Here is a 72,089-nt window from a genome sequence, read left to right as displayed (position 1 = left end):
GTCTAGTGGGAGCACTGTTGAGCTGTCCCTCGGAAATGGGGTGTGTGTGCTGCATGCAGCTAACTGAGCCCTGGTCCATACTCCATCCTTACCTGGGAGTGGAATATCACACCTCTGGTCTGAGGTGCAATACCCCTGTAGCGGCCGAACCCTCGGGGCGCTACATAATGGCCCCACATAGTACTCCATACAGCATAATGGGAACCACATAGTCCTCCATGCAATATAGTGGCCCCACATAGTCCTCCATACAGTATAATGGGCCCCACGTAGTCCTCCATACAGTATAATGGGCTCCACATAGTCCTCCATACAGTATAGTTGGCTCCACATAGTCCTCCATACAGTATAATGGGCTCCACACAGTCCTCCATACAGTATAATGGCCCCATATAGTCCTTCATACAGTATAGTGGCCCCACATAGTCCTCCATACAGAATAATGGGCCCCACATAGTTCTCCATACAGAATAATGGGCCCCACATAGTCCTCCATACAATATAGTGGCCCCACATAGTCCTCCATACAGTATAATGGGCCCCACGTAGTCCTCCATACAGTATAATGTGCTCCACATAGTCCTCCATACAGTATAATGCGCTCCACATAGTCCTCCATACAGTATAATGGCCCCACAAAGTCCTCCATACAGTATAATGGGCCCCACATAGTCCTCCATACAGAATAATGGGCCCCACATAGTCCTCCATACAGAATAATGGGCCCCACACAGTCCTCCATACAGAATAATGGGCCCCACATAGTACTCCATACAGAATAATGGGCCCCACATAGTCCTCCATACAGAATAATGTGCCCCACATAGTCCTCCATACAGAATAATGGCCCCACATAGTCCTCCATACAGTATAATTGGCCCCACATAATCCTCCATACAGTATACAGGGCCCCACATAGTCCTCCATACAGTATAATGGGCCCCACTTAGTCTTCCATACAGTATAATGGACCCCACATAGTTCTCCATACAGTATAATGGGCCCCACATAATCCTCCATACAGTATAATGGGCCCCACATAGTCCTCCATACTGTATAATGGGCCCACATAGTCCTCCATACAGTATAATGGGCCCCACATAGTCCTCCATACAGTATAATGGCCCCACATAGTCCCCCATACAGAATAATGGGCCCACATAGTCCTCCATACAGTATAATGGGCCCCACATAGTCCTCCATACAGTATAATGGGCCCACATAGTCCTCCATACAGTATAATGGGCCCACATTGTACTCCTTACAGCACAATGGGCCCCTCATAGTCCTCCATACAATATAGTGGCCCCACATAGTCCTCCATACAGTATAATGGGCCCCACATAGTCCTCCATACAGTATAATGGTCTCCACATAGTCCTCTATACAGTATAATGGTCTCCACATAGTCCTCTATACAGTATAATTGGCCCCACATAGTCCTCCATACAGTATAATTGGCCCCACATAGTCCTCCATACAGTATACAGGGCCCCACATAGTCCTCCATACAGTATAATGGGCCCCACATAGTCCTCCATACAGTATAATGGGCCCCACATAGTTCTCCATACAGAATAATGGGCCCCACATAGTCCTCCATACAGAATAATGTGCCCCACATAGTCCTCCATACAGAATAATGGGCCCCACATAGCCCTCCATACAGTATAATGGCCCCACATAGTCTTCCATACAGTATAATGGGCCCCACATAGTCCTCCATACAGTATAATGGGCCCCACATAGTCCTCTATACAGTATAATGGGCCCACATAGTCCTCCATACAGTATAATGGGCCCCACATAATCCTCCATACAGTATACAGGGCCCCACATAGTCCTCCATACAGTATAATGAGCCCCCATAGTTCTCCATACAGTATAATGGGCCCCACATAGTTCTCCATACAGTATAATGGGCCCCACATAGTCCTCCATACAGAATAATGGGCCCCACATAGTCCTCCATACAGAATAATTGGCCCACATTGTGCTCCATACAGTATAATGGGCCCCACATAGTCCTCCATACAGTATAATGGGCCCCACATAGTCCTCTATACAGTATAATGGGCCCACATAGTCCTCCATACAGTATAATGGGCCCCACATAATCCTCCATACAGTATACAGGGCCCCACATAGTCCTCCATACAGTATAATGGGCCCCACATAGTTCTCCATACAGTATAATGGGCCCCACATAGTCCTCCATACAGTAATAATGGGCACCACATACTCATCCATACAGTATAATGGGCCCCACATAGTCCTCCATACAGTATAATGTCCCCACATAGTTCTCTATACAGTATACAGGGCCCCACATAGTTCTCTATACAGTATAATGGGCCCCACATAGTCCTCCATACAGTATACAGGGCCCCACATAGTCCTCCATACAGTATACAGGGCCCACATAGTCCTCCATATAGTATAATGGGCCCACATAGTCCTCCATACAGTATAATGGGCCCCACATAGTCCTCCATACAGAATAATGGCCCCACATAGTCTTCCATACAGAATAATGGGCCCCACATAGTCCTCCATACAGAATAATGGGCCCCACATAGCCCTCCATACAGTATAATGGCCCCACATAGTCTTCCATACAGTATAATGGGTCCTACATAGTCCTCCATACAGAATAATGGGCCCCACATAGTCCTCCATACAGAATAATGGACCCCACATAGTATTCCATACAGAATAATGGGCCCCACATAGTCCTCCATACAGAATAATGGGCCCCACATAGTCCTCCATACAGAATAATGGGCCCCACATAGTCCCCCATACAGTATAATGGGCCCCACATAGTCCTCCATACAGTATAATGGGCCCCACATAGTCTTCCATACAGAATAATGGGCCCCACATAGTCCTCCATACAGAATAATGTGCCCCACATAGTCCTCCATACAGAATAATGGGCCCCACATAGCCCTCCATACAGTATAATGGCCCCACATAGTCTTCCATACAGTATAATGGGCCCCACATAGTCCTCCATACAGTATAATGGGCCCCACATAGTCCTCTATACAGTATAATGGGCCCACATAGTCCTCCATACAGTATAATGGGCCCCACATAATCCTCCATACAGTATACAGGGCCCCACATAGTCCTCCATACAGTATAATGGGCCCCACATAGTTCTCCATACAGTATAATGGGCCCCACATAGTCCTCCATACAGTAATAATGGGCACCACATACTCATCCATACAGTATAATGGGCCCCACATAGTCCTCCATACAGTATAATGTCCCCACATAGTTCTCTATACAGTATACAGGGCCCCACATAGTTCTCTATACAGTATAATGGGCCCCACATAGTCCTCCATACAGTATACAGGGCCCCACATAGTCCTCCATACAGTATACAGGGCCCACATAGTCCTCCATATAGTATAATGGGCCCACATAGTCCTCCATACAGTATAATGGGCCCCACATAGTCCTCCATACAGAATAATGGCCCCACATAGTCTTCCATACAGAATAATGGGCCCCACATAGTCCTCCATACAGAATAATGGGCCCCACATAGCCCTCCATACAGTATAATGGCCCCACATAGTCTTCCATACAGTATAATGGGTCCTACATAGTCCTCCATACGGAATAATGGGCCCCACATAGTCCTCCATACAGAATAATGGACCCCACATAGTATTCCATACAGAATAATGGGCCCCACATAGTCCTCCATACAGAATAATGGGCCCCACATAGTCCTCCATACAGAATAATGGGCCCCACATAGTCCCCCATACAGTATAATGGGCCCCACATAGTCCTCCATACAGTATAATGGGCCCCACATAGTCTTCCATACAGAATAATGGGCCCCACATAGTCCTCCATACAGAATAATGTGCCCCACATAGTCCTCCATACAGAATAATGGGCCCCACATAGCCCTCCATACAGTATAATGGCCCCACATAGTCTTCCATACAGTATAATGGGTCCTACATAGTCCTCCATACAGAATAATGGGCCCCACATAGTCCTCCATACAGAATAATGGGCCCCACATAGTATTCCATACAGAATAATGGGCCCCACATAGTCCTCCATATAGAATAATGGGCCCCACATAGTCCTCCATACAGAATAATGGGCCCCACATACTCCCCCATACAGTATAATTGGCCCCACATAATCCTCCATACAGTATACAGGGCCCCACATAGTCCTCCATACAGTATAATGGGCCCACATAGTCCTCCATACAGTATAATGGGCCCCACTTAGTCTTCCATACAGTATAATGGGCCCCACATAGTTCTCCATACAGTATAATGGGCCCCACATAATCCTCCATACAGTATAATGGGCCCCACATAGTCGTCCATACAGAATAATGGGCCCCACATAATCCTTCATACAGTATAATGGGCCCCACATAGTCCTCCATACAGAATAATGGGCCCACACAGTCCTCCATACAGTATAATGGGCCCACATAGTACTCCTTACAGCATAATGGGCCCCACATAGTCCTCCATACAATATAGTGACCCCACATAGTCCTCCATACAGTATAATGGGCTCCACATAGTCCTCCATACAGTATAATGGGCTCCACATAGTCCTCCATACAGTATAATGGCCCCACATAGTCCTCCATACAGTATAATGGGCCCCACATAGTCCTCCATACAGTATAATGGGCCCCACATAGTCCTCCATACAGAATAATGGGCCCCACATAGTCCTCCATACAGAATAATGGGCCCCACATAGTCCTCCATACAGTATAATGGGCCCCACATAGTCCTCCATGCAGTATAAAGGGCCCCACATAGTTCTCCATACAGTATAATGGGCCCACATAGTTCTCCATACAGTATAATGGGCCCCACATAATCCTCCATACAGTATACAGGGCCCCACATAGTCCTCCATACAGTATAATGGGCCCCACATAGTCCTCCATACAGTATAATGGGCCCACATAGTCCTCCATACAGTATAATGGGCCCACATAGTACTCCTTACAGCATAATGGGCCCCACATAGTCCTCCATACAATATAGTGGCCCCACATAGTCCTCCATATAGTATAATGGGCCCCACATAGTCCTCCATACAGTATAATGGGCCCCACATAGTCCTCTATGCAGTATAATGGGCCCACATAGTCCTCCATACAGTATAATGGGCCCCACATAATCCTCCATACAGTATACAGGGCCCCACATAGTCCTCCATTCAGTATAATGGGCCCCACATAGTTCTCCATTCAGTATAATGGGCCCCACATAGTCCTCCATACAGTAATAATGGCACCACATACTCCTCCATACAGTATAATGGGCCCCACATAGTCCTCCATACAGTATACTGGGCCCCACATAGTCCTCCATACAGTATACAGGGCCCACATAGTCCTCCATATAGTATAATGGGCCCACATAGTCCTCCCTACAGTATAATGGGCCCCACATAGTCCTCCATACAGAATAATGGCCCCACATAGTCATCCACACAGAATAATGGGCCCACATTGTGCTCCATACAGTATAATGGGCCCCACATAGTCCTCCATACAGTATCATGGGCCCCACATTGTCCTCCATACAGAATAATGGGCCCCACATAGTCCTCCATACAGAATAATGGGCCCCACATAGTACTCCATACAGAATAATGGGCCCCACATAGTCCTCCATACAGAATAATGGGCCCCACATAGTCCTCCATACAGAATAATGGGCCCCACATAGTCCTCCATACAGTATAATTGGCCCCACATAATCCTCCATACAGTATAATGGGCCCCACATAGTCCTCCATACAGTATAATGGGCCCACATAGTCCTCCATACAGTATAATGGGCCCCACTTAGTCTTCCATACAGTATAATGGGCCCCACATAGTTCTCCATACAGTATAATGGGCCCCACATAATCCTCCATACAGTATAATGGGCCCCACATAGTCCTCCATACTGTGTAATGGGCCCACATAGTCCTCCATACAGTATAATGGGCCCCACATAGTCCTCCATACAGTATAATGGCCCCACATAGTCCCCCATACAGAATAATGGGCCCACATAGTCCTCCATACAGTATAATGGGCCCCACATAGTCCTCCATACAGTATAATGGGCCCCACATAGTCCTCCATACAGAATAATGGCCCCACATAGTCCTCCATACAGAATAATGGGCCCCACATAGTCCTCCATACAGTATAACGGGCCCCACATAATCCTCCATACAGTATAAAGGGCCCCACATAGTCCTCCATACAGTATAATGGGCCCACATAGTTCTCCATACAGTATAATGGGCCCCACATAATCCTCCATACAGTATACAGGGCCCCACATAGTCCTCCATACAGTATAATGGGCCCCCATAGTTCTCCATACAGTATAATGGGCCCCACATAGTTCTCCATACAGTATAATGGTCTCCACATAGTCCTCCATACAGTATTATGGGCCCCACATAGTCCTCCCTACAGAATAATGGGCCCCACATAGTCCTCCATACAGAATAATTGGCCCACATTGTGCTCCATACAGTATAATGGGCCCCACATAGTCCTCCATACAGTATAATGGGCCCCACATAGTCCTCTATACAGTATAATGGGCCCACATAGTCCTCCATACAGTATAATGGGCCCCACATAGTCCTCTATACAGTATAATGGGCCCACATAGTCCTCCATACAGTATAATGGGCCCCACATAGTCCTCTATACAGTATAATGGGCCCACATAGTCCTCCATACAGTATAATGGGCCCCACATAGTTCTCCATACAGTATAATGGGCCCCACATAGTCCTCCATACAGTAATAATGGGCACCACATACTCCTCCATACAGTATAATGGGCCCCACATAGTCCTCCATACAGTATAATGGCGCCACATAGTTCTCTATACAGTATACAGGGCCCCACATAGTTCTCTATACAGTATAATGGGCCCCACATAGTCCTCCATACAGTATACAGGGCCCCACATAGTCCTCCATACAGTATACAGGGCCCACATAGTCCTCCATATAGTATAATGGGCCCACATAGTCCTCCCTACAGTATAATGGGCCCCACATAGTCCTCCATACAGAATAATGGCCCCACATAGTCATCCACACAGAATAATGGGCCCACATTGTGCTCCATACAGTATAATGGGCCCCACATAGTCCTCCATACAGTATCATGGGCTCCACATTGTCCTCCATACAGAATAATGGGCCCCACATAGTCCTCCATACAGTATAATGGGCCCACATAGTCCTCCATACAGTATAATGGGCCCCACATAATCCTCCATACAGTATACAGGGCCCCACATAGTCCTCCATACAGTATAATGGGCCCCACATAGTTCTCCATGCAGTATAATGGGCCCCACATAGTCCTCCATACAGTAATAATGGGCACCACATACTCCTCCATATAGTATAATGGGCCCCACATAGTCCTCCATACAGTATAATGGCGCCACATAGTTCTCTATACAGTATACAGGGCCCCACATAGTTCTCTATACAGTATAATGGGCCCCACATAGTCGTCTATTCAGTATACAGGGCCCCACATAGTCCTCCATACAGTATACAGGGCCCACATAGTCCTCCATATAGTATAATGGGCCCACATAGTCCTCCCTACAGTATAATGGGCCCCACATAGTCCTCCATACAGAATAATGGCCCCACCTAGTCATCCACACAGAATAATGGGCCCACATTGTGCTCCATACAGTATAATGGGCCCCACATAGTCCTCCATACAGTATCATGGGCCCCACATTGTCCTCCATACAGAATAATGGGCCCCACATAGTCCTCCATACAGTATAATGGGCCCCACATGGTCCTCCATACAGAATAATGGGCCCACATAGTCCTCCATACAGTATAATGGCCCCACATAGTCCTCCATACAGTATAATGGACCCCACATAATCCTCCGTACAGTATACAGGGTCCCACATAGTCCTCCATACAGAATAATGGGCCCCACATAGTCCTCCATACAGTATAATGGCCCCGCATAGTCCTCCATACAGTATTATGGGTCCCACATAGTCCTCCATACAGAATAATGGGCCCCACATAGTCCTCCATACAGTATAATGGGCACCACATAGTCCTCCATACAGTATAATGGGCCCCACATAGTCCTCCATACAGAATAATGGCTCCACATAGTCCTCCATACAGTATAATGGGCCCCACATAGTCCTCCATACAGTATAATGGGCCCCACATAGTCCTCCATACAGTATTATGGGTCCCACATAGTCCTCCATACAGAATAATGGGCCCCACATAGTCCTCCATACAGTATAATGGCCCCAGATAGTCCTCCATACAGTATACTGGCCCCACATAGTCCTCCATACAGAATTATGGGCCCCACATAGTCCTCCATACAGAATAATGTGCCCACATAGTCCACCATACAGTATAATGGGCCCACATAGTCCTCCATACAGTATAATGGGCCCCACATAGTCCTCCATACAGTGTACAGGGCCCTACATAGTCCTCCATACAGTATAATGGGCCCCACATAGTCCTCCATACAGAATAATAGGCCCACATAGTCCTCCATACAGTATAATGGGCCCCACATAGTCCTCCATACAGAATAATGGGCCCCCACATTGTCCGCCATACAGTATAATGAGCCCCACATAGTCCTCTATACAGTATAATGGGCCCCACATAGTCCTCCATACAGAATAATGTGCCCACATTGTCCGCCATACAGTATAATGAGCCCCACATAGTCCTCTATACAGTATAATGGGCCTCACATAGTCCTCTATACAGTATAATGGGCCACACATAGTCCTCCATACAGAATAATGTGCCCACATAGTCCTCTATACAGTATAATGGCTCCACATAGTCCTCCATACAGTATAATGGGCCCACATAGTCCTCTATACAGTATAATGGCTCCACATAGTCCTCCATACAGTATAATGGGCCCCACATGGCCAGAGTTTAACGTGTCCTTTAACCCCTTAACCCAAAACCTGTTTACTGGTTAATGACCGGGCCAATTTTTACAATTCTGACCACTGTCACTTTATGAGGTAATTACTCTGGAACGCTTCAACGGATCCCACTGATTCTGAGAGTGTTTTCTTGTGACATATTGTACTTCATGATAGTGGTAACATTTGTTTGATATAACTGCCTTTGTTTTGTGAAAATATCAGAAATTTGGGAAAAAATTTTGAACATTTCTCAATTTTTAAACTTTTGATTCTTATGGCCTTAAGCTGGATAGTTCTGTCACACAAAATAGATAATAAATAACATTTCCCACATGTCTACTTCACATCAGCCTCATTTTTGAAACATAATATTTTTTTGTTAGGAAGTTAGTTAGAAGGGTTGAAAGTTGACCAGTGATTTCTCATTTTCCAACAAAATTTACAAAACCATTTTTTTAGGGACCACATCACATTTGAAGTGACTTTGAGGGGTCTTTATGACAGAAAATGCCCAAAAGTGACACAATTCTACAAACTTCACCCCTGAAGGTGCTCAAAACCACATTCAAGAAGTTTATTAACCCTTCAGGTGCTTCACAGGAATGAAAGCAATGTGGAAGAAAAAAATGAACATTTTACTTTTTTTTCACAAAAATGTTACTTTAGCCCCAATTTTTTTTATTTTCAAAAGGATAACAGGACTAAATGTACCCAAAATTTGTTGTGCAATTTATCCTGAGTATGCCGATATCCCATATGTGGGGGAAAAATTACTGTTTGTAGATATCATAAGCAGGAAAAGAAAGAGAAATGCTTCATATATAGAGGATATTATTGAGTGTGGGAGCCCTTTTCGCTATAAATCTTATATCTGTGTTTTGCTGGCCCGCCGCCAGATTGCTGTCTTCATTTAAAATAGGTAAGTATTTTTTAATTATATTAGTAATCTCAGAATAATGTGGTAAACGTGATAGAAAGATTATTATGATCTATTTTCTTTTGTTTTTTTTGTAAAAGATTTTTTCTGTCTATTTTATCTACTATGTTTTCTGCTCTGATTAAATTGGGCTTTCTAGTCCCTCTATTTCTTACTCTAGTAACAAGGTTTCCTGATTTTTTGGGCAAAATGCTCAGCTGATAAATAATTCCTTTTAGTTCTAATAAGTTCCCCAACTTGGATATTTTATTCACATGAGGAGGATGACATGAGCCGACTTCCAGAATAGAGTTCCTATCTGAAGGTTTTCTATAAGGATAAATATCGAATCTATGAGTATGGATATTACAAGACAAAGTGACATCGAGATAATTAATAATGTAAGTAAAAAAAACTGATTAAATTCATTATCATCTATAAAAGAGATAAATTCCTTGGCCTCATCGTTAGAACCTTTGCAAATAATGATCAAATCATCTATATAGCGACCGTAAAATTATATTCGATGACCATATTTATTGTTATTAGAAAAAAGGCAGACCTCTTCCCAAACAGCAACAACGATATTAGCCAAAGAAGGGGAAAATTTGCCCCCCATATTAACTCCCCTTGTTTGTAGGAAGAATTTACTATTAAAAGATAAGTAGTTTTGTGAGAGTAAAAAAGATACTGCCATAAGTAAAAACTCCTGAATTTCTCTTTTATATATACATCGCAACTGAGCCATTGGAAATTAGATTGCCAAGGGAATTTATCCAGAGAAGTGATCAGCATTTTTGTGTCTCTAATAAAACCCGGTATGGTGTTAACAAGAGGTTGGAGGTAGAAATCAACCCACTCCCCTAGTTTTTCTCCCAAACTCCCAATACCCACAGTGATTGGTCTCAATGGGGGAGGGAATAGATGTTCCGAAAGTTTATCATCAATGGCTCCCATAGCAACACTTCCATCAATCATTTGGATAATTCTCCTTTAAATTTCACAGTGGGATCAGCATTCAGGGAAGCATAGGAATTAACATCATTTAAAATAGACATATTTTCTCCTAAGTACAAAGAAGCATTTAGGATAACAATCCTCCCTTGTCTGCAGGTCTAATCAAGAGATCGTCATTTTTATTTAGTTCCGTTAGCGCTGTCCTCTCTGATGGTGTAAGATTGTCATCGAAAATATTTTGTCCAAAAGAATAAGATCCTTTTCAATAAGTTCCTGAAATTGGTCCAGAATACGTGGTCTTGACTGGATCGGGTAGAAATACGGATTACGTAGGGTCATAAGATTATGAAGTGAATCAACCGCAGCATGATGTCTACATCCCAGACTAGGTCGGCTCCATGCGAGTGAAGTGCCTAAACAGTGGAAATCCCCCACAAATGACCCCATATTGGAAACTAGACCCCTCAGCGATTTATCTAGATGTGTGGTGAGCACCTTGAACCCCCAGGTGCTTCACAGAATTTTTTAATGTTGAGCCGTGAAAATAAAAAATCAAATATTTCCAACAAAAATGTTGTTTTAGCCCCAAATTTTTTATTTCACAAGGGTAACAGGAGAAAATGGACCCCATAATTTGTTGTGCAATTTCCCCTGAGTACACCGAAACCTCCTATGTGGTGGAAAACTAATGTTTGGACGCACAGCAGGGCTCGGAAGGGAAGGAGTGATGTTTTGGAGGTCAGAATTTGATGGAATGGTTTGGTGGTACCATGTTGCATTTGGGGAGCCCCTGATGTGCCTAAACAGTGTAAAAAAAAACACCCACAAGTGACCCCATTTTTAGAAACTAGACCACTCAAGGAATTTATCTAGAGGCATAGTTATAGTAATGATAAAAAAAAATGGTTTTGGTTTTACTGGTGTATGAATTTATAATGTGGTGTTATGTGTAAGTTGTGCGGAGTACATCAGATTATAAAAGTGTGTTGTGTCAACGGGGTAAAACCAAATGTTGTTCATTTTTGGACGTTGGTACCCTTTGAAGCAATCCTTAATGCAAAGGCCAGGTTTCTCAGGGCAGGTTTCACAATGGTAAATTGTGTTTTTCCAGATTCCCCTCTTGGAGCATTCTCTGCACCTTTTTGCGTTCTTCTCTTCTTCGCTGTTTGGGGAACCTCTCCTGGAAAATATTGATCTGCTACGATACAGGCACCATCAGTTTCAGAAGGACTGGGATCCTCACTGACTGCCAAACATTAGGGCCTTGATGACTACCTCCTGTAACTAAAGGAAGGTCCCCGTATTGCTGAGCACATCGAAACAGCACAAAAGCCTTGTACAGTGCCATCTGTACAATGTGCACAGCCAATTTATTGTACCATACTTTAGCTTTTCACATGGCACTGTATGGTTTGAGGACCTGATCTGAGAGATCTACACCCCCCATGTACTTATTATAATCCAGGATACAATCTGGCTTTGGACTTGTGTTGTTGTACCTCGGACAGTGGCAAGGGAGCTGTTGTCTTGGCGTATGGTGGTTAAGTTAAGGACATCCCTCTTGTTCTTATAGTTGACCACCAGCATGTTATCTCAGCATTGGACTCTGCTTTCGCCCTTTCTCAGTAGTTGCCAATAGTAGTAGTGCAATAGTGGCGCCGTACATGTACACTGGTTTGTGGGAATGCATTTCCCGCAACATCATACATGTACGGCGCATGTCGTGAAGAGGTTAAAGTACAGTAGAGGCCAATGATCAATGATTATGCATTTAGAATGGGATTTCATAAAAGCTCCTGTAAAGGCTCAGTTAGACGTCTGTGCACATCGGCCTCATAGAAATACATAAAGCTGTTGGATCAGGAGAGCCGCGGCCGTCCGTGCACTGCTCTCAGACCGATTTGCGCGGATCTCATAACTGTGATGTGTAGGTGTCCCAATACTTTCTCCATATAGGGTAGATATGTTTTAGGTTATTACTGAAACTCAGATTAATTTAGTCTAAAAACGAGTAATTTTATTAAAAAATGATCACTCGCTGTCACATTATCAACTCGTTCTGCTGTTGTGCTCGTGCTGCAGATCAAGATCTAATCTGCACTAGATTGCTGTCTGCTGGTGAGATCCAGAGAGGTCTATGCTGGAGGTCACATAAAGTCACATTTGCCGTTTGTGTGGTACATTGTTTTGTGGGGTTTATGGTGTCAGCATCATGTGATGCCATAGGAGGACGGGATGCAGGATACAGAACATTTCCCAAAGAGCAGTAAATGTCTATGGCACAGCAGTGCAGAAGATACCAGAGCAATCAAATGAGCAGATGATATTGGAAATCAGAATCTGGGTTTTAATTCTGCAATATTTTATTTTTTGTCGGTGGTTGCGATGCCCCCAGAGACGTCTGACCTACCTCCGGCGATGCCTCCCAGGCATTTTACATTGATTGTCCTGCTCTGCGGATTCCTGGCGCTGGCGTTAGACGTGGTGGCTCTTGTTAGTCCTGCCTGGGTGACCTCCAAGCATTTCTCTCTATCTCTGTGGGAAATATGCAATAAACAAATGGATGCGTGGTTCTGCAGATCTGTTCTGCACAGTGGTGAGTAAGAGAATAGCTGGGCGATATGTCCAATCTCATCAATAACACTAAATATTAGCAGATGAGATTGAATTCTGTATTAAAGATAAAAGTGTCACTAATCGGAAAAATATGACGACATGTTTTAAGAGTCACTAAAGCCCCTTCAATAGCTTCACTTTAGGGAAAAAAGTGTGTGTATATGTGTGTGCGTGTGTGTATATATATATATATATATATATATATATATATATATATATATATATATATATATATATATACACAATGTGTATATATACACAAGAATTAAAACTTAGCCGGTAAAGAATACTATTTTATTTAATGATTTGTTCTGTTACAACTGTATGATCTGCATCGAAAATCACAATCTTGTCATTCATGTAGCTACTGTATCTATGATTATTGGAATACAAGTATAATCGTTTCTTAAGTTTTTAAACTTCTATTGACAAATTCATCAGGTTTCTGTAAAGCCTCAATATTTCTAGTGTTGACCTTTATTTTTTCAGACTTCTCTCCTTCCCCCGGCAGCTCGATATCGGCTTCTGGGCCAAATCCTGATTGATGGCCGCCCATTCTTGTCTAATCCGTGCTTGGAGCTTATTACAATTTCATTGATATTGTTTGTCCACCCACTTTTTAAAGATTGACCTCAGGGTCTCAGTGGGATTGATGCCAAACATGTCCAGTTTTTTTTATTCTAAAAAAAAAATCAGAAGTATGCAAAAAAAAAAATAATTGGTGGTTATGTTGCCATTTTCCAAGACCAGTAACGTTTTCACTTGTTAACAGAGATGTGGGATCAGGGCTTGCTATCAGAGCATTACTGCCCTTACTGCTGTATGGGACCCGGTGAATAGAAGGAAAGAGTGGGGGCCCAGACCCCACCTCCTGTGCTTGTGCTCTCCGGGCCCCAAGGTATCGTGTGCAGGCGCGCAGCTGTACATCTCGGCACAGGGAGCCAACAAATGTGTAAGCAGTTGTGAAAGGAAGTGAAGTTGGCCATCATTAGGCTGAGAAAATAATCAAGAAATACAAGGAGCTTGGTGAAGGGCCAAATCAATAAGCTGGTATATTTCTAAAAAAAAAGGAATACACTGGTAACCGCAGCAAACCAAATAACCTAAAACAGCACAGAAGACAACTATAGTTTTCTAACTATAGAAAAATCTATGCAGAGAATCTAGCCAAGAAAATAACACAATGCAGTCAAGGAGATGAGCAAATGATTGTTAAACTCTAAAGGCCTCTGTACACATTAGACTGTTTGGCTGACGTCTAATGTAAATGGAGGCCTCGGCCACCTGATTTGTTGGTGACGTAGTCAACTGGGAATGTCCTATTTCAATCTGCCGATCGCTTTGTTCTCCAGTGATAAGCCACCGCCGACGTGTCTGGCGATAGCTCTCTCATAGAGAATACAGGAGTGCTCGGCTGAACAATGTGCCGGACAGCTGGCTGAGTGGGTATGGCAGCCTTAAGGGTCTTGAATGTAAATCCACAGACTTTATTTCGAAATGCAAATCATTGATAACACTTAATAACTAAATGGCCTGATCAGATTATGCTACAAAACATCTAGAGAACGGTTAGAACCAAGAACAACTTGTATGGAAAGAGATCGGTACGGAAAAAAGAAAAGCTGTGCTAATGATCGGAACCAGAACATGGCATCTTCATGGTGAAGGCAGTTATAGCATGGGCCGGTGCGGCTACCAATGGAGCTCGGTCACAAGTGTAACTAAAGGTATGATTGTGGAGAGAAGTAGCAGGATAAGTTCTGATTTTGGACATTGCTTGACAGTAAACATGGAGGATCACTAAAATATACTAAAAAATCAACTTCAACCTAATTAGGCATTTAACCTGCCGAAGACCGAACTGTCAGCTGATAAAAGCAGCAACTGGACCTCCAGCAGTAAAGCCTCCGCATCATTTCTGATGAGCAAAAAGAACAGCGAGACTAAAAAACAACCCGAATTTCTAAACTGTTAACCCCTTCGTGACGAGGCCAATTTCTGTCTTTGCGTTTTTTTTCCTCCCCTTCTTCCCAGAGAACATAACCTTTTTTTCTGTCCCCATAGACGTATGAGGATTGTTTTTTGCAGGACGACTTGTACTTTCGATTGACATCATTAATTTTACCACACAGTGTACTAGAAAACAGCAAAAAACTGTGAAAAAAACCCACAATTCTGAGCTTGTTTTACGGTGTACTTTGTGTGGTAGAATGACCCTGCAATATGATTCTCCTCATCACTATGATTACAGCGATGGCAAACCTGTCCAGTGATTTTATTATTTTAGTGGGAGGAAAAAATCAGAAGTTTGAAAAAAATAATTTTTTTTTTTGAGGTTGTGTCGCCATTCTCCAAGACCTGCAACGTTTTCATTTTTCGGTCAATGGAGCTGTGTTTTGGTTGTTTTTTTACCGGATGAGACCACACTGTTATTGATACCATTTGGGGATGGATGTGACATTTTGATCGCTTGTTACAGCATTTTTCGTGGTATTGCAGCAACAACAACAAAAAACATAATTTTGGTGTTCTTGAAATTTTTTTTATTTTTTTTCTGATCGGGTTAATAATTTTTAGATTTTGACAGGTCTGACTTTTCTGCATGCGGCAATACCAAATGTGTATATTTTTTTTAATCTTTATTTTTAATGGGGGAAAAGGTGGTAATTTGAACTTTTATGGGTTTTTTTTTTTTGTTTTTTTTTTCAATTTTTTAAACATTTTTTTTTACTTTTTACTGTTCTTTACGGCCACTATCAGTATTCGGTCAGTATTTTTTCTCAGGAGTGGGAGCCAAAACCAGGAGTGGATGATAAATGCAGAATTGGTGACTTGTGTCTATTATACCTTTTCTCTGATTGTTCCTCACCTGGTTTTGGCTCCCACTCCTGAGAATAAATACTGACCGAATACTGACCAAATACTGATAGTGGGGCCGTGGCCTAATCCCATTATGGGACTTAAAGCATCTCTTGTGCTATATACAGCGATGCCACAGCATTGCTGGAAATAGTAAAATCATGGTCTCCTTGGAAGCTCGGCCACAGACAGGGTTTAAAGGAAGCTCTGGAATGATGAGCACGAGGGTCTTCAGCAGACCCCTGGTGTTATAGCAACCCCTTGGCGGCCCACGGTCATGTAACTGGTGTGCTAATGGGGGCATGGAATGATGTGCCGCCATGCCGGTGCGGGTTAAATGCCGCTGTCAGAGTTTGAGTTTTTGCTAAAAATTACTGCAGGTATTTAACATATGATGGCACAAACTATACAAAATCGTGTTTCATCCATAACCCTGCTCAGAAATTAAGTTTTAATTAGTGTAGATCACAAAAGTGGAAGTAAAGAAAACTAATCATGTTCACATGTTCCGTTTTTACTGCGTTTTTTTCTGCAGGCAAAACCTGCTTTCTTGGCAGTAAAGAAGCTGCTTACAGGGTTTGGTGCTTTTTTTTTGGTGAGTGTTTTTTTTGCTACGCTTTTTGGTGCAGATTACATGTGTTATTTGTGTACAGTACATGTTTAACCGGTTCAGGACCGCCCACTGTACATAAACGTCGGCGCTGCCTGGGCTCTGTGCAGCGCCGACGTTTAAAAACGGTGGGTGGTCCCGCAGCGCTCAGGACCCCCAGGGTCCTGCTAGCGCTGCGGTACCGGTTCAGAGCGATAGCTCTGACATGTGGCATCATGGGGACCTGAATGGATCAGGTCCCCATGATGTTAACCTGTTCCTATCTTCTAGGTGCCGCGATCCATAGCGATCGCGGCATTTAAAAGATAGCAACAGCTGGTGGTCGGCGATCGGGACCCCCCACATACCTCAGGAGCGGCGGGGATCCCGGTGCTGTGACCTCTGACATCATTGAGACCTGATTGGCTCAGGTCTGGATGATGTCAGCGTCACACCAGCCAATCAGAGAGATCACCAGGGAAGTTTGTTTTAGCAACAAACTTTCCCGGGCGATCTGCCTGATAAATACACTGTTTCTCCTCCGATCTCAGTGAGAGAGCAGAGGAGAAACAGTGTGACAAGAGCTGTGTCAGCCTTGCCACTGTGAAAGTAAAAAAAATAAAATAAAAAAGAAAGTAAGAGTTAGGGTTAGTGAGTCTGTCAGATCAGTCAGTCCTGTCAGATCAGTCCTGTCAGATCTGTCAGTCAGTCAGTCCTGTCAGATCTATCAGTCAGTCCTGTCAGATCTATCAGTCAGTCCTGTCAGATCAGGCAGTCAGCCCTGTCAGATCAGTCAGTCAGTCCTGTCAGATCTATCAGTCAGTCCTGTCAGATCAGTCAGTCAGTCCTGTCAGATCAGTCAGTCAGTCCTGTCAGATCAGTCAGTCCTGTCAGATCAGTCAGTCCTGTCAGATCTGTCAGTCAGTCAGTCCTGTCAGATCTGTCAGTCAGTCAGTCCTGTCAGATCTGTCAGTCAGTCAGATCTGTCAGTCAGTCAGTCCTGTCAGATCTGTCAGTCAGTCAGTCCTGTCAGTCAGTCCTGTCAGATCAGTCCAGTCAGTCAGTCCTGTCAGATCTGTCAGTCAGTCAGTCCTGTCAGATCTGTCAGTCAGTCAGTCCTGTCAGATCTGTCAGTCAGTCAGTCCTGTCAGATCAGTCAGTCAGTCCTGTCAGATCAGTCAGTCCTGTCACATCAGTAAGTCAGTCCTGTCAGATCAGTCCGGTCAGTCCAGTCCGGTCCCATCCTTTCAGTCCGGTCCGTTCAGTCCAGTCAAAAAATCTAAAAATAAAATGGCCCGTCAGACTTATACTGCAGAGGAGGTGTATGCCCTGCTGTGTTCTGACACTGATGACAGCGCAATCTCAGATGGAGATATGGATTTTGAGGGCTTTAGTAGCGGCGACACTGAGAGCTCAGAAATGAGCAGTGATTCTGTTCCATCCTCAAGCCCAAGGACCAGTACAACAATAGGGGCAAATAGCGCTACTGGAGAAACGTCTCCAAATCAGGGAACACTGCCCAGTACAAGCGCTGTCCCTGCTACTAGTGAATTGGCGCACGCCAGTGTACAAGGGGCGTTGCCACATGATCTAGCATTTCCCAGATGGGAGGCTTCGGATTCGGCTGCTCCATTCAGCCCTGATTTCAACGCCACTCCTGGTATAAATGTGGAGGTGGAAGATTTTGGACCAATTCATTTTTTTAATTTGTTTTTTACAGACAGCTTGCTAGAGCATATTGTCGTGCAAACAAATTTATATGCATCCCAATTCATAAGCCAGAATCCCCGATCTTACTATGCTAGGGCAAATTTATGGACACCAACTAATGTCCCGGAAATAAAAAAATTTTTAGGACTTACATTTGCCATGGGGCTTGTTAAAAAACCGAGCATTCGATCCTACTGGTCCAACCACCCTGTTCAAGCCACCCCTATGTTTTCAGTCGTTCTGCCTAGGACCCGTTATGAAATGCTCATGCGGTTTTGGCATTTTAACGACAATAGTCAATGCCTGCCCAGAAATACCCCAGAACATGACAGGTTATATAAAATTAGACCCATCATTGAAAATTTGTCAGAAAAATTCTTAAGCCTCTACACCCCAACACAAAATATTTCTATAGATGAGTCCCTTGTAAAATTCAAAGGAAGACTGCACCTCAAGCAATTTATCCCATCTAAAAGGGCAAGGTTTGGAATAAAGCTCTATAAAATGTGCGAAAGTTCAACCGGATACACATCCGCTTTCCGCATATATGAGGGGAAAGATAGCCAACTAAACCCACCAGGATGCCCTACTTATCTGGGGACATCTGCAAAAATTGTTTGGGAGCTGATAAGGCCATTTTTTCAAAAAGGCTACAATCTATATGTGGACAATTATTACACCAGCATACCCCTATTTAAAAGTCTGGTTGAACACAACATCGGGGCTTGTGGGACCATCCGTAAAAACCGTCAGGGGTTTCCACAACCATTGGTCAACCAAAAGTTCCAAAAGGGGCAGTCAGGGGCTGTACGCAACGGAGAGCTGCTTGCCCTGAAATATAGGGATAAGAGGGATATTTTTGTCCTCAGCTCAATCCACACAGATGCCACAAGGGCCACTGTAGAACTAGGATCCACCACTCCGAAGCAAAAACCTGTGTCAGTCATTGACTACAACAAACACATGGGGGGTGTGGACCTTGCAGACCAGGTTCTACAGCCATACCAGGTATCAAGAAAGTCCTATACCTGGTATAAAAAGTTGGTTATCTATTTGTTTCAGGTGGCCACATACAATTCTTTTGTGTTGTACAAAAAAGCAGGAAATTCAGATCCTTTTCTTGATTATCAAGAAAAGGTCATTGAAAATCTTGTCTTTCAAAGTGTTAGCCCCGCTCATCCATTAGAATCTGAGGATGTGAAAAGACTCACTGAGCGACATTTTATTGCACTTATTCCAGCAACGGAAACAAGAAGGAACCCCCAGAAAAGATGTCGTGTATGTACTAAGAGAGGAATGAGGCGTGATACCCGCTACTATTGCCCACAATGCCCATCATTGCCAGCCTTATGCCTCACTGACTGCTTTAAAATCTACCACACAGAACCACGTTTTTAAACTGTAAAAATGTATCCCATTTTGTCATTCAAACATTTGGTTCATTTAGTGAATGACATATTCGAGTAGAGCTCACTTAATTTCCAGGGGGGGTTCTCCAGAATCTAAACCTTCCATTGCGTGCTTGTTTCTGGAAATCATCCATCGAGTTAAAATGGTCACTAAACCCATAGATGAATTCCCAGAGGGGTGTCATTTCCAAAATGGGGTCACTTCAGGGGGGATTCTTTAGCTCTGGTACTCTGAAAAGTGCCAGAACAGCATAATCCCCCCTGAAGTGACCCCATTATGGAAATGACACCTCTGTGGGAATTCATCTATGGGTTTAGTGACCATTTACCTACTTATTTTCCCACCACTAGATTAATTTATACAGAGGAGTAGATTGTAAAATTCGGTCACTTGTTGTGGGTTTCCTCTGTTTAGGCACCTCAGGGGCTCTCCAAATGCAACATGGCGTCCGCTATCCATTCCAGTCAAATTTCCATTCCAAAAGTCAAATGGCGCTCCTTACCTTCCGAGCCATGCCGTGCGCCCAAACAGTGGCTTTGCACCACATATGGGGTATCAGCGTGCTCAGGAGAAATTGCACAACACATTTTGGGGTCCATTTTTTCTGGCTGCCCTTGTGAAAATTAAAAATTTGAGGCTAAAGTAGCAGTTTTGTGTTAAAAATGTGTTTTTTTATTTTCACCCTTCAACATTATAAAATTGTGTGAAGCCCCTGGGGGTTCAAGGTGCTCACCACACATCTAGATAAGTTCCTTGAGGGGTCTAGTTTCCAAAATGGGGTGACTTGTTGGGGGTTTCCTCTGTTTAGGCACCTCAGGGGCTCTCCAAATGCAACATGGCGTCCGCTATCGATTCCAGTCAAATTTCCATTCCAAAAGTCAAATGGCGCTCCTTACCTTCCGAGCCATGCCGTGCGCCCAAACAGTGTCTTTGCACCACATATGGGGTATCAGCGTGCTCAGGAGAAATTGCACAACACATTTTGGGGTCCATTTTTTCTGGCTGCCCTTGTGAAAATTAAAAATTTGAGGCTAAAGTAGCAGTTTTGTGATAAAAATGTGTTTTTTTATTTTCACCCTTCAACATTATAAAATTGTGTGAAGCCCCTGGGGGTTCAAGGTGCTCACCACACATCTAGATAAGTTCCTTGAGGGGTCTAGTTTCCAAAATGGGGTGACTTGTTGGGGGTTTCCTCTGTTTAGGCACCTCAGGGGCTCTCCAAATGCAACATGGCGTCCGCTATCGATTCCAGTCAAATTTCCATTCCAAAAGTCAAATGGCGCTCCTTACCTTCCGAGCCATGCCGTGCGCCCAAACAGTGTCTTTGCACCACATATGGGGTATCAGCGTGCTCAGGAGAAATTGCACAACACATTTTGGGGTCCATTTTTTCTGGCTGCCCTTGTGAAAATTAAAAATTTGAGGCTAAAGTAGCAGTTTTGTGATAAAAATGTGTTTTTTTATTTTCACCCTTCAACATTATAAAATTGTGTGAAGCCCCTGGGGGTTCAAGGTGCTCACCACACATCTAGATAAGTTCCTTGAGGGGTCTAGTTTCCAAAATGGGGTGACTTGTTGGGGGTTTCCTCTGTTTAGGCACCTCAGGGGCTCTCCAAATGCAACATGGCGTCCGCTATCGATTCCAGTCAAATTTCCATTCCAAAAGTCAAATGGCGCTCCTTACCTTCCGAGCCATGCCGTGCGCCCAAACAGTGGCTTTGCACCACATATGGGGTATCAGCGTGCTCAGGAGAAATTGCACAACACATTTTGGGGTCCATTTTTTCTGGCTGCCCTTGTGAAAATTAAAAATTTGAGGCTAAAGTAGCAGTTTTGTGATAAAAATGTGTTTTTTTATTTTCACCCTTCAACATTATAAAATTGTGTGAAGCCCCTGGGGGTTCAAGGTGCTCACCACACATCTAGATAAGTTCCTTGAGGGGTCTAGTTTCCAAAATGGGGTGACTTGTTGGGGGTTTCCTCTGTTTAGGCACCTCAGGGGCTCTCCAAATGCAACATGGCGTCCGCTATCGATTCCAGTCAAATTTCCATTCCAAAAGTCAAATGGCGCTCCTTACCTTCTGAGCCATGCCGTGCGCCCAAACAGTGGCTTTGCACCACATATGGGGTATCAGCGTGCTCAGGAGAAATTGCACAACACATTTTGGGGTCCATTTTTTCTGGCTGCCCTTGTGAAAATTAAAAATTTGAGGCTAAAGTAGCAGTTTTGTGAAAAAAAGTTAAATGTTCATTGTTTTCTTCCACATTCCAAAAATTCCTGTGAAGCACCTGAAGGGTTAATAAACTTCTTGAATGTGGTTTTGAGCACCTTGAGGGGTGCAGTTCTTAGAATGGTATCACTTTTGGGTATTTTCTGTCATAAAGACCCCTCAAAGTCACTTCAAATGTGATGTGGTCCCTAAAAAAATGTTTTTGTAAATTTTGTTGTAAAAATGAGAAATCGCTGGTCAACTTTTAACCCTTATAGCTTCCTAACAGAAAAAAATTTTGGTTCCAAAATTGTGCTGATGTAAAGTAGACATGTGGGAAATGTTATTCATTAACTATTTTGTGTGACATATCTCTCTGATTAAAGGGCATGAAAATTCAAAGTTTGAAAATTGCAAAATTTTCAAAATTTTCGCCAAATTTCCGATTTTTTTCACAAATAAACGCAAGTGATATCAAAGAAATTTTACCACTATCATGAAGTACAATATGTCACAAAAAAACAATCTCAGAATCAGGGGGATCCGTTGAAGCGTTCCAGAGTAATTACCTCATAAAGTGACAGTGGTCAGAATTGAAAAAATTGGCCCGGTCACGAAGGCAAAAACAGGCTCTGGCGCGAAGTGGTTAATAAAGTTACTTTTATTCACCAAAAATGCAGGTTGCATTTTTTTCTCTCTTATTGCTTTCTATGGTGAAAAAAAAAACACTGCAAAAACCCTGTAAAAAGCAACAATTTTTCCTACTCAGTCAGGAAAAAAAGCAAGCGTGTGCATGAAATTTCTGAAATCTCATCGATTTCTCTGGTACTATAAACAGCAGCTTTTAATTTGAAGCAACAAAAAAAAAAGAAGCAACAAAAACTCAAGGTGTGAATGTAGCCTATTACTGTGTTCCAACGTCATGCTTCGATAACAACTGCAAATTGTATTTTGTATTTTTCTCGTAGATTGGCAAATGGCTTCCCTGGTGCTGGTGTTTTGTGCTACACTCATTTGCGGAGTCTGGTTTATAGTTTGTGTGCTATGGATTTGCCAAGTGAAGCAGCCCCTGAGATTTTGCAGTATGTCTCTCCTGCTTCTCGCATCAGGTAATGTGTAATAATCAATAATTATAGACGGGGGGAAAATGGGAGAAATCAACATGTTTATCAGTGAGTGGAAAGGATCCGTTACCCCAGAAACTTTTTTAAAAATGTCCATACTAATCGCCAAAAACTGAGGGGGAAAAGGTTTCTTGGAGGAGAAGTGCACGAAGACATACCGCAGTTTTTTGTGTCTCTCCAAGTTTTTAAGGTTGAAGGAAGACTAAGTCCATCTAGTTCAACCCAAAGCCTAACATGTTGATCTCTTTTTCAGTTGTTATTCGATTTTCTAGACAAGCCACCAAAATGTCAGAGTTCTACTTCTGACTTAAAAGTTTCATCTAGCGCCAGAGAGAATGAAGACAATACACAGGCAGGTGGTTTCCAACAGTCTTCAAAGGAGAAATGAAGATCTCATTTATTACAGGCTTCCTGAATATAGGCGTCATGTGCAAACAATTAGGATTTTCCACCATGATAGCAAAGAGCAGAATACACAGCTGCATAATAAGGCTATGTGCCCACGATGCAGAAATGAAGCAGAAAATTTCTGCAGCATTTCTGCATCTCCCTGGCAGAAAAAACGCATGCAGATTGTACATGCGTTTTTCCTGCAGAATACATGCGGATCCACATGCGTTTCCACATGCAGATTGACAAGCGCTTTCCAGGCGATAGCATCACTTGGAAAGTGCTTGACAACTAGGTCACACTATATAAATCCATGCAAACAGCATATATAGTGTAACCGTAAAACAATGCTTAAAATAAAGCTATACTCACCCCCGATTCCCCGGCGAGTGCTGCAGCGCTCGTTCCTGTCTGGTTCCCGGCTGCCAGCATATCGCGAGACAGAGCAGTGAAGGGCCTGCGGTCACATGACTGTGACGTCACCGAAGGTCCTTCAGCGATGCCGGCAATCAGAGAGAAGACGCCGGACAGGTGAATATAACTTTATTTATTATTTTATTCTTTTTTTACAGGTACAATGGTACCCAGGTCTGGATGAGAGTCTCCTCTCCTCCAGAACTGGGTACCATCCGCAGATAGAGACGCATAGAAGCCGCTTGTAAAAATGTACAGACACGGATTATATGCGTCTCAATGCAAGTCAATGGCGGGGCTTCCGCTGCGCTTCCGCAAAATTAATGAACATGCTGCAGATTTATGAGCGCTACAGAAACGCTGCGGAAAAATCCGCAGCATGTGCATTGACATTGCGGAATGCCATTGGGGACCATGGGGTGCAGATTACCATGCGTTTTTGATGCGTTTCCGCTGCGGAAATTCCGCAGCATAAACGCATGAAAAACGCATCGTGTGCACGCAGCCTAAGTCTCCGTGCACCCACCCCGCCTGGACAAACCCGTCAGCGAGTCTTTGATTGGGTGCATTCAGACGTCCGTGCATATCAGACCGAGATCAGACCACAATGCACAGACTGGCCGCAGGTCTCCCGACTGGAGCGTGACAGCTTCATTTTTCCACATTTTTTCATGTTACACTCACAAATTAAATGTATTTTATTGGGATTTTATGGGATATACCAAAACAAATGAGCAAATATTTGTGAAGTGTAAAAGAATTGATACAGGGTTTTCTAAATATTTAAAAAATATAGAACTGAAATTTTTTCCGTGCATTTGTATTCAGCCCCCCTGAGTCAGTATTTGTAGGACCACCTTTCTTTGCAATTCCTGCTGCAGTCTTTTGGGATCTGTCTCTCCAGCTTTCTCTGCAGTCTTTTGGGGCCTGTCTCTCCAGCTTTCTCTGCAGTCTTTTGGGGCCTGTCTCTCCAGCTTTTCTCTGCAGTCTTTTGGGGTCTGTCTCTCCAGCTTTCTCTGCAGTCTTTTGGGGTCTGTCTCTTCACCTTTCTCTGCAGTCTTTTGGGGTCTGTCTCTCCAGCTTTCTCTGCAGTCTTTTGGGGTCTGTCTCTCCAGCTTTCTCTGCAGTCTTTTGGGGTCTGTCTCTCCAGCTTTCTCTGCAGTCTTTTGGGGTCTGTCTCTCCTGCTTTTCTCTGCAGTCTTTTGGGGTCTGTCTCTCCAGCTTTGCACACCTAGAGGTGACATTTTGCCCCTTCTTCTTTGCATACTCGTTCTCGCTCAGTGAGATTGGATGAAGGCGTCTGATCAGCAGTTTTCACGTCTTGTCAAAGATTCGTGCTCCCTGTCTCCATGTGTTGTGCACGCCGCACTTCTCAGTAGTGCGTCTAGTGTGCGCGCTTGCTCTCATACTCTTAAAGGGGCAGAGCGCGCACTTAGTTAAATGCCACCAGCCAATGGCTGGGAAGCATTTAGTATAAGAGTTCACCAGCAAGATGGCTCCCAGCCAATAGCTGAGAGGCGTCTTATTTAAAAGGCACCCTAAGTCTGCGCATCTCTGTATCAGTAACCGTTCTTCCCGTGAATCCTGAACCTAGTAGATTGAACGGAGCCTGAGTCCGTATCCGTGTCTGCGTACCTGACCCCTAGGTTCAGCAGCTGCAGTACTGGGGACTGCCCAAGAGTGGTACCTGGCGGCTACCTGCAGCTCAAGTTTAACTCCACCATCAGGAGCTCCAGTAAACACTAGGTAGCCGCTTATCTATGCCTCTCCTAGGTAAGCCCAGCCCTGTGGCAGTAGGTTCACGAACCAACATGCACCACCTGCGTGTGCGTAACACACAGCTCATCAACCTAAGAACACCATCCCAACAATGAAACATGATGGTGGCAGCATCATGCTGTGGGGATGTTTTTTGGCAGCAGGGACAGGGAAAATGGTCAGAGTTAATTTGAAGATGGATGGTGCAAAATACAGGGATATTCTTGAGCAAAACCTGTTTCAGTCTGTCAGTAACACTTGAGTGGTTTAAGGGGAAATGTGTAAATGTTCTGGGGTGGCCTAGTCAAATCCCAGACCTTAATCCAATGGAGAATTTGTGGTCAGACTTGAAGATCGCTGTTCACCAGGGGAAACCATCTAACTTGAAGGAGCTGAAGCAGTTATGCCTTGAGGAATGGGTAAATATCCCAGTGGCCAGATGTGGAAAGCTCCTATAGATTCATCCAAAGTGACTTGCAGCTGTAATTGTAGAAAAAAGGAGGATCCCCAAAGTATTGACTTTAGGGGGGTGAATAGTTTTGCACACTAAAGTTTTCAGTTATTTTGTCCCTCTTTGTTGTTTGCTTCACAATAAAAAAGAAAACCAAATGTTCCCAGTTGTCGGCATGTTCTTTACATGAACTGATGTAAATCCTCAAAAAAACAGTAAAATTCCAGGATGTGAGGTATGTATATAAAGAACTAACAGGCAGGTAATTCATGAATATTTTATCTTCAGTTAGGTCATTTCTCTTAAATGTTGCCTACTATCTCAGTCTCTGGAACTTCTTAAACATCCTTGGAAGTTCTCTCCTATTTATTATTACAGTTTTCTGTGACTTAACCCCATAGCACTCAATGATGGACACTGCACAGCATGAGCGGGTGTAAATTACCGCTCCTTGCCGTGCAGTGTCCGTCATAGCTTTTGACGCGCCCCTGGGCCTGTGTCGCGCTGCGTTGCGCACGCGGGAGCTTACCCGGAGCCGGATCTGTTTAGGGTTGTAGTCTCGTGGCGGTGACCCGGTCCGTGCCCAGGGAGTCAAACTGGACGGCAGTCTGTTAGCGGTAGAAAATGGTTGATGACTACGCCACCCGTTGAATGCAGCCAGGGGGCTGCTGCTGCAGGGCAGACCGCTGAGGCCGGTGGAAGGATGGTGCAGCGTGATAGTATAACCCCCAACGGGAGGGGTATGGCCTCAGGGCAGCCGACGTGGATGATGGGGGTAGCAGGAACCACTCAGAGACGGTATGGTAGCGTTCAGGGTCTTTACTGGTAACAACGATAGACCCTCCCGGAGTACTTGCTAGCGAACGGGGCCTGGTCAGTCCTTGAGCAGATGGGATCTCCCCTGGCCAGGCGTAGTTGTAGGCCTCCCAAGCTGACTGTACTCTTCTGGCTACCTTGCTAGAAGCTGATGTAAGTAGCCCACGTCCCTGAGTGTACCGTGTGGTGCTCACCCGTATGGCCGGTGACTCGGGGCCTTCTAATGGCTTCCGCTCCACGATGGCGGTGCTGGTCCCACGCGTGCGACCGGGCCTTCGGGCTTCTGGGCCAGGGGACCTGAAATCCCCTGCCTGACGGATTCTGCTGCTGGGTAGAAGTTAGTCCCCACAGCCTCGGACTCCGGGTCCGGTAAAGAATCTTCTTAGTCAGGGCGAGCTCTTTAGCTGCCAGCCCCTGACTCCTTGTGACTCTGCTGCTTCCTATGCTGCTCTTGTCTCTACTCTTCCTGGACTCACTAACCCTGCCTCAGCCCCGGGTTTATACAGGGGAAGTTCTTCCCCTCCCAAGGCTGGGCAGGAGGTGTGGCATGCACAGGATCCCTGACCAAAGGACCTCCCACCTGCTCTCAGACGTAATATCTCTATCACTGTGACAACCAGACCCCTGGGGTGTCACACTCCCCCCTAGTGAAATTTAGTACTCCGGGACTAAACACTTTTTAGAAAAATATAACAAGGTATATCAAAGAACAATAAAATACAATAAGGAAACACAATAAGATGGTCACGGATGTCCGCAACCGGGTGCAGTCTTTGAAGAAAAGCAAAGGTGTCCATTTCACCAACACAGGGAGACGTAACCAGGTAGGGGTCTGTCCTACCCCGAGTCCTTAACAGTCTCTAGTCCATCCTGGGTTACGCTCCAACTATATACAAAGGATTCCCGGTAAATCCACCGAAGACTCCTAAAAACAACTAGAAACACAAAATTACACACAAGCAACAATAAACAGGTAAACATTGTAAAACAACTTAAACATTTAGATCCTCCAACGTGCGGGTAACTGGCCTCTAGTGGCCCTAGTGGACCTACGGAGCTGACTGTCTGGCCCTGAACTACAGGGTGTAGGAGCTGTCAAGGGTAAACTGGGCAGCTGTCTACCGGCTCTTTGTCTCACTAGGGGTACGGCAGGCTCACTATAAGCAGAGGGTGGATTCTCCTGTTCCGCTTGGGTGGAGTCTTCTGCCTCCTGGACCGGCTGCTCTTCCAGCTCTACCCGTTGCTCCGTAGGTTCTTGGGATGATGGTTGGAGGAAGGTGAGTACGGGTACCACAACTGCACCCTTGACTTGAGTCCAAGACCGAGGGAAGTCCCCGAGCACGGTACTAACCATATCTTCCCTTTCTTCCACGGGTCGATGGTCTTCCTGTTCCTCCTCAGGGTTCCTCAGTTGTTCGGGGCACTTCTTCAGGTGGTCCCGGGATACAATGGCTGTGGTTTCCCCTCCGTCTTTACTGATGGTACAGACCTTCGGGTTCTCGTGGCTTGAGGGCAGTACGGTGTACGGGTCCTTCTCCCACTGGTCGTCCAACTTGTGGAGCCGTCTCTTCCTCTTCAAGACCTGCTCTCCGGGTACCAGGGGAACAGCGGGAGCATACTGGTTGTAAGTCTTCTCTTGTCTTTCCCTAGCCTGACAGAGACTTCGCTCCACGCTCTCCTGTACTTTCCGGTACTGCTGCTGCCTCTCTGTGTCCCAGTCTGTTTCTGGTGAAGTGTCCTCGGGCGTCAGGACTCCCATTTCCAGGTCAACAGGTAACTTACCAGGTCTTGCCCTCATTAGGTAAGCCGGGGTACAGTTGGTGGAACCTACCGGGATGTGGTTGTATAGGTCCACCAGATCGGGCAACTTCTCAGGCCACAGACTTCGTTCTTCCAGGGGCAACGTTTTTAGAAGATCCATTACCACCTGGTTCATTTTCTCACAAAGTCCATTAGTTTGCGGATGGTAGGGTGTCGTCCTTATCTTCCGGCAGCCATACAGATTGCAGAATTCCTGGAAGACCTCCGCTTCAAAGGCAGGTCCCTGGTCCGTCAGCACTTGGTCCGGGTACCCGTGTGGACGGCAAAAGTGCTGCTGGAAGGCTCTAGCTGCTGTTCGAGCCGTTAAGTCCTTGACGGGGACGACAACCAGAAACCGGGAGTAATGATCCACGATGGTTAACGCGTAGACGTAGCCACTTCTGCTGGGGGTCAGTTTTACATGATCCAAGGCTACCAGTTCCAACGGTTGCCGGGTGACGATGGACTGCAGGGGAGTCTTCTGGCTGGCCCGGTCCTTCCTTCTCAGATTGCACGGGCCACAGTCTCTGCACCACTTCTCGATGGTTCCCCTCATGCCTACCCAGTGGAACCGCTCGCGCAGCAGGAACTCCAGCTTTTTCCACCCGAAGTGTCCAGCTCCGTCGTGGTATGCCTCCATCACCATGGCTGCGTCTCTTCGTGGCACCACTACTTGCCAGAGTAGTTCATGCGTCCTGGAGTTAACCATTCTGCGGCACAACTTCCCCTTGTAAAGGAACAGTCGACTCTTCTCTGCCCATAGTTGTTTGGCTTCCTCTGGAGCGTCTGATTCCAGGCTAGCCTCCGGGCGAGTCAGCATCTCCTTCACCAGTCGGACGGCAGGGTCGCTGTCTTGCGTTTCCGCCCAGTTGTAGTGAGGTAAGGGGTTCAACGTAGCAGCCTGCTTACTCCTTACCCGGTGGGAATACTGGATAGTCCCATGACGGTGGAACGCAGGGAGTTCAACTTCTTCCAGTCCCTCCGGATCTTCTCCTCCGTCCGGCAGGTTGGGCATCCTGGACAGGGCGTCCGCGTTGGTATTGGAGCGCCCTGCCCGGTATTTAATTGTGAACTCGTAGTTGGACAGACGGGCCATCCACCTCTGCTCCAGGGCACCGAGTCTTGCCGTGTCCAGGTGTGTCAGCGGGTTGTTATCCGTGTATACGGTGAACCGGGAAGAAGCGAGGTAATGCTTAAAGCGCTCGGTGACTGCCCATACCATGGCCAGGAACTCTAGCTTAAATGAGCTATAATTCTCGGGATTCCTTTCGGTGGGTCGCAGTTTTCGGCTGGCATAGGCGATTACTCGCTCTTTCCCCTGCTGAATCTGGGACAGTACGGCTCCTAGCCCGACGTTACTGGCGTCGGTGTAGAGGATGAAGGGCTGGCTATAGTCCGGATACGCCAAGATTTCATCCCCCGTGAGGGCCATCTTCAGCTGGCGGAAGGACTCTTCCTCTAGCTCTTCCCATTTGAAGGGCGGCTTCTGGTTCTTGGCCTTCCGGGACTGGCCTATCAGGAGGTCCTGCATAGGCGCCGCCTTTTTGGTGAAACCGGGAATAAACCTTCGGTAGTAGCCTACCAACCCTAGGAACTGCCGCACTTCTTTTACGCTGGAAGGGCTTGGCCATCCTTTGATTGCGGTGATCTTATCGGGGTCGGGAGCCACTCCGTCAGCGCTCACCACGTGTCCCAGGTATTGCACCTTTGGTTTCAGGAGGTGACACTTGGAGGGTTTCACCTTTAGGCCGTAACTCGCCAGAGCTTCGAACACCTCCGCCAGGTGTTTCAGGTGGTCCTCATACGTTTTGGAGTATACGATGACATCGTCCAGGTACAACAGGACCGTCTCGAAGTTTCTGTGGCCCAGACAGCACTCCATTAATCGTTGGAAGGTTCCTGGGGCGTTGCAGAGTCCGAACGGCATGCAGGTGAACTCGCTAAGTCCCATCGGGGTGGTGAATGCGGTCTTCTCCCGGTCCGCCTCTGCTACAGGAACCTGCCAGTACCCGCTAGTGAGATCCAAGGTAGAGAAGAAGTTAGCAGATCTTAAAGCAGCCAATGACTCCTCTATCCTTGGTAAGGGGTACGCATCCTTGTGTGTGATACGGTTGATTTTCCGGTAATCTACACACATCCTCATGGTGTTGTCTTTCTTTTTGACTAAAACTAGTGGGGCTGCCCAGGGGCTACAGCTATCCCGGATTACCCCAGCCTCCTTCATGTCTCTAAGCATCCCCTTGGCGTGTTGGTAATGTGCAGGGGGTACGGGTCGATACCTCTCTTTTATGGGAGGATGATCTCCCGTGGGGATGCGGTGTTCTACCCCCTTGACTCGCCCGAAGTCTAACGGGTGTTTACTAAACACTCTCTCATACTCTTGAACCACCCGATAGACTCCTTGTTTCTGGTGTGAGGGAGTGGAGTCAGTACCCAGATGTAGTTGCTGACACCAGTCCTCCATGTCTTTCTTAGAGCCGTTACCTTCCTCCGGGTGAGATGGAGGCAAGGGTTCCACAGATTGTATAGAATTTTGATTAGTGGTATATAATTTGGCTAGCGTGGCATACCGGGGCAGGTACACTTCCCTCTCCCCGATATTTATTATGCGAACGGGCACCCTCCCATGGCGTACATTGACCACCCCCCGTGCTGTCAAAATGGTGGGCCTACTGTCTGAGTAAACTGGTTCTACCATTGCCTGGTAATCTCTACCTCTCAGACCAATAGCTGCCCGGCACCAAATCATCATTTCACTTTTTGGGGGCATGGCAATAGGAAAAGGGTCACACATTCTTACGCTACCAATCTCACCGCCGGAGAGTTCCACTTGTTGCCGTTGCATCAGTGCCCGGATCTCTTTCTGGAGCACCCGCTGCTCGCCGGAGCTGGCATTCTTGGCAACCTGCTGTAAAAGGAAAATCACCTCTGCAAGACAATTTTCAATTACATTAGTTCCTAGAGTTATTTTTGGGTGACTCTCATGTTTGTCAATATCTACAATGATCAGTCCCTGTGCGGCCAGTTCGACTCTACCAATTTTGATGGTCACCTCTTTAAATCCGATCTGTGGCACGGGCTGACCATTGCTGGCGATGATACTCAAGTCGTCGTCAGGGTAGCGGGTAATATCCGAGTCATTCCAGTACTGCTTGAAGAGCACGTACGGGATGGTGGTGACCTGTGACCCGGTGTCCAGTAGGGCACTCATGGGAATGCCATCCAGTACCACAGGCAAGACTGGACGTCCTCCCACATATCTGTCGCGCCAGTTCGATGGGCCTGGTGATCTTTTTCCTGGGGGTTGGCCCTCTACCCCAGGTTGTGCCCGTTTAAAGAACAGTACCTTTCCATATGTCCGGGTTGATTGCAGCGGCGGCAGATGGGTCGTCCGTCCTCGCTGTATCGGTCACTGGGTCTTCCTCTGGCCGGTGGGGTCCTCCTTGGTCGACGCCACGGGATGTCCTCCGGTCCGGATGCCAGCTGGATCTTCCCTGGAGTGGAAACCTGTAAAGACTGCACAGTTCGGGTTAGCGCAGCAACGCTTTTAGCTAGCTCTTGGACCTGATGGTGTAGGTCTGGAGCCGGGTCATTGTCCAAAGCCTGCGCATCAGCTCCCACAGGCCCTGCTGACAAGGGCGCCGCCTCCTGGTAGTAAGTGGTAGTGGGGCGTCTGTGGGTCACAACGCCACCTGGTGCCGGTTCTCGGAGCACCCGGATGGCTCTGTCCTTGAACTGTGCAAATTCTAGATGAGGGTCCTGTAAGGCCATTGCCCGCAACTGGGTGCGGTGGGCATTGCAATATAAACCCTCTATAAATTGTTCGGTCAACAGCCTGTCCTCGTTTCCCACTCCATTAGGGTCGGTCTGCTTAATGGCCCTCAGGGCCTCTTGTAGGTTGAGTGCATAGTCCCTTATACTCTCATGCGCTCGCTGCTTGCACCCGTAGAATCTAAGTTTAATCTCGGCTGAGGTGCGGGTATCAAAGGTGTCCTTCAGCCGGGTTAGTATCCCTGCGACAGTCTTCCTCCCAGGTGGCCAGGATTTTACTTCCCTTTTGGCTGCCCCAGTTAGTTGGGCCACCAGGATGCTCACTTTTTGCTCTTCTGTGAGGGGGTACACCTGGAAGAGGCTATCCAGCTTTTCTCTAAAGTCATGCAGGGTATGTGACTCCCCTGAGTACTGGGGTAGCCAAGCTGCTCCCGGGATATAGGGCATGGTGAAGGGCATAACTGCAACAGCGGTAGCGCTGGCGGGGGTTGAGGCAGTGGAGCTCTCCTCCGTATCCGACATCTTCCTCCCCCCTAGTGGACCGTGGCCTACCTTGCGATGATCCTGTTCCGTAGGCCGCGGCTCCGCAGTGGATCGTCAGGGTTGAGGACCTTCCGTCGCGCTCCTGTGACGTCGGCGTCTGCTGGGCTCCTTCCAGGACCTTACGCAACGTCCGGACGTGAGGCGGGGCTTCAGTTCTCGCGCGCTTTCGGAGTCCACGCCCCTCTTCTTCCCGCGCGGCGTCCTCAAGATGGCGTCCAATGGCGGGAAAACTCCACGGATGGCGGGAAGAAGGCTGAAGATGGCGCCGGATGGCGGGAATCTTCACCGATGGCGGGAATCTTCACCACTGGTAAGTTTGAACAGTCTTTGCTTTTCAGGCACGCAGTACCCGGTGGTTGCGGGCACGTGATCCTGCCGACTACGCCAAAATTGACGCGCCCCTGGGCCTGTGTCGCGCTGCGTTGCGCACGCGGGAGCTTACCCGGAGCCGGATCTGTTTAGGGTTGTAGTCTCGTGGCGGTGACCCGGTCCGTGCCCAGGGAGTCAAACTGGACGGCAGTCTGTTAGCGGTAGAAAATGGTTGATGACTACGCCACCCGTTGAATGCAGCCAGGGGGCTGCTGCTGCAGGGCAGACCGCTGAGGCCGGTGGAAGGATGGTGCAGCGTGATAGTATAACCCCCAACGGGAGGGGTATGGCCTCAGGGCAGCCGACGTGGATGATGGGGGTAGCAGGAACCACTCAGAGACGGTATGGTAGCGTTCAGGGTCTTTACTGGTAACAACGATAGACCCTCCCGGAGTACTTGCTAGCGAACGGGGCCTGGTCAGTCCTTGAGCAGATGGGATCTCCCCTGGCCAGGCGTAGTTGTAGGCCTCCCAAGCTGACTGTACTCTTCTGGCTACCTTGCTAGAAGCTGATGTAAGTAGCCCACGTCCCTGAGTGTACCGTGTGGTGCTCACCCGTATGGCCGGTGACTCGGGGCCTTCTAATGGCTTCCGCTCCACGATGGCGGTGCTGGTCCCACGCGTGCGACCGGGCCTTCGGGCTTCTGGGCCAGGGGACCTGAAATCCCCTGCCTGACGGATTCTGCTGCTGGGTAGAAGTTAGTCCCCACAGCCTCGGACTCCGGGTCCGGTAAAGAATCTTCTTAGTCAGGGCGAGCTCTTTAGCTGCCAGCCCCTGACTCCTTGTGACTCTGCTGCTTCCTATGCTGCTCTTGTCTCTACTCTTCCTGGACTCACTAACCCTGCCTCAGCCCCGGGTTTATACAGGGGAAGTTCTTCCCCTCCCAAGGCTGGGCAGGAGGTGTGGCATGCACAGGATCCCTGACCAAAGGACCTCCCACCTGCTCTCAGACGTAATATCTCTATCACTGTGACAACCAGACCCCTGGGGTGTCACACTTTAAACTGGCACAGCGTGTAAACACACTGTGCCAGTTCAGTGCCGACGTGACAGCTGAGCGGCACGAGAAGGGGTGCAGGGACCCATGCCGTCGGTCCCCGCGCCCAGATAGCTGCGATCGGTCAGTCAATCTGACTGACCGATCACAGCATGATGAAGCAGGAGACGCTGAAATTTCATGGTCTGCTGCTCTATCAGTGCCGGAGCTCAGCGCTGCTAGTGGCTGAGCTCCGGCACTAAACAGCCAGGAGCGGTGTCAGTGCCGCCCCTAGCTGTTAACCCCCTGAATACTGCGATCGAGCGCGATCGCAGCGTTCAGGAGGCAGGCAGAGGGCTGGGAGCGTGACGTCATCGCGGGGACCCGACCGTTGCCATGGTGACCAGGGGTCGTCATGACGACCCCCAGGTCACCAAGCTACAGAAAGCTCCTGAGACCAATGCACAGCATAGTCTCTGGAGCTTTCAATAGAGGTATAATGTATTGCAATGCTAGTGCATTGCAGTACATTATACCTGTGAAAAAAGTGCAAGTCCCATAGTGGGACTAAGTAAAAAAGTAAAAAAAAATTGTAAAAATCTAAAAAAAAAAAAAAAAAATTACACTAATAAATACAGATTTTTAGGTAAAAAAAATAAAATAAAAATAAACAAAAAAGTACACATATTTGGTATCGCCGCGTCCAGAACGACCCGATCTATAAAAGTGTCACACTAGTTAACCCTTTCAGTGAGCAGCATAAAAAAAAAAAAACATGAGAAACTATGACTTTTCATCATACCGCTGGAAAAAAGTGGAATGAAACGCGATAAAAAAGACGGATGAAAATAAAAATGGTACCGCTGAAAACGTCATCTTCTCCCGCAAAAATCAAGCCGCCATACAGCTCCATCAACCGAAAAATTTAATCGTTACAGCGCTCAGTATAAAGCGATACAAAGATAATTATTTTTTCTATAAAAGTTTTATTATGTAAAGGCGCAAAAACAAAAAAATCCATTAATGTGGTAGTGCTGTAAACGTACTGACCCGAAGAATAAAGCTGCCTTATCAATTTTACCACACAAGTAACAACAACAACAAAAAAATCCTGAATTGTTGTTTTTTGTTCATTCTACCTCCCAAAAATCAGAATAGAAAGCAATCAAAAAATGTAATTTGGCCGAAAATGGTACCAATAAAAACGTCAACTCGTCCCGCAAAAAAAAAGCTGTCACATGACTCTGTCGGCCGAAATATAGAAAAATTATAGTTCTAAATATGGCGATGCAAACATTAGTTTTTGCAATAAAAAGCGTCTTTTAGTGTGTGACAGCTGTCAATCATAAAAACCCGATATGAATCTGGCATCGCTGTAAGCGCACCGACCCGAAGAATAAAGTCACCTAATCACTTTTATACTGCACGAGGAAAGGCGTAAAAAATAAATAAAAACAATTCTTCACCTGCTGCTGATTTGTTGTTTATTCTGCCTCCCAAAGATCGCAGTAAGGCTCGGCTCACACTTATCTTGCGCTCTCCGCTGAGCGCCTACATCGGGGTTTCTGTGTAAATCTCTGAAATACGTGATTCAGACAGAAACCCATGACGGAAGATTCTCTGTAATGAGGCAGATGGAGGCACTGTGGACGCCGTCTGACCTATGATCTGGCGGTGTCCATCTTTTTAGGCGTAAATAAAAGCATGGTCGGCCACAGCTTTGTGCACCTCTGAAAAGAAGGATAACGCTGAACAGAGGCCAGACGGAGTCCAGAGTAACTCTGCTGCCTCATCTCATTATAGTGAATGGATCCCTCCGGGATTTCATCTAAATCACGTCATTTGGAGATTTAGATGGAAACTCCCGATGTGAGTGCTCAGCGTAGAGCACAAGATAAATGTGATCTAAAATGTTATGTAAAATGTTCCCAATAAAAGCCTCACATAAAAGCCCCCACTCAGGTCTGTCATGTGTTAATGCAAATATAGGGGGCTTCCACGTTACGGGTAGTACAAAGGCTCTGGAAAAGCTAAATGGCTCCTCGCCCCCCCAAAAGCAATTCAGCAAATTCTGCACTCCCAAATCCAAATCCCCCTCCCTTCTGAGCACCGCAGTGTGTCTAAACCACATTTAGTGTCCACATGTTTGGCAGGGGTATTATTTCCAAAATGGGTTCACTTGAGGGGGGATTCTGCTCTTCTAGCATTTAGGGGCTTTGTATACGGAGTCCGCAAACTATTCTAGGAAAATCTGCGCTCCAAGAGGCAAATAGCGCTCCATCCCTCCTGAGTGTCGCCGTGTGGCCAAGCAGTATTGTACAGCCACATATGCGGTATTGCCACATTCAGCAGAAATTATGGGACAAATTTTGGTGCCATTTTTATCCATTATTCCAGTGTGAAAATGTCAAATCTGGGGCTAAAACCAAATTTTAAAATGTAATTATTTTTTCCTCACTGCCCAATGGAATAAAATTCTGTGACACACCCTTTGTGTCAGTATGATCACTGCAACCCTAGATGAGTTCATTGAGAGGTGTAGTTTGTAAAATGGGGTCATTTATGGGGGAATCTGCTGTTACGGCACCTCAGGGGATCTCCTAGTGGGTCATGGCACCCTCAAACCATAACAGTAAAATGTGTACTATAATGTGGTGCTCCTTCCTTTCTGACCTTTGCACTGTGCCTCAAAAGTAGTTGCCAATTACATGTAGGGTATTGGCGTGCTCATAAAAATTGCACAACAAAATGAGAGGTCAATTTTCTCCTGTTACCCCTGTGAAAATAAAAAAATTTGGGGCTAAAAGAAAATTTTTGTGATTTTTATTTTTTATTTTCACGCCTCCACGTTATAAACTTCTGTGAAGCACCTTGGGGTTCAAAGTGCTCATCACACATCTAGATAAGTTCATTAAGGGGTCTAGTTTCCAAAATGGGGTCACTTGTGGGGGGGTTTCTGCTGTTTAGGGACATCAGGAGCTCTCCAAACGCGACATGGCGTCCGCTAATTATTTCAGCAAATTTTGAATTCAAAAAGTCAAATGGTGCTCCTTCCCTTCCGAACCCTGCCGTGTGCCCAAACAGTGGTTTGCCTCCACATATGGGGTATTGGCGTGCTCAGGAGAAATTTCACAACTACTTTTGGGGTCCATTTTCTCCTGTTACCCTTGTGAAAATAAAAAATTGGGGGCTAAAAGAAAATTTTAGTGATTTTTTTTTTACACATCTTTATGTTATAAACTTTTCTGAAGCACCTGGGGGTTTAAAGCGCTCATCACACTTCTAGATAAGTTCATTGAGGGGTCTAGTTTCTAAAATGGGGTCACTTGTGGGGGGTTTCCACTGTTTAGGCACATCAGGGGCTTTCCAAACGCAACATGGTGTCCTCTAATTATTCAAGCAAATTTTACAGTCAAAAAGTCAAATGGCGCTCCTTCCCTTCTGAGCCCTGCTGTGCACCCAAACAGTAGTTTTCCACCAAATATTTGGAATCAGTATGCTCAGGAGAAATTGCACAATACATTTTGGGGTCCATTTTTATCTGTTACCCTTGTGAAAATAAAAAAAAATTTGGTCTAAATTTAATATTTTGTGAAAAAAAAGTTAAATGTTAATTTTTTTCTTCCTCATTGCTTCAGTTCCTGTGAAGCACCTGAAGGGTTAATAAACTTCTTGAATGTGGTTTTGAGCACCTTGAGGGGTGCAGTTTTTAGAATGCTGTCACTTTTGGGTATTTTCTGTCATAAAGGCCCCTCAAAGTCACTTCAAATATGATGTGGTCCCTAAAAAAAAATGATTTTGTAAATTTTGTTGAAAAAATGAGAAATCGCTGCTCAACTTTTAACCCTTATAGCTCCCTAACAACAACAACAAAAAAAATTGGGCTCCAAAATTGTGCTGATGTAAAGTAGACATGTGGGAAATGTTATTTATTAACTGTTTTGTGTGACATATCGCTCTGATTTAAGGGCATAAAAATTCAAAGTTTGAAAATTGCAAAATTTTAAATTTTTTTGCCAAATTTCTGTTTATTTTACAAATAAACACCTGTCATATCAAAGAAATGTTACCGCTATCATGAAGTACAATATGTCATGAAAAAACAGTCTCAGAATCAGCGGGATCCGTTGAAGTGTTCCAGAGTTATTATCTCATAAAGTGACAGTGGTCAGAATTGAAAAAATTGGCCCGGTCATTAACGTGCAAAGTGGCTCGGTCCTTAAGGGGTTATATGGGTTTCTTGGCATATGATATTGATGACCTATGTTTGAGCCGTCAATATCAGATCAATAGGGTCTTATGCTCCCAACCCCCCCTCCGATCAGCTGTTATCGACTATGGCAGTGGCCGAATGTAAAACTTTAATGCAACTGAACAGCTCTCCTCTGTTCACTGTGTAGAGGCCATTGCCGGGTATCTCAGATCTAGTCCTATTCTCTTATATAGGGCTGGGTATCGAACCTCCCCGGATCTGATATTGATGACTTATCTAAAGCATAGGTTATTAATATAATCAATGGGACAACCCAATTAAAGAAGACCAAGACAGGAGGTTTTCTTATCTACCCAAGATCAAAAGGTAACTTGGTAACAGAAGGTTTTCTCACATGAGGATTAAGATAACATTGACCAAAGTCCAGTTAGTTGTCACAGTTTTTGTGCCATGATATTCCAGTGTTGTGTTATCTGAGCCAAGGGAACTTTTGATAGATCTGTAATGATATAATTCAGAAATGGCCATTGTCCTCTACAGGGCCAAACATAAAGCCTTTGCAATTCAGGGCCATTTACCCACCAAGAAGCAGTGACATAAGCAACATAGCTGACAGCAGAGCAAATACTGTCAACGCCAGTGTTTACTAGAGGAAGATCTTTTTTTACGTCGATGTAAAGCTTTATGTGACTAGCTGTATGCTGAGTTTTGAATTTATGCTCAGAATTTCACTTTAATTAATATAATTGAAGCTATTACACCACAGTGATCATTAATGCCTTTGCTGTAGTCGTTTTATATGTGGACTTTGTGCTATTAGATCCGTTTCTTTGCTAGGTGTGTTTATTTGCTGGCCTTTTGCATAATACTGTACAGACATACGCATTTATTAAAACCTGCAAGTTTGGCCTTTTACTAATAAATTGTCTTTTTCTCCCTGTAGTTTTATTGCAGATCAGCGCTCTTATACTATTTTCACTAAAGTTTCGGGCTGCAAAATTTCTCCTTCCCGATTCCCAGTTCAGCTGGGGCTATGGACTTGCCTGGGGATCCTGCATTTTCATGCTTGGAGGAGTTGTCATAAGTTGTTTGAGGACTGATGTCACAAAGGATTAAGCACTTCTTCCTCCTGCAAGAATTTGAAGAACTATAATGGTGATGTGCAGTGTCGGACTGGTTTGGCAAAGACCCACCAGTAACATTAATTCTTGGGGTCCACTGTTCAGCTACATGCAAAAATAACCTGACCTTAGTACACAAATTTACTGTTCCGTCTATGTAATATCAATTTGGCTAGATTGTTTAATGAATGATTAGATCACACCTTTTTCTGCAAATTGTGACTCAAGTGTAATAACACTGATCATTAGCATTGCTTCATGGGGGTGGCCTACCAGAGGATTCTCCTGCTCTCCAGTGGGCCAGTCCAAGCCTGGTAATGTGGACTAAAATTAAGGCTTCTTCAACCCTGTGTGGGAATATATACAAAAACAAAAATTCATTTAAAGAGAACCAGTCACTTTCCCCATGACCCCCAAACCACCCCATGTCTTTATTCTACTCTTAATATAGTTTCAAACATGTCCCCTCTGGTGGCTTCTTGCTTTGTATATTACCCTAAAATCATGTTTATAACTTGGCCAGGGATGTGGTAGTCATAGACTCGTCATGTGGCCCGGCGTTGTTTATCCCCGGGCTAATCGTCCCACCAGTCATGTTATAACACCACTATGGGCATAAGTGACGTGAACTGTGTCTGGCATTACCGATGCCTCCCTGGGTATGCGCAGTGCGCGGATGAAGCTGTGGACCTACACCCGGCCTACAGCGCATTGTCAGGGAGGCAGAGAATTACAAAGAGCCGGTAGTGACGCTGCTCATTGAATTCATGATCAGTGGGGTGAGAAGTCCTGAGCAGTCCGGGAAAAAAATATCGCCCGCCTTCTAGAATAGTTACCCACTAATTAACACATCATTGGCCAACTTATAAAAATGATGTAAGGATAATATAGAAAAGGATAATATACAAAACAAAAAGCCACCAAAAGGAGTTTGATTATTAAGAAGATAAGAAATTCACGTGTGATAAGAAGAGACAACTCACGATTGTAGGCTGCGCTACCGGAATAAAGATCATATAATAAGGGGTTTTTATTCCACGATACGTTTCGATGCCCAATTGGTGTGTTGATGAAGATGCCGGTCTGGCATAGAAACGTGTCGAGAGATAATAAGTACTGACTCTATGTCTGGATGAAGGATTTATATTCTGGTAGTGCAGCCTACAACTGAGCATGGTCTCTTCTCGACACACATCCTGATGGATTCATCCCCAGCCACAGGGCAGCAGCGGCCGGCACTGAGCTTTTACAGGACTTCTGCCGACACAACTCGCTCAGGTGAGCGGCCAGCACTGAGCTTTTACAGGACTTCTGCCGACACAACTCGCTCAGGTGAGCGGCCAGCACTGAGCTTTTACAGGACTTCTGCCGACACAACTCGCTCAGGTGAGAATTTTACCTGGATCTTCATATAAGGAGATCACTCTGTGGTCTGTTTCCCTACAGTTTCTACCTAAGAAATTCCTTATTGGCTGGAGTCATATCGTCTCATCTAAAAATGTATAAACAGAATACAAAAGCTCGTTACAATAAATCTAATAAACATTATACAAAGTAGCAAATTATTCTAAATTCAATGTGGGAGATTTCTGGAGCTGTCTAAGGGAACGTTCCCATGGGTGAAATACACAGTGGATTTTCCATACACATACCCACTGGGGAAAATCCACTGCATTAGCCCTTATGGAAGCCATGCATTTGCCATCTGTTTTTTTTCTGAATTAAAATCTCACACCGGAGCTTTAAAATTTCATGAAATCTTATTCACATACTTAGGAAGAAAACAGCATAAATTTACAGGCGTTACCTCCAGCAATTAATCACAATTATCATAACTCTGCCCCAGACAATCCACATTTACTGCAGAAACAAATGTGGATAAAGAAGACCTGTCCCCACCCGGGCATGTGTGTGTTACCAATCACTTGTATCTTCTGGAACATCTTTTAATATAACTCTACAGTGTAACGTTCCTCTTATTCCTCCTGAACATTTATGAATAAATTGACATCAGAGGAGTGTGTCTTTATATTGATTTCTGTGTTTGCCTTAATAAAAATAAAAATTAACTAATTAAAAAAAAAAATGCAAATGTTGGGAGGAGGTCCCAGGTACAGATTTGGGGTCTCGGAGGTGTAAGTCTCTGGTGTGATGTAGACGTCTTGCCCAGGGATGTGTGCACCATAGAAGCAGCCCAAGTGGCCGGAATGGGATTCTTTGAGAGATGGTGTCCAGCCTTGGTTGTTTCCATCCTGTTGGTGCTGAGCAGAGATGAGCGGATCTGCCAACATTCGAATTCACCAGATCACCCAGGTTTCCCAGGGAAAGTGAATGTTCCTTAATGTGCTCTGGGGTCTTTCTAGACTCAGAACATAATAAAGAGATGTAGAAAAAATACAATAGTTACCTTACTGCTCACCTGTCCGGCTGTCCTTGCGGCCTGCCATTCTGTCCTCCAAGCCTCTTCTTCTCGCCTTTCCACGTCATGGGGATTTTTCCGGCCTCTTCACTCCAGGCCAGGCCTGAGACGTCACTGGAAATTGCGCGACACATGTCGTGATGTCAGAGGCCTGGTCGTTCTGGAAATCCTATCCTAGAGGGAAAAGAGAATCCACGTGACGTGAAAAGGTGAAAAGAAGAGGCTCCGAGGAACAAATGGCAGGATGTGAGCAGTGAGACTAATGCTATTTTTATTTTCAACCGTTTGCTTGGCCCTCTACAGTTCAGCAAAGTGGCGGTAAAATCTGGACTCCTTTTTGCTGAATTCTTGTGGAACAAATGACAAAAAAAACAAAAAAACATTTTGGAGAATACAAGGAGAAATCAATTACAATGGAATAAACAAGCTGATCTCCGGGGCTGAGAATTAGTGCAGAACTTTCCACACAACGGAAACTATATTAAATGCAACATAACTGTAGGAAAAAAGTCATAAACTGCACATCCACTGATCTACTGCGGCTAAGCAAAAATGTACAAAACTGAACATGGGTTTCCTAATAAGCGTTATGATCAGACTGTATGTTGCCCACTGCCACATATCAGCGAAACTCTTAGTGGGTCCCTAAACGTAAAGGTGCGGTAACCACCGCTGAAGCAATACCGCCCCAGCAAGAGAGTGTGTGTACTATTGAGTTCTGAAATAAAAAGAAGAAAGCAGATTGTGCCCTATTTCAGATCATTTTTGAACACAGAAGAAACCGTGCAATGCATGTAGTTGTGCTGTTGAACAGTTTTATGTATTAACAAAAATATTTCCTATAAATATATAATCTTTTTTTTTCACATAATATTTTCACACCTACTTTGTACTGATAAATAGAAAAGACCTGGAGATTTACAATAATCACTATACCGACCGATGAACACCTTAAAGGGGTTTCCCCACAAGCAAAGTTAATTTAAAAGTGGATTGAGAAAACGAGTATACAGACATTACAGCAGGGGATCACAGCTGATTATTTCTTTTAGGTAAAATATTGTTTAAAAACAGGAAAATGTTTTATCTCACAAAGCTGTGATCCCCTGCTGTAATGTCTGTATACTCTTTTGCTTCCTCCCCTGCTGTAATGTCTGTATACTCTTTTGCTTCCTCCCCTGCTGTAATGTCTGTATACTCTTTTGCTTCCTCCCCTGCTGTCCTGTCTGTATACTCTTTTGCTTCCTCCCCTGCTGTAATGTCTGTATACTCTTTTGCTTCCTCCCCTGCTGTAATGTCTGTATACTCTTTTGCTTCCTCCCCTGCTGTCCTGTCTGTATACTCTTTTGCTTCCTCCCCTGCTGTAATGTCTGTATACTCTTTTGCTTCCTCCCCTGCTGTCCTGTCTGTATACTCTTTTGCTTCCTCCCCTGCTGTCCTGTCTGTATACTCTCCTGCGTCCTCCCCTGCTGTAGTGTCTGTATACTCTTTTGCTTCCTCCCCTGCTGTCCTGTCTGTATACTCTCTTGCTCCTTCCTCTGCCCAGGAGCTGTGGTATGATCAGACCATGTTCCAGCACGGTCAGACACATCCATTACACAGCACACAGCAGGGGCACATTTATAACATTATCTCAGCACAGGAACATTTATTTAAATACATTCAATAGTGGAACTTGTTATTATTCCAGGATCTATTGATTAAAATGAACTTTTGTTCGTAGAACAACCCGTTTACCCCCTTTAGCTCCGAAGGTGGTTTGCATGTTAATGACCAAGCCAATTTTTACAATTCTGACCACTGTCACTTTATGAGGTAATTACTCTGGAACGCTTCAACGTATTCCCCTGATTCTGAGATTGTTTTTTCATGACATATTGTACTTCATGATAGTGGTAAAATATCTTGGATAAGACTTGCATTTATTTGTGAAAATATGAGAAATTTGGCAAAAATTTTGCAATTTTCAAAATTTTAATTTTGATGCCCTTAAATCAGAGAGATACAGTACAGACCAAAAGTTTGGACACACCTTCTCATTTAAAGATTTTTCTGTATTTTCATGACTATGAAAATTGTACATTCACATTGAAGGCATCAAAACTATGAATTAACACATGTGGAATTATATACTTAACAAAAAAGTGTGAAACAACTGAAAATATGTCTTATATTCTAGGTTCATCAAAGTAGCCACCTTTTGCTTTGATGACTGCTTTGCACACTCTTGGCATTCTCTTGATGAGCTTCAAGAGGTAGTCACCGGAAATGGTTTTCACTTAACAGGTGTGCCCTGTCAGGTTTAATAAGTGGGATTTCTTGCCTTATAAATGGGGTTGGGACCATCAGTTGTGTTGTGCAGAAGTCAGGTGGATATACAGCTGATAGTCCTACTGAATAGACTGTTAGAATTTGTATTATGGCAAGAAAAAAGCAGCTAAGTAAAGAAAAACAAGTGGCCATCATTACTTTATGAAATGAAGGTCAGTCAGTCCGAAAAATTGGGAAAATTTTGAAAGTGTCCCCAAGTGCAGTTGCAAAAACCATCAAGCGCTACAAAGAAACTGGCTCACATGAGGACCACCCCAGGAAAGGAAGACCAAGAGTCACCTCTGCTTCTGAGGATAAGTTTATCCGAGTCACCAGCCTCAGAAATCGCAGGTTAACAGCAGCTCAGATTAGAGACCAGGTCAATGCCACACAGAGTTCTAGCAGCAGACACATCTCTACAACAACTGTTAAGAGGAGACTTTGTGCAGCAGGCCTTCTTGGTAAAATAGCTGCTAGGAAACCACTGCTAAGGACAGGCAACAAGCAGAAGAGACTTGTTTGGGCTAAAGAACACAAGGAATGGACATTAGACCAGTGGAAATCTGTGCTTTGGTCTGATGAGTCCGAATTTGAGATCTTTGGTTCCAACCACCGTGTCTTTGTGCGACGCAGAAAAGGTGAATGGATGGACTCTACATGCCTGGTTCCCACCGTGAAGCATGGAGGAGGAGGTGTGATGGTGTGGGGGTGCTTTGCTGGTGACACTGTTGGGGATTTATTCAAAATTGAAGGCATACTGAACCAGCATGGCTACCACAGCATCTTGCAGCGGCATGCTATTCCATCCGGTTTGCGTTTAGTTGGACCATCAATTTTTTTTTTCAACAGGACAATGACCCCAAACACACCTCCAGGCTGTGTAAGGGCTATTTGACCAAGAAGGAGAGTGATGGGGTGCTACGTCAGATGACCTGGCCTCCACAGTCACCAGACCTGAACCCAATCGAGATGGTTTGGGGTGAGCTGGACCTCAGAGTGAAGGCAAAAGGGCCAACAAGTGCTAAGCATCTCTGGAAACTCCTTCAAGATTGTTGGAAGACCATTTCCAGTGACTACCTCTTGAAGCTCATCAAGAGAATGCCAAGAGTGTGCAAAGCAGTTGTAGCACCCTGAGGATTCGGCTGCTACAGGGGTATTACACCTCAAGCCAGAGGTGTGGTATTCCACTCCCGGGTAAGGATGGAGTGTGGAACTGAGCTCAGTAGGCTGCATGCACTACATACATCCCATTTCCGGGGGACAGACCAATGGTACTCCCACTAGAGAAATGTGCAGGTACGACAGTGTCTGTCCCTGGCTGGAGTGGGAGGGGGGGTGGAACATCCCAGTAGTGTAGGGGCAGATAGGGGGAGCAGTCTGGGTAAAGCTAGGAGCTCATTGGGTGCTGGTCACCTGAGCTCACACATAGAGGGAGTATATAAGGTGGGAACCATCTTAGAACAGAGTCTTTTGTAGAGGTTTGGTCTGAAAGTCAACAGCCAGCTCCAAGGCCAAGAGAGAGAGAGAGGAGAAAGAAGGACCCAGAGGGGGAGAAGAGGGAACTCCAAGAACCCCAAATTAGACCAGAGGGTGAAGAGTTGGCACAAGGGTACCGGATCCCAAGCTGGTGGAGGGCACTAATCCTTAGCCAGAGACCGGAGGTTGTGGGCAGGATCTGCCACGACCACCCACTAAATCCACCCGGAAGGCAAACCAAGAATAGGGTCAGGGAACCCAGAGACAAGGGTTTTACCAACAAGAGGCCCGAGGGAGCCGGACTTAGGTGGATCCCTGGTGGGGAAGGCCAGAGAGAAGGACAAGTCAGAAAGGGAGCTCAGGAACACGCTCCAGAATCACCTGGGGGTTGGCCGAGTCCAGGACCTGGTGGACGCAGCACGGCTCGGGTGGTCACTCAAGGCCGGAGTGACCAACACAAAAGCAGTAAGTAAAAACCCTGAACTGCACAGCCCGACTCTGAGTTTCATTACCATCCTCACTGCACCTCCACAACCACCATCCTCTGCAACTGACCCCCTGAGGCTATACCCCTCCCGTTGGGGGTTATACTACCCGAAGCTGCACACACACCACCAGCCTCAGCGGACCCTGCTGCAGCGGCGGCCGTAGTGACCGCAAATCAACGGGTGGCGTAGTCGACACTAAAAAACATCCAGTAACATCTGTAGGACTGCCACACACTGAGCTTGACACCCTGGGCACGGACCGGGTCACCGCCACTCGGAGACTACAACCCCCATCTGATCCGGCTCCGGGTATCCCCCAAACAACACTGGCCCAGGGGGCGCGTCAACTTTGGCGTAGTCGGCAGGATAACGTGCCCGCAACAACCGGGTACTGCGTGCCTGAAGAGAAGTTCACCGTTACCTTAAAAAGTCTCCCGCCGGTTCCGGAGGGTCCCCGCCAACGGACTCCATCACAGGTCGTTTCCCGCCGGTTGTCCGCCATTTGCAGCTTTTTCCCGCCATTTCCAAAGATTTCCCGCCTTGGAAGAGCGGACGCCATTATGGGCGTGCCAGAGGGTGGCAAGAGGCCACCTCCCATCGTGGGCCAGGTCGAAGAATGGCGCCAAAAGCGGAAACCGCGCCCACCAACAGAGACTGTGATGCTGGAAGTGTCCATCAGCGTGAGAGAACTGCCCCTGGAACTGACAATCACAAAGTTGCCCCGGGACCACCCTCAATGTGGGCGGAGACAGAACAAGAGAGCAAAGATGGGTGTCGCCTGGAGGAGTCTGGAGAGAGCGCACCCGGAGACAAGAAGTCTGGAGAGGACTCCGGAGAAAGCGTACCCGGAGATGGAGGGAGAGACAGGCAGCACCGACCCAGTGGTCAGGAGCCTGCTGCAAGCAACAACGCCACTAGGCTTAGTGGAAATTCTGGCACAGCTCCCCCGAGACCGGGAGTGTGCACAGACCGCGCTGGAGGGCCTCGCACGGAGGATGGCCCAGGTGCAGCGAGAGACGTTGGCGGAGTGGAGCCGAGAGATGGCCCAGCGGACCGAAACCCGTCAGCGGAGCACGCCACCCGAGACGAGGAGACAGACCGCCTCTGAGGATGGTGCAGGAGGACTCAAGGCCGGAGACGGCGCCGAGAAGGGAGCTGAACGAATGGAGGCAGGTAAAGGGGACGTCTCTACCCCGAGCCGGGAAACCGCGTGCCTGCCCCAGCTCCCCGTCGCAGAGCCCGAAATTCCCCCTGCCGTGCCCGTCGCTGCATCGTCACCGCCGCAGACTAGGCCTCAACCGGAAACCGCGGCCGCGACCCCTGTGACGTCACGCGCTTCGACCCTGAGCGCGGCAAAGCAGGAAATACCATCGGCCTGGTCGCAAGGCCTAGTACCCCCGGGCGCCGCAATTCCAACAGCGCCCCCTACCTCCGCGGAGCCACCAGCCTGGTCGCAGGGCCGAGTAACCACGGGCGCCGCCGTTCTTACGGTGCCCTTTTCCTTTAGCGTGCCCCAAGCCTGGTCGCAAGGCCTGGTCAACCCGGGCGCCGCTACCACCACAGCGCCCATAACACCTAAAGTACCGCACCTGGGTGAGGACCTGTTCGCCCAGCATACGTGCCCGGATGGGCAGCCCTTTGTGTGGCCACCGGAGTTTCACCATCCCCGACTCCGGAAAGAAAGACCCCTAGATGAGCCCCTGATTCCGGTTCCGAAGCCCGTCAGGAGAACCCCGCTCCCGCTAGAAGAAGCACAATTCGAGTGGGACCCCACCGGAGGAGATCTCATGGGGTTCACTCAAGAAACGCGGGCAGCCGCAGCAGAGCGAGTGGAGTGCTGCCGCCAGCAGTTGGCAGACTTCGAGCGAGAACGGAGAGAGAGGCGGGTCCGAGAGCAGCGGCTGCAAGAACAGAGCGCAGGGCAGAAGAGCCGGACCAGGAGGAACCCCCGTGCAGCTCATGGTCCCCGTACCACCGGGACTGTGATTAAATTCAACCTGCAGCATGGGTGGGGCTTCATAAGAGACCATCATACCCCCGGCGACGTCTTTGTCACCCGCAGAGACGTAGAAAGCCATCTGCCGGAGGGACACAGAGGTCGTGACCTGTATGTAGGGGACGAGGTCACCTTTACCCGGCACAAGTGTGCCAAAGGACCCTACGCCCTCCATGTACATCGCCTGACGGAGGAGGAGCTGCGGTGTGAGAAGGAGCAGGAGGACCCGGACGGGTCTGAAGATAAAGAAGGAGCAGGAGGACGCCGTCGTTAAAGTACGGTAAAGAGACTGTAAATAGTTACCCATCGGGGTACAGTGAACTGTTGCTGCTTTAAATATGTCCCCGTTGGGACAAGAGTGAACTGTTAACCCGTGTGTCCCTATTCCCATTACCTGGCCGAGGACTGAGAGCGGCCATACCTTCCCTTGTATATAGTTGCGCTTTCTAAGGCGCCCCCTACCGGTTTTATAGGAAAACCGTGTTTCTAAAGGAGACTGTCGCACTTTACCCGGTCACAAGTTGCACCGTGGCCGGAGGAACAAGAATGTTATTTATGAAAAGTTTATGCTGATATATATATTGTTTTATATGTTTATGTTTTATGAAAAAAAAAATTTGTATGTTTTGGATGTTTATTCTCTTACAGCCCGAGGACGTGCTGTGATTTACCAGGGGGGAATGTAGCACCCTGAGGATTCGGCTGCTACAGGGGTATTACACCTCAAGCCAGAGGTGTGGTATTCCACTCCCGGGTAAGGATGGAGTGTGGAACTGAGCTCAGTAGGCTGCATGCACTACATACATCCCATTTCCGGGGGACAGACCAATGGTACTCCCACTAGAGAAATGTGCAGGTACGACAGTGTCTGTCCCTGGCTGGAGTGGGAGGGGGGGTGGAACATCCCAGTAGTGTAGGGGCAGATAGGGGGAGCAGTCTGGGTAAAGCTAGGAGCTCATTGGGTGCTGGTCACCTGAGCTCACACATAGAGGGAGTATATAAGGTGGGAACCATCTTAGAACAGAGTCTTTTGTAGAGGTTTGGTCTGAAAGTCAACAGCCAGCTCCAAGGCCATGAGAGAGAGAGAGGAGAAAGAAGGACCCAGAGGGGGAGAAGAGGGAACTCCAAGAACCCAAAATTAGACCAGAGGGTGAAGAGTTGGCACAAGGGTACCGGATCCCAAGCTGGTGGAGGGCACTAATCCTTAGCCAGAGACCGGAGGTCGTGGGCAGGATCTGCCACGACCACCCACTAAATCCACCCGGAAGGCAAACCAAGAATAGGGTCAGGGAACCCAGAGACAAGGGTTTTACCAACAAGAGGCCCGAGGGAGCCGGACTTAGGTGGATCCCTGGTGGGGAAGGCCAGAGAGAAGGACAAGTCAGAAAGGGAGCTCAGGAACACGCTCCAGAATCACCTGGGGGTTGGCCGAGTCCAGGACCTGGTGGACGCAGCACGGCTCGGGTGGTCACTCAAGGCCGGAGTGACCAACACAAAAGCAGTAAGTAAAAACCCTGAACTGCACAGCCCGACTCTGAGTTTCATTACCATCCTCACTGCACCTCCACAACCACCATCCTCTGCAACTGACCCCCTGAGGCTATACCCCTCCCGTTGGGGGTTATACTACCCGAAGCTGCACACACACCACCAGCCTCAGCGGACCCTGCTGCAGCGGCGGCCGTAGTGACCGCAAATCAACGGGTGGCGTAGTCGACACTAAAAAACATCCAGTAACATCTGTAGGACTGCCACACACTGAGCTTGACACCCTGGGCACGGACCGGGTCACCGCCACTCGGAGACTACAACCCCCATCTGATCCGGCTCCGGGTATCCCCCAAACAACACTGGCCCAGGGGGCGCGTCACAGTCATCAAAGCAAAAGGTGGCTACTGTGAAGAACCTAGAATATAAGACATATTTTCAGTTGTTTCACACTTTTTTGTTAAGTATATAATTCCACATGTGTTAATTGATAGTTTTGATGCCTTCAGTGTGAATGTACAATTTTCATAGTCATGAAAATACAGAAAAATCTTTAAATGAGAAGGTGTGTCCAAACTTTTGGTCTGTACTGTATGTAACTGAAGATGATTGATATATACAGAGTTTGTGATATCTATACATAACATATGTCCTGTATCACGACTATAATATACAGCTGACTGGCAGAGGCTGTGCTGACATAGACATCTCTGTCTTAATGTTCTGCTTACATATACTGTGCTGTCCTCTGTATAAGTGAAGGCAGGTAAGAAGGTGTTATTAAATAAGTACTAATATTAGATACATCACACTCTACGTACCACACCTGTACAGTGCTGCTGGCTGTGATGTTCTGATGGTGTAGCTTGACTACCTTTATTTATCCCCTCACATCTGTACTTTACTCCCATCACTCCCATTGATTGAGGGCAGGGTCATTCAGGGAGAGCTGTTGAGGAGCGGGGGCGCCATTTGCATTCAAGAGGGTGCCAACCTCCGCTGACAGGCAGGAACAAATCAAGGGTCAGCTCAGGGCATCCCCTTTTATCTGTATCTAATTGGCTGGAATTTTTTGTGCTGGCCTGTTTTTTATTGGCATTGTTTTACTTTTTTGAGGGTTTTTCTTGAATACTGGGAATTTTTAAATGATATCAATAAACTGTACATTAGATGTATTTTTCTGTGAAATTTGATTTATTATACACTCTTAGGACTGGCTGATCGGTGAATTCTTATGACGGATCACTGATCCTTCACTGACCGGCCTCCTATGTTGTTACCTCGCCCCGAACTACTAGATGCATTATGTAATAGGAGGCAGGTCAGTGACCGATCAGTGAGCTGTTATAAGAGCATACAGATGAATATGTAAGCGGAGCACCAGATAGAGCGCCCCCCGCAGGCCGCCCCAGACCACGGGTATATCATTATCTCCAATCTGAAAGTAAAGATTACACAAGAACCACAGGACGGATTTCATCACCAGGTATCATATTAATCAGTGAAAAACACAAGGACACAGTAAAACAAACATATAAAAATACTTTGTTGTAAAAAAGTAACAGTAAACAGCAAGTGCTAGTAAAAAGGTGATAAAAAAGGGTATTTGGTTGACACGTTTTTTGCTAAAAATATATACTAAGCCGCGCTACCAACGTCAAGGTAACCCACATCAGAGAAGTCCCAGTAACCCACATCAAAGAAGTACCTATCTGATGTATTTAAAAACTGGGCCATGCACATGAATGCCGTCCTCTGTAGCGTGTCCACATGGACATTACCTTCAAATCTGCTCATATAGGTACTATACACATGATCAGTTTTTAAATACATCAGTTAGGGACTGCTCTGATGTGGGTTAGCTTGACGTTGGTAGCGCGGCTTAGTATACATTTTTTTAAAAAAACGTGTCAACCAAATACCCTGTTTTCTATCACCTTTTTTACTAGCACTTGCTGTTTACTGTTACTTTTTTTTACAACAGAGTAGTTTTATACATTTTTTTACTGTGTCCTTGTGTTTTTCAGTCTTGTGGTGTGAACATTGTCCTATGGACTTGTTCACCGTGTGCATGGCCCATGTGTTTGTAATCATATTAATCAGTGCAATGTCACCCAGCTGACAGTGTGTGTAGTTTACTGAGCACAATCCTGCTGACAGGTGAACTTTAAAGGAACAGTACTCCCACAGGTGGGGGGTGCAGAGTACACACAGCAGTTTAATGGACAGTGCTCCCACAGGCAGGCAGTGCAGTATACTCACAGAGGCTTAAAGGACAGTACTCCCACAGGTGGGGGGTGCAGAGTACACACAGTGGCTAAAGGACAGTACTCCCACAGGCAGGTGGTGCAGTATACTCACAGAGGCTTAAAGGACAGTACTCTCACAGGTAGGGGGTGCAGAATACACACAGCGCCTTAAGGATAGTACTCCCACAGGCAGGGGGTGCAGAATACACACAGCGCCTTAAGGACAGTACTTCCACAGGCAGGGGGTGCAGAGTACACACAGCGCCTTAAGGACAGTACTCCCACAGGCAGGGGGTGCAGAGTACACACAGTGGTTTAAAGCAGGGCTGTGGAGTCAGCGCCCATTTTGGTGGAGTCAGTATAAAATGGACTGACTCCGACTCCTAAAATATATAATAAATTGGGTACAGTAGTTCAATTCCGTTTGTGGTGAATATTTTTTTCATAAGAATTTGGGAAAGTTATGAAATGTCCTATAAATATCTGTCCTATTCCTGATCTAAGGGTCTGGACCTTTAGCTGAAATGAATCTGTGCTCCAGTAAATTTATCACTTAAACATGAGCCATGTATGAGGGAGTCGGAGTCGTGGGAATTGAGGAGTTGGAGGATTGGTTTACCGACTCCACAGCCTTGGTTACAAGGACAGTACTCCCACAGGCAGGGGGTTACAGAATCCAGACAGCAGCTTAAAGGCACAGTAGTGTCATAGGCGGGAGCTGGGGGTGGGTGGGGGGGTTTGCAGCTACACACAGTGGGTTAAAAGGACAGTACTCCCACAGGTGGGGGGTGCAGAGTACACAAAGTGGCTTAAAAGCACAGTACTCCAACATCGTTACAGAGCACACACAGCTTTGTGTTTGCAGAGTGCCCAGTTATAATCTGTCCCTCACTCCTGCTGCGTTTTATCCCTATGCTAATCAGAGCAGAATGGTGAAGACACTCGTGATCTGGCTTTTAAACAGGCTGGGTCATGTGGTGCGACGGCCAACCACAGCCATGCCAATACTTGGCACGGCTGTGATGGCTCTGGAAGCGCCCACAGACAAAAAGCATGTTGATTGGCTGCACTGCAGAATTTCAACAAGCTTTATTAGACTGGCGAACCTGTGCAGGAAACCGGACGTACAGTCAGTGTTAGGGGTTCGGTACCGGACAATGTCCAGTACGGACCCTAAGCCTTCCTGTTCAGGTTTGTTCATCCCTACTCATACTTACTTACTAGGAGAGAGGAGGTCACCCAAAGACTGACCTATTCCAGGAACACCAGGACACAGAACAGCGCTGAAAAGAGGGTCTCGATGTAAAATAGGTGAGTATTTGGAAATCATCTTTTTATAGCATTAAGTTGTAAGCTGCAATTAGTAGAAAAAAAACAGGAGACGTACTAAAAAGAATGAAGAAAAGGAATAAACATAACGTGTTGGTCCAAAAATATAGAGCGGTATAATAGATTTCTTGGCTATATATAATCTACACATATCCCATGGTCATTCCCCAGATAACAAGCACAGGGAATATAATCTACACCAGTATATATGGGATATGTGCTCATGCCCCTAGTATCTACATATACTTCATGTTCATTCCATGTCCAAGGTGCCCAGGAACTCTAGTATACCTCTCCCTGGGTTTGGACCAGTAAGTTATGTTCATTCTTTTTAGTAGGTGAACATAGTATGTGTGTGAACACAGCCCAGAATAACTGTATCAGTGCACTGAAAAAACCCTCTTAAATGACAAAGGTTAATTCAGGGGCGGACATGCTCAACACAGGGGCCCAAGAGGTAAGGGGCCATTTATATCTCTTAAGCAGGTGCAATTGTGCATTTCTGGGAGCTCTCGGGCTGCAAAGGGCCCATATATTGTTCTTGCACAGGGGCGCGTCTCAGTCTGTGTTCGCCAGTGGGTTAATTATATATCTGGGGAAGAGTGACACACGTACTGTGCCCACGTCAATGGGAGAACACCCTGAGGAACACACACGGCCGCCGCCATGTTACTATGACAGCGCTGCGGGAGGAGGAGGCATCAGGTTCTGCCACACTGACCTCTAGAGTCCTCCCGGTTCATTACAGACAACCCTCCGCAGATCACGTGGCACGGTGACGTCATACGACAAGCGACCGGCCTGCTTTGCTGCTCCCACCTGTGACCTCAATTTTTGTGACGTAGCTATGCGTCTTTCGCACGAAACGGATAGTATCGGCAATGAAGTAAGGGTTGCATCTAGTTTGGAGTTGATTATTTGTGGTCCTCCATTCTAGCTGATTCACCATTGAGCCGTCTAGTTTGGAGTTGATTTTTTGAGGCCTCATTTTATCAGCTCCACTCTAGGCGGCTCACCACTGAAGTGACTGGATCGGAGGGGATATATTGTGGTCCTCATTCCAGCATCTCCACTCTAGCTGATCACTGGTGAGGTGACAAGATTGGAGTTGAATTTTTGAGGCCTCACTGTACTCACATGTTTTTGAGGACCTCATTTTAGCATCTCCGCTCTAGCTGATCACTGGTGAGGTGACTGGATTGGAGTTGATCTTTTGATGATCTCTCTGCAGCTTCTCCATTCTAGACAGTTCAGTTTCTACAGTGACGTTCCTCAAAAAATCCCCTCCAGTGTCCAGAATGGAGCAGATTCCTGGATCCTCATAGCCTGCAATGTAGTGGAATTGGAATGTACACACATTGTAGATATAGATCAGCCTTATAATTGTAATGATTTCATGTTTTTATTTTTTAAGTACTTGCTCAAACTGTTATATTTATTATGTATTTCCAAAGGGCAAATTTTTTTTCATGATTAATGAAACTTGCATTTTATTATCGCTTTTTGTAACGTAAATAATCACACACAGCGCTGAACGTTCAGTTTTACGTGGGGAAAAACATAACAGAGCGCAGCGACAGAGTCCTCATAATTTACAACATTGGATCGGAGTGGATTTTTTGAGGACCTCATTTTAGTAACTCCATTCTAGCTGATTCATCAGTGAGCCGTCTAGATCGGAGTGGGTTTTTTGAGGATCTTCCTGTAGCCTCCACTCTGTACAAATTGGTGCTGAGGTGACTGGAATTGAGTCTTTCGAGAGTGGGCGGAGCCTCATGGGGATAAACGTAACAGAGCGCAGCCGAGAGAGTCCTCATAATTTACAATAATGGATTGGAGTGGATTTTTTGAGGACCTCATTTTAGCAACTCCATTCTAGCTGATTCACCATTGAGCCATCTGGATCGGAGTGGATTTTTTGTGGACCTCTTTTAACAACTCCATTCTGTACAGTTTCGAGTTTTTCGGAGCGTGGGCGGAGCTTCGCGGGGAGAAACGTAACAGAGCGCAGCCGAGAGAGTCCTCATAATTTACAACATTGGATCAGAGTGGATTTTTAGATGAACTCCCTGTAGCCTCCATTCTGTACAGCTTGGTGCTGAGGTGAGTGAAATAAGAAATTTTTTTAAAGAGAGTGGAGCCTCGCGGGGAGAAGCGTAACAGAGCGCAGCAACATAGTCCTCATAATTTACAACATTGGATTGGAGTGGATTTTTTGAGGACTTCATTTTAGCAACTCCATTCTAGCTGATTCATCAGAGAGCCGTCTAGATCGGAGTGGGTTTTTTGAGGATCTTTGTGTCCTCCATTCTGTACAGTTTGGTGATGAGGTGACTGGAATCGAGTTTTCCGGAGAGTGAGCGAAGCTTCGCAGGGAGAAACATAACAGAGCGCAGCTGAGAGAGTCCTCATAATTTATAACTTTGTATTGGAGTGCATTTTTTTAAGTCCTCATTTTACCAACTCCATTCTAACTGATTCACTAGTGAGCCGTCTAGATCGGAGTGGCTATTTTGAGGATCTTCCTGTAGCCTCCACTCAGTACAGTTTGGTGCTGAGGAGACTGGAATTGAGTTTTTCGAATAGTAGCCGGAGCCTTGCGGGGATAAACTTAACAGAGCGCAGCCGAGAAAGTCCTCATAATTTACAATAATGGATTGGAGTGGATTTTTTGAGGACCTCATTTTAGTAACTCCATTCTAGCTGATTCATTAGTGAGCCGTCTAGATTGGAGTGGATTTTTAGATGATCTCCCTGTAGTCTCCATTCTGTACAGTTCATTGCTGACCTGACTAGAATGGAGTTGCTGGAGCGATGTCCTCATAGGATCAAATCCAATCTAGACGGCTCATGACTGAAACCTCCAGAATGGAGTTAATTCCAGGAGCTCCTCATAGATTCTAATCTCGTGGCATAGGAATTATAAATGGATGGATGTATTGTCACTTTTTGTGACATACTTAATTACACACCGCACTGATTGTTCAGTTTTGCCCGAATTTGACTTTTACTGTATTTCCACCAATCACAGCCACAGCAGCGACATTTCTGAAGAGTGGACGGAGCTAGACAACATTTATGTGATCATTTTTGCCACTTTTGTGATGTAAATTATGATAATGTTGTCGGCTGCGCTCCGTCACGCTCACGACCTCCCAGCATATGTCCACCTGCTCTTCAAAATGCTGGTGCTGACCAGGACTGGTGGACAGACAAGAAAAGTAACATTTTGTCAAACATGAACAATCAGAGCTTTGTGTAAGTTTTTAAACTATGAAAAGTGATAATATAAAAAAAACAAATTTTTTAATTTAACAAAAAAAAAAAGTGGCCGAGCTTTCTACTTCTCACCTTTTATTAATACTGGCATGCGAAATTTGTTTCTTCATGAATTGTGGCTGTAATCTTGTATAATGTCTGCCAAGAAATAATAAAACACCCTGCAGCAACTCCAATCTAGATGTCTCAGCACAGAGATGACAAGATTGAGCTGCTGCCCTGAGGTCCATGATTTGTGGGCACAATGTACTGTGTATAAGGACGTCCTCTGTACAGAAACTCCATTCTAGATGTCTCAGTATGGAGATGACAAGATTGAGCTGCTGCCCTGAGGTCCATGATTTGTGGGCACAATGTACTGTGTATAAGGACGTCCTCTGTACAGCAACTCCATTCTAGATGTCTCAGTATAGAGGTGACTAGATCGGAGTTGCTGCACTGAGGTCCATGATTTCTGTGCACTGCACTGTGTATAAGGACGTCCTCTGTACAGCAACTCCATTCTTTCTCACTACAGAGGTGACTAGATCAGAGTTGCTGCCCTGAGGTTCATAATATCTGGGCACACAGTAATGTCTATAAGGGAGTCACCTGGAAACGGTGCTCCCTGTACGGCCTGACTCCCCTGATGGTGGGGTTGATGAAACGCGTCGGGAGAAAACACACTTGAGATGGTGATTTATTGAGACAATTGGTCCGGAGGCTGGTGTCACATGATGAGGGCACAGAGCTGCAAGAGGACTAAAGAGAAAGTGTGGACAGTGAATAAACCCGGTGAGGTCGTTCCTTTGTCATTTCACAACGATTTTTTTCACACACACAGCTCTTTTGATTGTTTTATCAGGTATATCCAGGTAGAAACTTTAATCGAGCTAATGTCTCCTGACATCTCCTGGTGAGGGATGTCTGGAGTCAGGACCATCTTAAGTTCAAATCTAATGAGATAAAGATGCCTCTGAGTTCTAGGCCCTATTATTGATGCTTTGCATTAAACGCATCAGTGCTGTGCAAAAAAGAGGGAGGAGAGGGTTTAGCACACCATCCCCTCTGAGTTTGTTTGTATGCTGTTAGTTTTTGTCTTACTGGGTGACATATTATTGTACCCTTTTAATTGCACTAAGTAAAGGTTATATTTTAACTAAACTTTGATACCACTTTGCTTGGATTAATGTTTATAAGGACGTCCTCTGTACAGCAACTCCATTCTAGCCGTCTCACTACAGAGGTGACTACATCGGAGTTGCTGCCCTGAGGTTCATAATATCTGGGACCACAGTAATATCTATAAGGACGTCCTCTGTACGGTAACTTCAATCTAGATGTCTCAGTACAGAGGTGACTAGATCGGAGTTGCTGTACTGAGGTCCATGATCTCTGTGCACTGTACTGTGTATAAGGACGTCCTCTGTACGGTAACTTCAATTTAGATGTCTCAGTACAGAGGTGACTAGATCGGAGTTGCTGTACTGAGGTCCATGATTTCTGTGTACTGTACTGTGTATAAGGACGTCCTCTGTACGGTAACTTCAATTTAGATGTCTCAGTACAGAGGTGACTAGATCAGAGTTGCTGTACTGAGATTCATAGTTTGTGTGCACCGTACTCTGTATAAGGACATCCTCTGTACGGTAACTTCAATCTAGATGTCTCAGTACAGAGGTGACTAGATCGGAGTTGCTGTACTGAGGTCCATGATCTCTGTGCACTGTACTGTGTATAAGGACGTCCTCTGTACGGTAACTTCAATCTAGATGTCTCAGTACAGAGGTGACTAGATCAGAGTTGCTGTACTGAGATTCATAGTTTATGTGCACCGTACTGTGTATAAGGACGTCCTCTGTACGGTAACTTCAATCTAGATGTCTCAGTACAGAGGTGACTAGATCGGAGTTGCTGTACTGAGGTCCATGATCTCTGTGCACTGTACTGTGTATAAGGACGTCCTCTGTACAGTAACTACAATTTAGATGTCTCAGTACAGAGGTGACTAGATCGGAGTTGCAGCACTGAGGTCCATGATCTCTGTGCACTGTACTGTGTATAAGGACGTCCTCTGTACAGTAACTTTAATCTAGATGTCTCAGTACAGAGGTGACTAGATCGGAGTTGCTGTACTGAGGTCCATGATTTCTGTGCACCGTACTGTGTATAAGGACGTCCTCTGTACGGTAACTTCAATCTAGATGTCTCAGTACAGAGGTGACTAGATCGGAGTTGCTGCACTGAGGTTCATGATCTCTCTGCACTGTACTGTGTATAAGGACGTCCTCTGTACAGTAACTTCAATCTAGATGTCTCAGTACAGAGGTGACTAGATCGGAGTTGCTGTACTGAGGTCCATGATTTCTGTGCACTGTACTGTGTATAAGGACGTCCTCTGTACGGTAACTTCAATCTAGATGTCTCAGTACAGAGGTGACTAGATCGGAGTTGCTGCACTGAGGTCCATGATCTCTGTGCACTGTACTGTGTATAAGGACGTCCTCTGTACAGTAACTTCAATCTAGATGTCTCAGTACAGAGGTGACTAGATCGGAGTTGCTGTACTGAGGTTCATGATTTCTGTGCACTGTACTGTGTATAAGGACGTCTTCTGTACATTAACTCCATTTTAGCTGTCTCACTACAGAGGTGACTAGATTGGAGTTGCTGTATGGAGGCTCGTGATGTCTGTGCACTGTAAGGAATATATGTATGTTCTCCATACAGTAACTCCATTCTGTCTCACTACAGAGATGACTAGAACTGAGTTGCTGCAGTGAGGTACATGATTTCTGGGCACAGTAGTATAGCTTGCCTAACGGACGTATCTAAATAATAATGATTGTGCCTGTGCACAGAAGCATTTTTTGGGGGGCTTGCACCAAGATTCCTTGGAAATGAGCAGCAAACATTATTCTGCATTAATTTATTGATCAAATTGGGGTAAATAAACAGCAAAACAGCTATGTTAGGCATGTGTGAGAAGCACACGATCACTCATGTCTACGGATGGGACTAGCTAGACTATTATTATAACCACGTGAACTCTGCCTAAAGGATAGTAACTCTGCAAAGGGATTCTGTCATAAAGACAAAAAAAGACTGCTCAAATGAAGTACAGGCACACGGTGCACCCTTGTTGTGCCTAACAGTTCAGTGCACTTTACCACATACTTGCTTTTCTCTAGTCCAGGTGTATGAGACTTGATGGGGTATAATCGTCCGAACCTAGAAAAATAAATAATTTGAGTGGGGTGAGGGGGGTTGTGCTTCATTCTTAGCAAGACAAAGTGCCATTTTCAGGGACACCATATTTCTTTTCTACAACCCCTGGCAAAAATTATGGAATCACCGGGCTGGGAGGATGTTCATTCAGTTGTTTAATGTTGTTGAAAAAAGCAGATCACAGACATGGCACAAAACTAAAGTCATTTCAAATGGCAACGTTAGGGCTTTAAGAAACACTAAAAGAAATCAAGAATAAAAATGTGGTACTCAGTAAGGGTAATTTTTTTCAGGCCAAGCAGAGGGAAAAAATTATGGAATCACTCAATTCTGAGGAAAAAATTATGGAATCACCCTGTAAATTTTCATTTCCAAAACTAACACCTGCATCAAATTAGATCTGCTCGTTAGTCTGCATCTACAAAGGAGTGATCACACCTTGGAGAGCTGTTGCACCAAGTGGACTGACATGAATCATGGCTCCAACACGAGAGATGTAAATTGAAACAAAGGAGAGGATTATCAAACTCTTAAAAGAAGGTAAATCATCACGCAATGTTGCAAAAGATGTTGGTTGTTCACAGTCAGCTGTGTCTAAAATCTGGACCAAATACAAACAACATGGGAAGGTTGTTAAAGGCAAACATACTGGTAGACCAAGGAAGACATCAAAGCGTCAAGACCGGAAACTTAAAGCAATGTCTCCAAAACAGGAAATGCACAACAAAACAAATGAGGAACGAATGGGAGGAAACTGGAGTCAATGTCTGTGACCGAACTGTAAGAAACCGCCTAAAGCAAATGGGATTTACATACAGAAAAGCTAAACATAAGCCATCATTAACACCTAAACAGAAAAAAATAAGGTTACAATGGGCTAAGGAAAAGCAATCGTGGACTGTGGATGACTGGATGAAAGTCATATTCAGTGATGAATCGCGAATCGGCAATGGGAAAGGTGATGATGCTGGAACTTTTGTTTGGTGCCGTTCCAATGAGATTTATAAAGATGACTACATGAAGAGAACATGCAAATTTCCACAGTCATTGATGATATGGGGCTGCATGTCAGGTAAAGGCACTGGGGAGATGGCTGTCATTACATCTTCAATAAATGCCCAAGTTTACATTGATATTTTGGACAGTTTTCTTATCCCATCAATTGAAAGGATGTTTGGGGATGATGACATCATTTTTCAAGATGATAATGCATCCTGCCATAGAGCAAAAACGGTGAAAACATTCCTTGAAAGAAGACACATAAGGTCAATGTCATGGCCTGCAAATAGTCCGGATCTCAATCCAATTGAAAATCTTTGGTGGAAGTTGAAGAAAATGGTCCATGACAAGGCTCCAACCTGCAAAGCTGATCTGGCAACAGCAATCAGAGAAAGTTGGAGCCAGATTGATGAACAGTACGGTTTGTCACTCATTAAGTCCATGCCTCAGAGACTGCAAGCTGTTATTAAAGCCAGAGGTGGTGCAACAAAATACTAGTGATGTATTGGAGTGTTCTTTTGTGTGTTTTTTTCATGATTCCATAATTTTTTCCTCAGAATTGAGTGATTCCATAATTTTTTCCCTCTGCTTGGTCTGAAAAAAATTACCCTTACTGAGTGCCACATTTTTTATCTTGATTTCTTTTAGTGTTTCTTAAAGCCATAAAGTTGCCATTTGAAATGACTTTAGTTTTGTGCCATGTCTGAGATCTGCTTTTTTTCAGCAGCATTAAACAACTGAATGACCATCCCCTGAGCCCGGTGATTCCATAATTTTTGCCAGGGGTTGTATACACCTTTTGATCACTTGTTTATAATTTTTTTTTTTGCAGATTTATTTATTTTCTGTTATGGGGTATAATAATTTTATAGTTTGGGTCATTACAGATGACCGATAATAAGTGTGCACTTTTTTGGCTTTATTTTAGTTTATTTATAAAAAAGCATTTTTATTGGCACTAAAAAATTTAAGCCAATATTTAGAATTTTTTTTGTTCTCTTTTACATTTTAGCCCCTTTTTGTAATACAATCTTACTATTAGAGCCATATAGTAGTTTTGGCCAGCATCTTGTAGTAATGTCCCCATCATGGTCCCTATCTTGTGTTTATGTCCCCCATCATGGTCCTCATCTTGTTTTATTGTCCCCCATCATGGTCCTCATCTTGTTTTATTGTCCACCATCATGGCCATCTTGTAGAAATATCCTCCTACCTGGTCCCCTTCTTGTAGCAATCTCACCATTCGGCTCCCTATCTCATAGTAATGTGTCCCTTCCTGGTCCCCTTTTTGTAGTAATGTCTCTTTGCAGTAATGTCAGGATCCTGATCCTCATCTTCTAGTCCTGTTCCCATCCTGGTCCCCTGCGGACATTAGCTGCTGGCCTGTGATTGACCCACAGTTGGCATTGGTATAGCTGAGCAAAGAGCTTGTCTGTGCACGGCGCCTGCAATATGTTCCACTGAAAAAGTGCTGACGTGCCACAATCCTCCAGGTGTACGGTGCCTGCGGCCTGCATGAAGCAGCCCCTGTGGCCAAATGTTTGAGACCCCCGCTCGAGTCTATAAAGCTACAGCTGCCAATCAAAATACAGGGTGCCATGATACACTGAGGGGCTGCCATTGGTTTGATTAGTTATTCTGTGATGACAGAGTCTCTTTACCCCCTGAGTGATTTCAGACCAATCACCTATTCTGTGGAGAAGTGATAGAGATTTACAAGACTGTGACTCGAAGGGTCAATGTGATATTTGACATTTTTTTCTCAACATTTTATTTCAGTTATATCTTCAAGCAGATCAGGGGGTGTTCATATCCTGAGACGACCATAAGCTGCCCCCAAAAAAACTCACTGTCTTCACCGAGGGGTGCGCAGTTCAGGCATAAGAAACGTATACAAAGTCCATAATATGGATATCCATGGAAAACAGAGGGCTTGTAGTGATCGATGGGTTATTGCATTGTGGGGTTTCTAGGTTCTGCTTGAAAGTATAAGGACATTCACAAATGAAAAATATATCATACAAGGTTTACTTAAATCTTACAAGTGAGAAAACATGTACTGGTCTAATAATACAGGTGCATCTCACTAAATTAGAATATCATCAAAAAGTTAATTTATTTAAATTCTTCAATACAAAAAGTGAAACTCATATTATATAGAGTCATTACACACAGATTGATCTATTTAAAGTGTTTATTTCTGTTAATGTTGATGATTATGGCTTATAGCCAATGAAAACACAGAAGTCATTATCTCAGTAAATTAGAATAATTAACAAAAAACACCTGCAAAGGCTTCCTAAGCATTAACAAGGTCCCTTAGTCTGTTTCAGTAGGCTCCACAATCATGGGGAAGACTGCTGACTTGACAGATGTCCAGAAGGCCGTCATTGACACACTCCACAAGGTCTCAGAGTCTGGAGGAAGAGTGGAGAGGCCACAATCCAAGCTGCTGGAGGTCTAGTGTGAAGTTTCCACAATCAGTGATGGTTTGGGGAGCCATGTCATCTGCTGGTGTAGGTCCACGATTTTATCAAGACCAAAGTCAGTGCACCCGTCTACCAGGACATTTTACAGCACTTCATGCTTCCCTCTGCCGACAAGCTTTTTGGAGATGAAAATGTCATTCTCCAGCAGGACTTGGCCCCTGTTCACACGGCCAAAAGTACCAATACCTGGTTTACACACAACAGTATCACTGTGCTTGATTGGCAGCAAACTCGCCGGACCTTAACCCCATAGAGACTCTACTACTATAGAGACTCTACTACTATAGAGACTCCACTACTATAGAGACTCTATGGGGTATTGTCAAGAGGAAGATGAGAGACCCCAGACCCAACAATGCAGACGAGCTGAAGGCTGCTATCAAAGCAAATTCGTCCCATACAGAATCCATGAATGGACGGACAGACCTGTGCTAGGCATACGTGAAAATTATTTTATTAAACATGGACATAGTCTTTCCTAAGTAACATTGGGGTCCCTGGTGGTTAGTGTTGAGCATTCCGATACTGAAATATCGGGTATCGGCCGATATTCGCAGTATCGGAATTCCGATACTTAATTCCGATACTTTTACAATATTGTATACTGGAATCGGAAGTTCCCATAATGCAATGAGCCAGTTTCATTTTATTCAGCCAATGAGGATCCTAAGAAGTGTGGGCACATCCTGTGGCATGTTAGGCATGTTAACTAATGGCATGGCTGTGATTGGCTGCTGAAATGATGTCATGATGCACTATAGAAGCCGCCGCCGCCATTTTGAGCTCACTCTGCTGTGAATTCAGTTAGGGATAGGACGCTGTTGTTCTGAGGGACAGTTTTAGCTACCTATTTGGTCTATTCTGCTTTACCGAAGCTACTTTATAAATCGCTGTGCCTTGCAGTGCTAGTGCACAGTTCTCTGTGCTGTTCACCACTTTCTGCGAGGTCTCTGTGTGTGAGTGCAGCTCACCCTGTAGTGTGTGCTTCAGCCACGTCTGGTTGTAGTCCGCTCAGTGTGTGTCACTGCCTCATACATTGTCCTTTTTTGCCAATTCATAATTTTTCCTGATATCTCCTATTAGTGTGGTGGTTCCATCCGTATTCAGCTAAATTGGTTCCAAACACACTATATAGGAGTAGATAGCGAATTTTTTTTGTCTTGCAGCGCTAGTGCACAGTGCTCTGCATCTGTACTGTTCACCGCTGTCTGCAAGGTCTCTGTGTGTGAGTGCAGCTCACCCTGTAGTGTGTGCTTCAACCACGTCTGGTTGTAGTCCTCTCAGCGTGCGTCACTGCCTCATACATTGTCCTTTTTTGCTAATTGCTCATTTTTCCTGATTTCTCCTATTAGTATGGTGGTTCCATCCGTATCCAGCTAGATTGGTTCCAAACACAATATATAGGAGTAGATAGAGAAGCCTTTCTGCAGCATTGGGCCCTGCAGCCCCAGCCAGATTAGTATTAGCCTATTTTTTGTAGCCTCATCTATTGCATTGTGTAGTGCCGGCGTCCCTGCCCTCTGCTAGGCAGGGACGCTGCTCCTCTCACCGCTCTGCTCCGTGCCCGGCTTCCTCCCCCCGCTCTGCTGTCAGCGCGCGCTCCGTCCCGGCGTCCTCCTCCTGCTCTGCTCTCAGCGCGCGCTCCTTCCCGGCCCCTGTGCTTAGGGCGCGCGCGCTCCCCTCCTCTTAAAGGGGCCGCGCGCGCCGCCCTAAAGAGTCCCCGGCCAATGGCCGGAGGACTTCATCATATATAAGGCACCTCCTCCAAAATGGAGGTGCCCGAGCAATGTTGTTTGCACCTGTGTCTCACCTGTGCTTCAGCCCTCAGGTCCCGTTGCCAGTTTCCTGCCAGTTTCCTGCCAGTTACCTGCCAGTTACCTGCCTTATTCCTGCCTGAATACTTGTTACCTGTCTGCCAGTCTGAGGTCCGACGGTCTGCCTTACTACTCCTGTCAGTCTGTCTATAGGACCAGCCTGCCCACTCACCTGGGAGCGCATCTCCGTTACCTGCCTGCTTGCCAGCCCGGAGGTTCCGTTGTCACGTGCTGTGACCACCAGCTATCTCAGAGACTCTTGCCCGCTCACCTGGGAGCGCATCTCCGTTACCTGCCTGCTTGCCAGCCCGGAGGTCCCGTTGTCACGTGCGGTGACCACCAGCTATTCCAGAGACTCTTGCCCGCTCACCTGGGAGCGCTTCTCCGTTACCTACCTGCCTGCCAGCCCGGAGGTTCCGCCGTCACGTGCCGTGACCTCCTGCTATTCCAGAGACTCTCGCTTGCTCACCTGGGAGCACACATCTACCATCTGCCTGCTAGCCTACCCGGAGGCTCTGCCATCACAGGTCGTACCTACCCCTTACCCAGAGACTGCCCTGATCACTTGCCGTAACTCCCTGTCCGTTCACCCAGAGACTGCCACCCGCTCCCTTACAAGGGCCGCCCCCTTGTATAGTAGCTCAGAGGTTCCGCCTCCCGGACCCGTTACAGTTTGCTCGGGCCATGGAACCCGGTGGCACCCAAGCTCCCTCGCTCTCGGACCTCTGTCTTGAACTGTCCCGTCAGAGGTCCCAACAGGAGGCCATCCTGGGTCACCTGCGGAATGTTAATACTCGCCTGAACACTCTGTCTGATCCACCAACAACCTCCGCCAGTGCCATATCTTGCAATCCGGCAGCTCCGCTGCCCACTAATACTATGGTATCCTACCCCGGACCCCGGCTTTCTGCACCTCCTCGCTTCGGAGGCGACCCCGTCCAGGCTCGGGGCTTCTTAAATCAGTGCACCCTGCATTTTGAACTTTTGTCCTACCAGTTTAACTCCGACCGGGCCAAAATTGCCTTCATTATGTCCCATCTCACCGGGGAGGCCCTGGCCTGGCTGAATCCTCTATGGGAGAGAGGAGACCCCCTGGTGTCCAACTTGCCTGCTTTTCTCACGGCTTTCCGGAAAGTCTTCGACGAACCCGGACGGAAGACCTCATCTGCATCATCGTTGCTACGCCTCCGTCAGGGGAGTCTCACCGTGGGCCAATATGCCATACGGTTCCGTACCCTTGCCTCGGAGCTGGCCTGGGATAACGACGCTCTGGTTTCCGTCTTCTGGGAGGGTCTGTCCGGCCGTATTAAAGATGAACTTGCCGGTCGGGACATTCCTACCACTCTCGATGACTTAATAACTCTTGCCACCCGAATTGACCTACGGTTCCAGGAGCGTGCCAAAGAGGTCACCCGTGAGAGAAGGATTCCACGTTTAGCTCCTACTTTCCAGAAACCCGTCATTCCCTCCATCTCTCCCCAGGTACACTCTCCTGAGCCTATGCAGGTCGACCAGACCAAGATGGTCAAAACCCGTCAGGACTCACGCCGTGCCGAGGGGAGCTGCTTCTACTGTGGCAGTAAGGAGCACCGGATCCGTGCCTGCCCGGAGAGGTCGGGAAACGCCTGTGTCTAGGTTCGCTCAGAGAGGTCCACCTAGACAAGAATAAATCCTCTCCATCCCTGCTGTTGTCAGTTTCGATCATCTACGGGGAGAACCGTTATTTCGAACTAGCCCAACTTGACTCTGGAGCAGCCGGGAACCTTATTTCACAGTCCCTGGTTGAGAAATACTGCATCCCCACCAAACCTCTGGCTGTACCCTTGTCTGTCGCTGCCGTGGATGGGGGCCTCTTACCTCGCCCCATTCAACTCATCACCGAATCCATTACCCTGCAGGTGGGAATGCTGCATTCTGAAAGTATCTCCTTTCATGTTCTGCCTGGACTCTCTCACGCCCTCTTGCTAGGTCTGCCCTGGCTCCAGAGACATGCACCCGTGCTAGACTGGCAAACCGGAGAGGTCCTTCGCTGGGGACAAGACTGTCATAAAACCTGCCTGGTTCCCGTCCATCCCTCTCCTTCCCCAGCTAATCTACCTGGACTTCTGATTCCTTATTGGTCTTATGCAGATGTCTTTAATAAAAAGGAGGCAGAGACATTACCACCACATAGACCATACGACTGTCCCATCGATCTGCTACCCGGTACTACTCCTCCCCGTGGGCGTATCTATCCTTTATCCGCTGCTGAGACCCGGTCAATGTCCGAATATATTGAGGAGAATCTGGCCAGAGGATTCATCCGGAAATCTACCTCCCCGGCGGGAGCAGGCTTCTTTTTCGTCAAAAAGAAGGACGGCTCTCTCCGTCCCTGTATAGACTATAGAGGCCTAAACCTGATCACGGTGAAGAATAAGTACCCCCTTCCGCTCATTCCAGAATTATTTGATCGTCTGAGGGGGGCTAGGATCTTCACCAAACTGGACCTTCGTGGGGCATACAACCTGGTTCGTATTCGTCAGGGGGATGAATGGAAGACGGCATTCAACACCCGGGACGGCCACTATGAATACCTGGTAATGCCCTTTGGTCTCTGTAACGCTCCTGCCGTCTTTCAAGAGTTGGTCAATGACATCTTCCGGGACCTTCTCTACTCCTGCGTAGTGGTGTACCTGGACGACATCTTGGTCTTCTCTCCGGATCTCCAGACTCACCGGAGGGACGTTCGTCAGGTCCTGCTCAGGCTAAGGCAGAACCATCTCTACGCTAAATTTGAGAAGTGCCTCTTTGAGCAGACCTCGCTTCCGTTTCTGGGCTACATTATCTCTCAGACCGGCCTACAAATGGATCCTGAGAAACTGTCTGCCATCGAGAAATGGCCCCGACCGGAGGGGTTGAAGGCCATTCAGCGTTTCCTGGGCTTCGCCAACTACTACCGCCTCTTCATACCACACTTCTCTTCCCGGACGGCCCCAATTTCTGCGCTCACCCGTAAAGGTACTAATCCCAAAGAGTGGCCACCCGAAGCAGAGGAGGCCTTTCTTTCCCTTAAACAGGCCTTCTCTTCCGCCCCGGTGCTGCATCGCCCAGATGGCAACAAGCAGTTCTTCCTGGAAGTTGACGCCTCCTCCTCTGGAGCCGGAGCGGTACTTACTCAAAAATCATCTTCCGGGAGGATGGTAACTTGTGGCTTCTTCTCTAAACTCTTCTCCTCCTCTGAGCGCAACTATTCCATAGGAGACCGAAAGTTATTGGCCATCAAACTGGCATTGGAGGAGTGGCGTTACCTGCTCGAGGGGGCTCTTCACCCGGTAATAATTTACACTGACCACAAGAACTTGGCTTACCTCCAGCATGCCCAGAGACTTAACCCGCGCCAAGCCCGGTGGTCCTTGTTTTTTGCTCGTTTTGATTTTGTCCTTCATTTTCGCCCGGCTGACAAAAACGTCAAGGCGGACGCCTTGTCTCGATCCTTTCTGGTGTCTGATCTCGAGGAGGATCCGAAACATATCATCGATCCCGCCAGAGTAATGCAGGTGGCTCCCGTGAGTCTAAATCGTCTTCCTCCTGGTAAGACGTTCGTACCAGTACCTGATCGGGAGAAGATCCTACACTGGGGTCATTCGTCTAAACTAGCTGGCCACGCCGGTCAGAAAAAGACCCTCCAGCTTATTACCCGGCACTACTGGTGGCCTAACCTGCACAAGGATGTAATAGACTTTGTTTCTGCCTGTGTGTCCTGCGCCCGCAACAAAGTTCCGAGACACCTGCCGGCCGGCCGCCTCCTACCTCTGCCAGTACCTGCTGCCCCCTGGCAGCATATAGCGATGGACTTCATTACTGATCTGCCCGTCTCTGCCGGTTGTACGGTCATTTGGGTGGTCGCTGACCGCTTCTCCAAGATGGCTCACTTCATTCCACTGCCAGGTCTTCCGTCTGCACCCGAGCTGGCTAAAGACTTTATCCGCCACATCTTCCGTCTTCATGGCCTGCCCCGTCACATCGTGTCGGATCGTGGGGTACAGTTCACTTCCCGTTTCTGGAGAGCCACTTGTAAATTGCTGGACGTCACCCTGGACTTCTCCTCCGCTTACCACCCACAGTCTAATGGTCAAGTGGAGCGGATCAATCAGAACCTGACCAGTTACCTTCGGCACTTCGTTAATGCCCACCATTCTGACTGGGTGGATCTCCTGCCATGGGCCGAATTCTCGTACAACAATCACGAGAGCGAGTCTTCCTCCAAATCCCCGTTTTTTGTAGTCTACGGTCAGCATCCTCGGATCCCGTTTCCCGTCTCCACCTCGGCGGACAATCCGGCTGCGGAATCTCTTGTTAACAAATTTTCCTCCATATGGGAGAGTACCCGGTCCGCACTCCTTCTGTCATCCGAGCGTATGAAAAGACACGCTGACAAAAAACGTCTGGACCCTCCTCAATTCCGCCCTGGGGATAAAGTCTGGCTCTCGTCCAAATATGTCCGGCTCAAGATCCCTTCCTATAAGTTAGGGCCTCGGTTCATCGGCCCACTGGAGGTCATCAGTCAGATCAACCCGGTGGCCTATAAATTGAAACTCCCGGCCAACTTACGGATCCCTAACTCCTTCCATGTGTCTCTCCTCAAACCTGTGGTGCTTAACTCTTTTTCCAAGTCTACAGGTACGCCTCCTGCTCCGGTTTCTGCTGAGGACGAGTTTGAGGTAGAGAACATTCTTGCCACCAAAAGGGTAAGAGGAAAGACCTTTTTCCTGGTAGATTGGAGGGGGTTTGGTCCTGAGGAGAGAACGTGGGAGCCCCGGGAGAACATCCATGCCCCTCTCATCCTAGCTAAATTTCTGTCTGGCCTAAAAAAGGGGGGGCCTAAAGGGGGGGGTACTGTAGTGCCGGCGTCCCTGCCCTCTGCTAGGCAGGGACGCTGCTCCTCTCACCGCTCTGCTCCGTGCCCGGCTTCCTCCCCCCGCTCTGCTGTCAGCGCGCGCTCCGTCCCGGCGTCCTCCTCCTGCTCTGCTCTCAGCGCGCGCTCCTTCCCGGCCCCTGTGCTTAGGGCGCGCTCCCCTCCTCTTAAAGGGGCCGCGCGCGCCACCCTAAAGAGTCCCCGGCCAATGGCCGGAGGACTTCATCATATATAAGGCACCTCCTCCAAAATGGAGGTGCCCGAGCAATGTTGTTTGCACCTGTGTCTCACCTGTGCTTCAGCCCTCAGGTCCCGATGCCAGTTTCCTGCCAGTTTCCTGCCAGTTACCTGCCAGTTACCTGCCTTATTCCTGCCTGAATACTTGTTACCTGTCTGCCAGTCTGAGGTCCGACGGTCTGCCTTACTACTCCTGTCAGTCTGTCTATAGGACCAGCCTGCCCGCTCACCTGGGAGCGCATCTCCGTTACCTGCCTGCTTGCCAGCCCGGAGGTTCCGTTGTCACGTGCTGTGACCACCAGCTATCTCAGAGACTCTTGCCCGCTCACCTGGGAGCGCATCTCCGTTACCTGCCTGCTTGCCAGCCCGGAGGTCCCGTTGTCACGTGCGGTGACCACCAGCTATTCCAGAGACTCTTGCCCGCTCACCTGGGAGCGCTTCTCCGTTACCTACCTGCCTGCCAGCCCGGAGGTTCCGCCGTCACGTGCCGTGACCTCCTGCTATTCCAGAGACTTTCGCTTGCTCACCTGGGAGCACACATCTACCATCTGCCTGCTAGCCTACCCGGAGGCTCTGCCATCACAGGTCGTACCTACCCCTTACCCAGAGACTGCCCTGATCACTTGCCGTAACTCCCTGTCCGTTCACCCAGAGACTGCCACCCGCTCCCTTACAAGGGCCGCCCCCTTGTATAGTAGCTCAGAGGTTCCGCCTCCCGGACCCGTTACACATTGTAGGTTACCTTCCTACATTGTAATAGCTACAAAAAGTTTGTGATACTATCGGTATTACATCTTTGGGCACATCCAGTGTCTTTTTGTGACAAAAAACCCTAAATAATGTTCACCAAACACTCCACTTTACAGTTGTGTAGGCCACATTAGCTCATATTAAAGTCTAGTCCACACTTTATAAAATTAGTGTTTCTTATACCTGTTAGCAGCTGTTCAGGAATAAGCACACTAAGCCCTTAGTACTTTTCTGCCTATCTTTATCAGTCTACCAAGATGAAGAAGGCAGGGAGTAAGGCATGTGGTCGTGGTCGTGGGCGTGGAGTTTCTGCAGGGAGAGGACGTGAGGATTCTGTGCCTGCAGGGAGAGGACGTGGGGATTCTGTGCCTGCTGAGGGCACCAGTGACTCAGCATCCCCCAGTTTTACCAGGGAACAGTCCTTTATGCGCAGCTTTGTAGGAGGTCGCTCTACCCCACTGCTGCAGGAGGACCAAATTGAAGCCGTTGTCGGATGGATGGCAGCTAACGCATCGACTTCAATTAGTTCCAGATCCTCTCAGGTCCTGAGCACTGAAGAGCACCCATCTGTCTCTTCACCACCTGCCAAATTGCCCAGGCAGTCAGAGAGCCCTGGACAGGAGCCATCTCTACTTCTGTTCTCTGA

General features: G+C 46.5%; 1 protein-coding gene and 1 long non-coding RNA gene across 3 annotated transcripts; one reads left to right on the top strand and one right to left on the bottom strand.

Moving 5' to 3' along the window:
* The first annotated feature begins 13,264 nt into the window (after positions 1-13,264).
* On the top strand, positions 13,265-41,420 carry LOC141153074 (transmembrane protein 47-like). Its single transcript, XM_073637749.1, has 3 exons — positions 13,265-13,475; positions 23,242-23,382; positions 39,842-41,420. The coding sequence occupies exons 1-3, from the start codon at positions 13,265-13,267 to the stop codon at positions 40,012-40,014; spliced, it is 525 nt and encodes a 174-aa protein (XP_073493850.1). The 3' UTR covers positions 40,015-41,420.
* On the bottom strand, positions 39,714-51,092 carry LOC141153075 (uncharacterized). Of its 2 annotated transcripts, none has more exons than XR_012247234.1 (4): positions 51,018-51,092; positions 42,439-42,612; positions 40,293-40,366; positions 39,714-40,027 (listed from the first exon to the last, which is right to left on the bottom strand). It is a non-coding gene; the product is annotated as an uncharacterized lncRNA (long non-coding RNA). The 2 variants fall into 2 exon arrangements; XR_012247233.1 differs by having other exon boundaries at positions 51,023-51,084.
* Between the last annotated feature and the right edge of the window lie 20,997 nt (positions 51,093-72,089).

This window comes from Phyllobates terribilis, unplaced genomic scaffold (assembly GCF_046119375.1).
Source record: "Phyllobates terribilis strain yellow unplaced genomic scaffold, ASM4611937v1 Scaffold_7__3_contigs__length_470593459, whole genome shotgun sequence".
Lineage (NCBI taxonomy): Eukaryota > Metazoa > Chordata > Amphibia > Anura > Dendrobatidae > Phyllobates > Phyllobates terribilis.
Note: the sequence above shows the minus strand (reverse complement) of the source record. Positions and strands in the feature narration are given on the sequence as shown.

What these genes read in the sequence shown, in the direction of transcription:
- LOC141153074 (XM_073637749.1), top strand. Translation starts at nt 13,265, where the DNA reads ATGCCCCCAGAGACGTCTGACCTACCTCCGGCGATGCCTCCCAGGCAT. An exon ending in CAGATCTGTTCTGCACAGTG is followed by an intron (nt 13,476 to 23,241) that starts GTGAGTAAGAGA and finishes TTTTTCTCGTAG; the next exon opens with ATTGGCAAATGGCTTCCCTG. An exon ending in TCTCCTGCTTCTCGCATCAG is followed by an intron (nt 23,383 to 39,841) that starts GTAATGTGTAAT and finishes TTCTCCCTGTAG; the next exon opens with TTTTATTGCAGATCAGCGCT.